Source organism: Ammospiza caudacuta, chromosome 30 (genome assembly GCF_027887145.1).
Source record: "Ammospiza caudacuta isolate bAmmCau1 chromosome 30, bAmmCau1.pri, whole genome shotgun sequence".
NCBI lineage: Eukaryota > Metazoa > Chordata > Aves > Passeriformes > Passerellidae > Ammospiza > Ammospiza caudacuta.
In genome coordinates, this window is record NC_080622.1 from 2,184,009 (window position 1) to 2,243,482 (window position 59,474).

General features: G+C 59.7%; 8 protein-coding genes across 15 annotated transcripts; 5 read left to right on the plus strand and 3 right to left on the minus strand.

The window, feature by feature from the left end:
* Window positions 1-398: 398 nt before the first annotated feature.
* LOC131569583 (mothers against decapentaplegic homolog 6-like) lies at window positions 399-2,934 on the minus strand. Its single transcript, XM_058821814.1, has 4 exons — window positions 2,880-2,934; window positions 2,151-2,564; window positions 1,909-2,007; window positions 399-1,311 (listed from the first exon to the last, which is right to left on the minus strand). The coding sequence occupies exons 2-4, from the start codon at window positions 2,542-2,544 to the stop codon at window positions 785-787; spliced, it is 1,020 nt and encodes a 339-aa protein (XP_058677797.1). The 5' UTR covers window positions 2,545-2,564; window positions 2,880-2,934; the 3' UTR covers window positions 399-784.
* Window positions 2,935-4,831: 1,897 nt separating this feature from the next.
* FLAD1 (flavin adenine dinucleotide synthetase 1) lies at window positions 4,832-7,689 on the minus strand. Its single transcript, XM_058821850.1, has 7 exons — window positions 7,533-7,689; window positions 6,678-7,437; window positions 6,142-6,289; window positions 5,851-5,949; window positions 5,580-5,769; window positions 5,112-5,185; window positions 4,832-5,030 (listed from the first exon to the last, which is right to left on the minus strand). The coding sequence occupies exons 1-7, from the start codon at window positions 7,683-7,685 to the stop codon at window positions 4,895-4,897; spliced, it is 1,560 nt and encodes a 519-aa protein (XP_058677833.1). The 5' UTR covers window positions 7,686-7,689; the 3' UTR covers window positions 4,832-4,894.
* A 302-nt stretch (window positions 7,690-7,991) lies between these two features.
* Window positions 7,992-8,834, minus strand: CKS1B (CDC28 protein kinase regulatory subunit 1B). Its single transcript, XM_058821855.1, has 3 exons — window positions 8,730-8,834; window positions 8,300-8,427; window positions 7,992-8,233 (listed from the first exon to the last, which is right to left on the minus strand). Exons 1-3 carry the CDS (start codon window positions 8,786-8,788, stop codon window positions 8,181-8,183), a joined length of 240 nt encoding a protein of 79 aa, XP_058677838.1. The 5' UTR covers window positions 8,789-8,834; the 3' UTR covers window positions 7,992-8,180.
* Window positions 8,835-9,036: 202 nt separating this feature from the next.
* SHC1 (SHC adaptor protein 1) lies at window positions 9,037-20,226 on the plus strand. Of its 7 annotated transcripts, none has more exons than XM_058821566.1 (14): window positions 9,095-9,134; window positions 10,857-10,938; window positions 15,129-15,290; window positions 15,481-15,551; window positions 15,840-15,903; window positions 16,207-16,326; window positions 16,736-16,789; window positions 16,875-16,926; window positions 17,107-17,233; window positions 17,715-17,883; window positions 18,068-18,125; window positions 18,232-18,399; window positions 18,925-19,187; window positions 19,418-20,226. In XM_058821566.1, exons 2-14 carry the CDS (start codon window positions 10,927-10,929, stop codon window positions 19,544-19,546), a joined length of 1,449 nt encoding a protein of 482 aa, XP_058677549.1. In that variant the 5' UTR covers window positions 9,095-9,134; window positions 10,857-10,926; the 3' UTR covers window positions 19,547-20,226. The 7 variants fall into 7 exon arrangements, with proteins under 7 accessions (XP_058677552.1, XP_058677551.1, XP_058677549.1 ...); XM_058821567.1 differs by having other exon boundaries at window positions 18,235-18,399; XM_058821569.1 differs by lacking the exons at window positions 9,095-9,134; window positions 10,857-10,938 and adding an exon at window positions 9,037-9,057.
* Window positions 20,227-20,512: 286 nt separating this feature from the next.
* PYGO2 (pygopus family PHD finger 2) lies at window positions 20,513-22,343 on the plus strand. The gene is made up of 3 exons (XM_058821849.1): window positions 20,513-20,668; window positions 20,748-20,797; window positions 20,873-22,343. Exons 1-3 carry the CDS (start codon window positions 20,545-20,547, stop codon window positions 21,944-21,946), a joined length of 1,248 nt encoding a protein of 415 aa, XP_058677832.1. The 5' UTR covers window positions 20,513-20,544; the 3' UTR covers window positions 21,947-22,343.
* A 212-nt stretch (window positions 22,344-22,555) lies between these two features.
* PBXIP1 (PBX homeobox interacting protein 1) lies at window positions 22,556-25,976 on the plus strand. Of its 2 annotated transcripts, none has more exons than XM_058821810.1 (11): window positions 22,556-22,593; window positions 23,082-23,160; window positions 23,359-23,470; window positions 23,550-23,617; window positions 23,687-23,846; window positions 23,938-24,150; window positions 24,232-24,255; window positions 24,337-24,410; window positions 24,495-24,623; window positions 24,707-25,671; window positions 25,752-25,976. In XM_058821810.1, exons 2-11 carry the CDS (start codon window positions 23,101-23,103, stop codon window positions 25,807-25,809), a joined length of 1,863 nt encoding a protein of 620 aa, XP_058677793.1. In that variant the 5' UTR covers window positions 22,556-22,593; window positions 23,082-23,100; the 3' UTR covers window positions 25,810-25,976. The 2 variants fall into 2 exon arrangements, with proteins under 2 accessions (XP_058677793.1, XP_058677794.1); XM_058821811.1 differs by having other exon boundaries at window positions 23,702-23,846.
* A 503-nt stretch (window positions 25,977-26,479) lies between these two features.
* PMVK (phosphomevalonate kinase) lies at window positions 26,480-29,050 on the plus strand. Its single transcript, XM_058821534.1, has 6 exons — window positions 26,480-26,585; window positions 26,894-27,050; window positions 27,193-27,256; window positions 27,792-27,944; window positions 28,510-28,639; window positions 28,814-29,050. Exons 1-6 carry the CDS (start codon window positions 26,480-26,482, stop codon window positions 28,948-28,950), a joined length of 747 nt encoding a protein of 248 aa, XP_058677517.1. The 3' UTR covers window positions 28,951-29,050.
* Window positions 29,051-29,903: 853 nt separating this feature from the next.
* Window positions 29,904-46,765, plus strand: KCNN3 (potassium calcium-activated channel subfamily N member 3). The gene is made up of 8 exons (XM_058821738.1): window positions 29,904-30,620; window positions 33,616-33,711; window positions 36,591-37,009; window positions 42,479-42,620; window positions 44,118-44,228; window positions 45,562-45,689; window positions 45,861-45,930; window positions 46,469-46,765. Exons 1-8 carry the CDS (start codon window positions 29,904-29,906, stop codon window positions 46,763-46,765), a joined length of 1,980 nt encoding a protein of 659 aa, XP_058677721.1.
* Window positions 46,766-59,474: the final 12,709 nt, after the last annotated feature.

Below are 59,474 nucleotides of genomic sequence, written 5' to 3' on the forward strand. Positions count from 1 at the left end.
TGTTCCAACCTTACCCCACACCTATCCGGATGTTCTAACCTATGCAATACCTATCCAGATGTTCCAACCTGCCCCGTACCTATCCAGATGTTCTAACCTGCCCCACACATATCCAGATGTTCCAACCTGCCCCGTACCTATCCAGATGTTTTAATCTGCCCCACACTTATCCAGATGTTCTAACCTACCCTGCACCTATCCAGATGTTCTGACCTGCCCTGCACCTATCCAGATGTTCTAACCCGTCCCTCACTCCAGCTGTGCTCACCTGCCCCACCTCCCCCCCCCCCAGCTGTACCAGTTCACTCCCATTCCCCTTGTCTGCAGTTACACCTAGACCCACAGCTTCCCCTTCCTCCCCATTCCCTCTCACCTCCTTTCTCTCCTGCTCCCCCTGTCCCCACCAGCCCTAGCTGCCACCCCCCAGGCCTGGCCCTGACAATGGGGACTCCTGCCTCATGCTCTGCTTTTTTTACAAAAATAGATAAATTAATATAAATTTAAACATTAAAATAATAATAATAATAATAAAAAGATATTAAATAGTGTCCTGTGTCACTGAGAGCCCCATGGCTGGGGGAAGCAGGTGCTGGCGAGGTGGTGAACCCTGCAAGAGGGGCACTGCATCCAGTCAGCACTGAGGCACAGAGTCCCCAGAGCCAGGACAATCCTGCTGCAACACAGCCCTGGAAGACACAGGCTGAGGAACAGTAGAAGGGCCCCCAGCTTGTCAACCTGCTTTGGGAGACCTCCCTGGCACCCCCCCCCCCCACCAGCTCCACTCTCAGTGTGGCTGGTTCAGCAGGACCTCAAGCCAGCACGGGCAGGAGGTGATGAACTGCCGGGAGTAGCAGGGTCCCCAACCCTTGGCAAAGCTGATGCGGATACTGTGGGGGTCACAGGGCCCCTCCCCAGGCAGCTGCCAGCCCCCTGTGCCCCCTGCCCGCTCATAATCGAACACCTTTGCCGAGTAGCCGGGCAGCACCTTGAGGACAGGCAGCCCGGGGGGGCTCAGGGTGGGCGAGCTGACGAAGATGGGGTGCTCGCTGCGGTTGTAGGCCCACACTCCCCCCGGCTCCTGGCTCAGCCGCAGCCCCCGGCCGATCTTGCCCCGTGCCCGGCTCACGGCGCAGCTGCGGTAGGCGGCGGGCAGCTGTGCCAGGCAGAAGCCGCTGCCCCAGGGCAGGTCGCAGAAAACGTTCACCGACGCCTCGTGCACGGCGTACAGGCGGCCCACGCGCGTCCGGTACTCCCAGTAAGCCAGTTTGCACCAACAGCCGTCCGTGATGGTGCTCCATGAGAGACTGGTGTCTGGCAAGGGGAGAGCAGAGCTGTCACCAGCAGGATGTGACTGAGGCAGGCAGCTGGAAGGGCCAAGGGGAGTGGGCACAGAGGGCGTGCGAGGACAGATAGATGGACGTGGCGCACCAGGGATGCCTCAGCGCACAGTCCTGCGCTGGGTGTGAGCCTCTGGAGCTGTTCCCAGTCCCCCAGTGCCGTGGTCAAGGGGGGTTGGTCCCTGAGTGCAGGGGAAGGTGGGGCAGTGGCAGCTGGTGGCCTTGGTGGCCAGCAGCCAGGCGGGAGCTGGGGCTGTGTGCGTCAAGAAACATTGTGTGTGTCCCCATAGGCAGCGCTTCCTCCAGCAGGGAGCCTGGCGCTGCCAAAAATAACAGCAGCTTCAGTGGCGGGGGGGCGTCTGGGCCAGAGCAGGAACCCCTCATCCCCTGTCGGAGTCTTTTCCTCCTGCTGGGAGTGACTGCTGGCTCCATTCCCTGATTTTCATGTTCTGTCCCCTCCAATCTCTGCTCCTGACTCAGGGGTTCAGCCCTGCCCAGTGCCCTCCTGCCTGCTGGGTGTGGCAGAGGGCTGTGCCCTGTGCGTCTCCCCAGTGTGCCGGGCCCAGCTTACCGCACCAGTCCCCACCGTCGTAGCTGAACTCCATGAGCTGGGGTTCCTCTGGCCAGGAGGGACCACAGGATGCCTTCAAGTACGGGGGTGGCGGGGTTTCTGCAGAGGAGAGAGAAGGAAATAGGAGGCTGGGAGTGCATCCTGCCCCCCTGGAGCCCACTGGAGCCCTGAGGCAGCCCCAGAGAGCAGGGGTCAGAGCCAAGCTGGGCGAGGCAGCCTCCAGCGTTGCCGCCAGCACTCACCAGGTACAGCCAGGCGGCTGAAGTGATGGGGGTTGCAGCACAGCCCAGCCAAGTCCCCGCAGGCTCCCTGGCCCCCAGCACAGTAGCAGAGGTGCTTGAGCTCATGGGACTGGTGGAGGTCAGGCCAGCGGAACAGGCGACAGAGCAGGACTTGAGGGGGGAGCCCCTGCTTGACCCCTCGTGGGTCCCCCCGTGGTGCCAGAACGCAGCCGGACTCCCAGGCGCCCCGGCTCTCCACCACCTGCACCAGCAGCTCCAGCTCCTCATCCTTCAGCTTCTTGAAGAGAGCATGCACCGCTGGCTTGAGGGCAGCGGGGCCGTCCTCGGGGCTGGCTGCTGCACAGCGCTGCCGCCACAGCCTCCGCACCAGCCCGGCTCGGCGCGAACGGAACATGCCGTGGTCGTGGGGACCACCTGCAGGATGGAGACAGGCATCACCCCCCGTGCCCTCAGAGAGCTGTGGCTCCAATGGGGTCCCAGTGCATCTTTCTGTGTCCACCCAGATCCCTGGCAAGGCTGTTCTGCCTGGATTTGCTGCTGGCATCCCCACCACGAGGGCACGGTGCTGGCATCCCCAAGGTCACATCAGACACGAGCCCAAAACCAACCCTCACTGCTGGGGAACCTGCCTGTGCTCCTGCCCACAGCACCCACCCGCTCCCCTCTCACCCCCTGTCTGTCTGTATTGGGGCTGGGGAAGGGGTCTCTGCAGAAGAGGGGCTCACTCACGGTGGGCGGTGGAGGTGGGTGAGAGGCTCCAGGGCACTGCATGGGGCTGCGCTCTCGGGGCGGCCGGCACTGCTCTGCCCGTCACGCGTCACTGCCTGCACTTTTTCCTGTGCTCTCCCCTCCCCCGGACCTTCCCGTTTGGGGAATTCATTGATTTCCCTCATCCCAGCCAGCCCTGGGGCTGAGCCACCGCCAGGGCCAGCACATCAGGGCTACCACACCAGGACGTGGCACAAGATGCACGGGCTGCAGTGGTCAGGGATGCCCAGCACGGTGCTACCAAGGCAGCCAGGAGCCCAAAAAGCACCACAGACACCAGTGCACAACCACAGGGCAGGGTCCAGCTGAGAGCTGATCTGGGCAGGGGGACACCACAAGGCAGAGTCTTTGCAGACCCCATCCCTCCTCATGTCCTCACAGGGATCATTGCAAGGACCACCTAAGCCCCTCGTGGCATTTTGGACAAGGGTTTCTGTTGCCCCTCAGATCCTGACCTGGCCGGGGGCCCCCCCGCGGGCAGTGGGTGAGGGTGGGAGCCTGCTCCACAACAAAGGAGCTAATGTAAACGGGACCCTTATCCCGCGCCGGGCCAGGCTTCCTGCTCCTGACTTCCCGCCGAGATAAGGGAGGCCACGCTGGCGCCAGCGCTGCTGCCGAGGACGGGGCATGCAGAGCTTCCCCTGTGCTGGGGCCAGGCAGCAGCACAGGCAGCAGTGGGGCAGGGTGGGCTCACAGACCCACAGCCATGACCTTTGCTGCAGCTCACAGCCAGGCTGGGCTCATTGGAGATATTGTGCTCTAGGTGCTTCCCACAGAGTGAAACAGGAAACAGGCAGGAGTGGGGGAGCAGGCAGGAGATGCAGGCAGCCCCCCACTCTTGCCCCTTGGCCCCAAGGGATGTGGGGACACTCAGTCCTGGACAGGGGCAAGGGGTGTGCTGGAGTGCCTGAGTGCTACCCGGGGCTGGGATCAGGAGGTTTGGGGACACACACAGAGTCACACAGACATTGCCAGAGCTCTGCCCAAACAGATGCAGCCAGTCAGGCACTGCTCAGGTTTATTGGGGTCTCTGATCAGGGGGAGCACAGGCTGGAGCAGAGTCTCAGCGCCAGAAGTCCATCAGCTCCATCAGCACAGGGCAACAGGACAGTCCTGGGGAGGGGAGAGAGGCACAGGGGGTAACAATGCACTGACCAGTACCAAGGCCACACCCTCTCAACGCCCAGAACTGCCACAGCCAGGCTGCCTCCCCTCAGACACCACAGCCAGGCCCTTCTCACTCCAGGAGCACCATGGCTGGTTTCTGTCACCCCCAAACACCACAGCCAGGCCCCTGTCACCTTCCAAGCACCACGGCTGGTTTCTGTCACCCCCAAACACCACAGCCAGGCCCCTATGACATTCCAAGCACCATGCCAAGTCAAGCTGCAGGCAGGTCACTCACCCACAGCACCAGGGCAGGCAGGGGCTGACGGGGTCCTGGGACACTGGGAGGCTCCTTCCCTAGTCCAGCAGCTCACGGATGCACCAGCTGCAGAGAAGGAAGTAGAAGCATTTCCACAGAAGCCGCAGCAACCAGGAGCCCAGGCGCAGCCCCAGGGAGGTGGCAGTGGGCGCTGGCAGTGCCAGGACCTGTACCCGTGCCACCTGCTGGGGGGCACCCTGCAGACAGGCTGCCATGCTCCAGAGGAGGCGCATGGCCCATGAGGAACCAGCAGGATCTGACACAGTGGGAGAGGCAGCAGTGCTGATGTGTGGGGCCCTGGCAAGCACTGGAACCTGCTACATTCTCTGCATTTCCAAAACTCCCACAATAGTGGGTGCAGGGACAGGGCACAACCTGGGGACCCTTTTGTTCCTCCCACTCCTGCCCCATGGAGCCCTCAGGGCTCAACAAGACCACGTGCCAGCGCAGTGCAGACTGCAGCAGGTTTATTTAGTGCTGACAGGCAGCAGCTTTATTCAGTGTCACTCTCAGCAGCATTCCAGGGGAGGAGGCTCCCAGAACGTGGCCTTCACTGGCGGGAGGTGCGCTCCTCTTCCTCGTTTTCCAGCTCATAGGCAGGCCTGTAGCTCTCCCGGCCCTGAGCATCGGTGCAGCGTAGGGCTGGGTTCTTCTTTGTGTTGGTCATGCTCCCCAGGGATGTGTAGCTGTGGAGGGAAGAAGCAGCTGCAGGACTGCAGCCAGGGCCACTGGCTGTGCATGTGAGAAGGGCAGCACCAGGCACTCACCCCCTGTCATAGAGGATACAGTAAGGGACAAAGAGCTTGCGCAGGAACTCCCAGATGTCCCGGTAGGTCCAGTCCTGCAGGCAGAATTGGGCAGGGATTGAGGCAGAGGCAAAATGCTGCTCTCTTGAATCCCAGGGTAGCAAACCAGACCTTCCTAGAGAGCACCTGGGAGAGCCAGGTGGTCATGGGAGCACCACCAGCCCTCCCAGCACCTCCCCAAACACAGGGCAACCCCCCCAGCAGGCAAGAACGAGCCCTGCCCAACAGCACCCAGCAGCATCACTGCAGCAAGGGGCACCCACAGCTGGACAGAGGGGCAGCAAATACTCTGGGGGAGTGAGAATTGTGAGAGAAGCTGTCCAGGATGGGGGTGGATCACTGCTGGTTCCCAGCCCCATCAGATCCCCCTGCCAGGCCCTGTGGCGACAGCTCCAGCCCCACAGCAGGGTGGGCTCACAGACCACGTACCAGCAAGGGGTTCACCCGCATGTAAGGGGGCCAGTCGGGGTCTGTGGCACACATGGGGGTCAGGGTGCGTGAGTAGGGGTCCGTGCGCCGCGTTCCCATCAGGACAGCCTCCAGCTGGGGCTGCTGCTCCTTCAGCTGGACCAGGGCCTCCCGGATGGAGCCCTCCACAGTGCAGAGCTGCACCCCGTACCTGCACAGGCAGGGTGGGCAGCTGGCTGCAGGCTGCACTGCACAGCCCCTGGGCAGCTGCCCACCCCGCTGCGCCTCCTACCTCTGCACTGTTGCCTGAATGAACTGCTCCATTTCAGGGAATGGGGACACAATGCGGATGTAGAGCACCTGCAGCTTCTCCTTCCTTGCTGGGAACCGCCTGCAGAGAGACCCAGTGCAGCTGGACTCTGACCCATGGCAACTGGAAGCAAGGCAGCGTCCAGATCCGACCAGCTAGAGCCCAGGAATCTGCTCATCCCCCAGGGTGGAGCAAGCAAGAGCCCCAGAGCCCTGGCCAGGGTCTGCAGGACCCCTGGGCCTTGCCCCAGCCTGGAGCCCCATGCGTGGGTACCTCTGCACTGCAGCATGGACGAGGTGCAGCAGGGCTGTGCAGTCCTTGCCCCCGTTGAAGCCCACGCAGAGCTGGACCAGGCTGTACTGGTCCAAAGCCTCCTCGATGGTTCTCAGGGCTGCTGCCACCTTCTGCCCCAGGGCCGAGCCTGCCAGGACAGGACAGTTGGTGCCTGCCCAGCTCATGTTCCCTTAGCACGGCCCCAGGGCACTTCACCCTCTGGTACCACAGCCAAGAGCTTGTTCAGCCCAGGGACCTGGGCCACAATATGACAGGGATCATGAGGGCACTGAGGAACTGTGGCACTGCAGCTACTGCTGCACACTGTGCTCTCAGAGCCTGCCACCACCAGCTCTGAGGTTACAGGTCCCATTCCCACCTGTATGGGATGAAGCCCACTGCAGCTGCAGCATGCCTCAAGTGTCCCAGCACACAACAGGCAAGCTTTGCTGCCAGGCCGGTGTTCCCACTGCCCCGGCCCTGCTAGGCTGCACAGGAGAAGCACAGAGCTGTGCTGCAGCACCTCTTCCCAGTACCTGACTCAGCCAGGCCATAAACCTCCGCAGCTGCTGGAGAGACACAGTCTGTCACCAACGGCACAGCAACACCCGCTGGCAGCTCCCTCATCAAGAAGCCATACGCTTCCTCCAGGTCCTGCTCTGACTCTGAGTCCAGGGTCAGCTTCACACGGTAGTAATTGCTGGTCCAGTCTGGGTACGAGCCCAAGCTGACACGGCCCCGGAAGGCGGCATCAGCCCTATCCAGCACCGGCGTGATGAGCATCTCATCAGACGCCACATAGACGGTGCGGGAGTGGAAATGGGTCTGCTTGCTGCGGAAAAGGTGAGCGAGGCCATCCAGGGCCCGCTCCATCAGCGCCGGGATGCCGGGGAAGATGTACACATTGCGCACACTGACCAGCGGGTACTTGAAGGCGCTGCCCGTGTGCCCGTCCGTGCCGTAGTTGAGGCGGGAGGACTCGGGGATGCGAGCCAGCTTCATCTCAGGGCACTGCTCCTCCGTCTTGCCGAAGAACTTGTGCACCAGCGCCACCAGCTCGGGATGGAGGACGACCCTCTCCCCAAAGGCTTTAGCCACGGCCTCGAAGGTCACATCGTCGTGCGTGGGGCCGATGCCGCCCGAGGTCAGCACGTAGGTGAAGCGAGCAGCAAAGGCGGCCACCTCGCTGGCGATGGCCTCCACATCATCGGGCACCACGGAGATGCGGGCGACGCTCACGCCAAGAGCCCGCAGCCGCCGGCACATGAAGGAGGAGTTCGTGTCCTGCGTGTAGCCCTGAGGGGACCGCAGACGCCCATGACAGCGGAGCGCCGCAACCCCACACCCCAGCCCGCCCCATACCCGCAGCCCAGGCCCGTCCCCGGCCGCACCTTGAGAATCTCATCGCCGATGATGATGATGCCGGCGGTGCTGGCGGATCCCTGGGTCACCGCTGCTGCCGGGCTCGAAGCGGCCATGAGGCGGCAGGCGGCAGCGTGCAAAGGCCCGCGCACCCTCCCCGCAGCGCGCAGCACCCCCCACATGGAGCCGCCCAGGCACCTTCGCACACCGCGACACCGCCCCGCGCGCTCATAGGCCGGCCCGCACGTCAGTCACACGGCCCCGCCAGATCCCATTGGCAGAGAGGCGGGACCTGCGGGGACGGAACCATCGCAGGGGCCGGGAGAGGGGGGTATCGGTGTAGCTCCATCCACGGCCGTGCCCTCTCCCGTGAGCCCGGGAGGCTCCCCCAGACCCCGGGCAGCCTCCTCGGGAACCCCCGCGGGACCGGACCCCTTCGCCCTCCAGCCCAGCTGCCCCCAGTACTGCAGACAGACAGCTCCCAAACATCACTTTATTGAAGCTTTGGAGGCATCGCAACGGGAAGGGCCCTCGGAACCGGTACCGAGCCGACAAAAAGACGCTCAGGCAGCGTCGAGGATCAGGGGGTGAAGCCCCCGAGAAATGCCGAGAAGAAGGAGGAGAAAGGTGTTTTCTCAGAGTGGAAGGACTGAGAGCTTCGGCAGACCAGGGGCCACTCACTTTTCTGGCTTCTTGGGCAATGGCCGTCGGAAGAGCAGGATGTGGGGCTCTGCGGGGCAAAAGAGGGGGTCAGGCCGGGCCGCCTGGGCGCCACCCGCTCCCCCGCGGGGCTCACCTGGCTCGTGGATCATGTAGTGCACCCAGCCCTGGCTCTGCTGCACGCCCAGGTTCCGCCACTCCGACTCCGACAGCAGGTGGGTCTTGGGCACCAGCTTGGCGATGTCCTTGGGCAGCATCACGTGCCTGCAGCCCCGCACCTCTCAGTCAACACCGGGGCACCCCGAACACCCCCTCATTCTCTACCGGAGAGCTGTTACCGGCACCAGCGCCGCGACCCCATACAGAACCCTCACGGGGACCCCCTGGGTTACCAGGATAATTCCCCTCTTGCCTCACCAGCGACTCACCCCCCGCTCCCCTCCCACTCGCGAGCCGTTAATCCTACACTACCGAAGCATTTCCCTCCCTCACCGCAGCAAACCGTAACCGAGACCCCCGCATCCTTATCAAGCGGGTGTTACCGGCACCCCTTCCCCGCTCCTTACCGGTACTCAAACTCCTCATCGTCGTACTTGTCCGAGTAGTAGATCTGTTTGTGCGCCATGACGGGACAGGCCCGCCGTGCCCTCCCTCGGCGGCCGTTGGCGCCCCCCGCCCCCCCGCGGCGCTTTCAAACACCGCCGCCTCGCGCTCCCATTGGCCAGCGCCGCGCCGGGGGCGGGGCGGAACGGCTGCCCATTGGCCAGCACGCGCGCGAGGCGGCGGGGCCGCCGCGCCGCTTCCCGCGGGCCGGGTGCGGCCGGTGATTGGCTGTCGTGGGGGTCACGTGGCGCGGGCGCGGCGGGGCCCACGCCGGAGGGGCGCGGGCCGGAAGTGAGTGGCGGTGAGGGCGGCGGGAGGGGGGGGGGGAGCGGCGGAGAGCGAGGCCCGCGCGTGACCGATGGTGCCCGGTGAGCGCGCGCCGGCCGGGGCGGTGAGGGAGCGCGGACGGAGGAAGGGGTGGGGGGGACCCGCGTTAAAGGCCCGGGACTCCGGGCCAGGCCCCGCCGTGCCCCTCCCCGCGGTCGCTGTGTCGCCGGACTGAGGCCGCACCGCTCGCCGCCGCTTCGCCGCCGCCGCTTTCCGCGGAACGAGTTCTGCGGGGTTCTACCGCCGCCGCCGCTGCCCGTGCTGTGAGGGCCGAGCCGCCCTTCGCAGCTGCCTCGTTCGCCCGGTGTGGGGCAGGCCCGGACCAGGGGGCGGAGGAGCCGGTGCCGCGCCGTGCTGAGACCGGGGGTGACCCACCCGGTGTGGCGGCTGCTGCCTGTGCCTCGGTGCGGGAAGGACACCGGCTGTGGAGGCGCTGCACGGTCTGGGGACAACCCCGAGCCTGGCACGACCTCCGGCTGGGGTTGGAGGGTTCCTCGTTCTTGCGGTGCTGGGTGCTGCCCTCCCGCCCTCTGTGCCTCAGAGTAAGGCAGCAGCGAGCACCTGGAGCGTACCCAGCTGCTGTGTAGCTGCTCCCCCTTGGAGATGTGTGTGTCTGCTCTCCAGCAGCGTGTTGTGCCCGTCTGTTCTTGCTTCTCCCCTTGAATCTCTTAGATGGGGTCACCCACACAGAGTGTAGACCTCGGACACGGCTTCCAAGGAGAGCTTGACCTGGGCCCTGCTTGCCACGTTGGCGCTGCAGAAGTCTGTGAGCAAAGGGCATTTCTTTTCCATGCTTGCCAGCCTGTGCCAGAGGGGCTGAAGATGCCATCTCCTCTCAGCCAAGCAGAGCTTGAGGATCCACCCACTGTCCTTTGGTGGGGGAATCCCCTATGGAGCTGTGCAAAGCAGTGTTCCATCCTCGGGAGGGACACAGATGGCCTTTGGTAAGGCTGAGCCCCCTGGCTCTGGGTCCAGGTGCTCCTTCCCTGCCACCAGCCTCGGTGTCCTGGTCACCACCTCTGCTTGGCAATGGTGTGGTGCTGCACGGGTCAATCTGCACAGCCATGGCCAAGCACAGCCCTTCTTATCTCACTGCTTTCCGAGCTGCTGGTGACAGCTGGCACAGACAGATAAAGGTACAAGTGCTGCCAGGCAGTAAATCATGGCTGCTGCCCTGCCCTGCTCCACCAGGCTCGGCTGGGCAGTGGCAGTGAGAGGAGTGGGAAAAGAGCTTTCCTTGCCTTGTCTTCCCCTCACAGAGCTTCCTGCCTCTGCCAGCTCACCCCTTGTAGAATCTTTCCATGACTTTTGTCTTCACTGGTCCCCTGGGAGGAAGGGACACAGCCCTGGGGGCTCTATGTATAGTTTTGCATCAGGGTGGCAGCTGAAGGGGTGCAGGAGGGGGCAGCTCTGCCCCCCTGGTTGCCTTTGCTCTTCCTCCTTGTGTGTGGCTTTCCTGTACTGGTTTTTGGGCTAGACAGGGTCACAGAGTGACTCTAGGCCCCCCATACCATCGGAACCAAGCAGTGCCAGGCTCAGCCTGGTGCTCCTGTCCCAGCACATCCCATCTCCATCTTCTTTCCAATGGCAAGAAGGCAACTTCCAGGTTTCTCCTACTCTTTGTGCCAGCAGCGTGGCATGGCAACCGCAACCCCAACCACCTGTGGACAGCATGGAGGAGCAGGGTCTGCCTCTTGGCACCATGGCCACCTCAGCAGGCTGGGACAGGGCTGCCTAACTCCCTGTTTGTCCCTGAACCACAGGTTGGAGTGCCAGACGAGAGGGGCTCTGTGTCTGCTCCCCGCCCGGGGCCTGCCCTGCCCTCCGCCGCCGATGGAGTATGTGGTAAGGACCTCGGTGGAGGGCTCAGTGGCTTCGGTGGTGGATCCTGCCTGCCTCCTCTGCCTTCTGGGAGGTCTCCAGCCTCTTCTCCACATCTGCACTGGGATCTCCTAACCCCCTCTTCAGAGTGAAGGAGAGTAAATGTTGTTCGATGCTGCTGTGATGAGTGGGGGAAAAATCAGCTGTTGGCTGGATTTGAGTGTTTTCCTTTGCTTCTCCCCTGCCTCAGAGGTTCAGCATTGGACAGAGGGGGTCTCCTGCCCAGTGTGAGGTTTGTATGTGTGGCCGCCTGCACCTTGCTGTGATTTCTTGCCAAACCACTGCTGTGTTCCAGGCCTCTGACTTGGCTCCCAGTTTTTTCCCAGGGAGGATGTTGGTAGCAGAGCCCTGAGCATCCCCACTCTGCTTCTCTTCCTTGCCCCGCTGCTGTGTGAATTCCCAGTCTCAGGTGCCTGAAAGTGGTCCACATCCCTCTGTTCCTCATGATCCAGATCTTTTTGTGGTGGCAGGGCACATGGAGCAGGACATGTCCCCAGAGCTCCTTGGGGGCAGTTGTTCCAGCTGCTCTGCTGCAGGGGCAGGAGCTCCTGGCATCTGCCTGGCAAGGGGCAGGGCTGCAGCATGGGGATGGGGTTTGGGACTGCCTGTTGAGGCAGGGCTGGTGTTCTGTGCCTTTGCACATCTCCAGGTTTGCCTTGTGCACTCAGAGCCCGCTGAGGGGCAGCTCTGATGTAATATAGCTCTGATGGGGCTGGGGGGCTGTGATGGCAGCACCTCTGGTGTCCAAGAGCTGCCATGCATCTTGTAATAGGCTGTTACAGACTGGCTTTGAAGGTTCTGACAAAATCAGGAATTACTCTAGCTAATAAAAGCAGAGATGTGTCTGTGACGGTGTTCACAGGGGTTTTTGGATTGGGGAAGAGACAAGCATCTGACTCCATGTTTCAGAAGGCTTGATTTGTTATTTTATTATATATATTACATTAAAACTATACTAAAAGAATAGAAGAAAAGGTTTCATCAGAAGGCTGGCTAAGAATAGAATAGGAAAGAAAATGATAACAAAGGTTTGTGGCTCAGCTCTGTCCAAACCAGCTGGGCTGTGAATGGCCATTAATTACAATCTAAGATGGGCTAATCAAAGATCTACCTGTTGCATTCCACAGCAGCAGATAATCATTGTTTACATTTTGTTCCTGAGGCCTCTCAGCTTCTCAGGAGGAAAAATCCTAAGGATTTTTCATAAAAGATGGCTGCAACAATGTGTCTGAGCAGGAGCTTCAGCTGGGAGGCTCATGAGCCCTTTGCTGCCTGGAGGTGATGGCAAAGGGGCCAAGGAGACCCTCCTGCCCCCTTGCAATTCCCTCCTGCTCTCATCCTGGGGAAGCATCAGGGCTCACAGAGCTGCCGTGCCAGGCAAGCCTAGGCCCACATCAACCATTCTGTCCATCATGGGCAAACCCCAGTGCTCTGCGGCCGCTTGGTGCTGCCCAGGCAGGCTCCCCTGGCGGCAGGGCTGCACTGGCCCCTCACCGGGCCAGCAGCTTCCTGCCTCCGGGCTTCCTGCTTTTCTTCAGAGAAGTGCTGCTGTGGCCACAGGAAGGTCACAGCTCTGACTGAGCAGCCAGGGGCCCCTGGAGGGGACAGGCAGTGAGGAACAGCCAGCACGGGCTCCCTGTGCCTGTGGCACCAGGTGGCTGAGCTGGGGGGGCTTGGCCAAGGAGCTGCTTCAGTGACGGCCCCACTCGTGTGTGCCACAGCCTCTCACATCACAGAAGTGGCAATTTCCAGCCCTGTGGTGGCTTTCCCTGTCCCCATGGCAGTGTGTCAGGCTTTCTGTGCCTGTGGGACCGCCGTGGCTGAGCTGGGGGGGGGCTTGACCAAGGAGCTGCTTCAGTGACGGCCCCACTCATGTGTGCTACAGGCCCTCACATCATAGAGGTGGCAATTTCCAGCCCTCTTGTGGCTTTCCCTGTCCCCATGGCAGTGTGTCAGGCTTTCTGTGCCTGTAGGACCAGGTGGCTGAGCTGAGGGGGCTTGACCAAGGAGCTGCTTCAGTGATGGCCCCACTCGTGTGTGCCACAGCCCCTCAGGTCAAGGAGGTGGCAATTTCCAGCCCTGTGGTGGCTGTCCCTGTCCCCATGGCAGTGTGCCAGGCTCTCTGTGCCTGTAGGACCACCGTGGCTGAGCTGGGGGGCATGGCCAAGGAGATGCTTCAATTACAGGCTCACATGGTGCCACAGCCCCTCGAATCACATGGGGCAATTTCCAGCCCTGTGGTGGCTGTCCCTGTCCCCATGGCAGTGGGGCAGGCAGCTGCCGGTGCCAAGCAGTGCTGGGGAAAGGCTCCAAGCAGGGAGAGCCTTTTCCTTGGCCTGGGTTTACCCAGTTTTGGTTTGTGGACAGAGCACCTGGTGGTTCGTAAGGATCTGGCTTGTGATCCTGGGTTCTGTCTGAACTCCTTGCCCCATCCTAGAGGGGATGGGGGGAACTCTCATCCCTCAGTGGGGCCGGGGCTGTGGAGGGCAGCACAGTCGGGCTGGCCCAAGTTCCTGCTGCATGCAAGTGCGCCGAGGGTATGACAACAGGGGAGAGCTGCCCCTGAGCCCCCTGATCCACAGGTGGGAGTTTCACCCAGCTCCCCGACGCTGAAGGGGCCAACTTTTCCTCCCCCCCGGCACGTTCCTGCCGCCCTCTCCCGCTAGCTCCGCCTGTGACCTTGATTTTTCTGCTCCAGATAAGCGCGGCGTCCCCACCCCTCGCCGGGAGCCCCTCCTGCGCTGCCGCCCCAGCCCCAGCGCAGCCGGGCAGAGCCTGCCCCGCCGCCTGTGAGTCAGCACAGCTCTTCCGATCAGCCGCAGCCCCTCCGTCTCTGCTCCCGGCAGGAGCAGCCGGCATGCGGGAAGCAGCAGCGATTCGCTGCAGCCTCTCCCACGGGCTCCCCGCCGCGGCTGGGGCTTTGTGCTGAGCCCTGCCTTACCTGTGTCCTGCTCCTGGCCGTCCTCTGTTCTCCCAGCAGCCCTCCAGGCAAGATCTGTGCTGTCAAAGGACTGCATGTCCCCGTATTGCAGGAAGCTGCGAGCGCCGCTGTCATCTCAGCATCGCTGCTGCTCCCCCCGGCAGAGCCCGGCAAGCCAACAGCAGCTGCTCGCCGCCGGCACGTGGGTTGGGTGGCGCTGGCTGCCACACAAGGACCTCGTTCCCTCCTGGACAGTGCTCGGAGCAGGGCTGGGATGGGCTTGGATGCTCTCTGTGTCTGCCTCCTCTCCGGGCTTTAAATATTCATGCTTTTGATTTCCTCTTAGCGGGCAGCGGCGCAGGGGCTGGAGCGAGCTGTGGGGAGGAGGAGGGTGGCCGTGCCGAGCCCAGCAGCAGGGCAGAGGGAGCTGGAGCTGGATGAAGACAATGGGTTTTGTTGCTTGAGGACCTCCAGGCTGAGCCCAGAGCGTTCTGAGCTCCCCTCCCTGTGCCAGCAGCTCCGCGGCCCCGTTTCCTCCTGGCTGTGGCGCGTTGCTCTCAGTCTGAACGGATCTGCACATCCTTCTGCTGCTGATCACGACTGATCAGCTGTGCCAGGCAGCCCCTGGACCCGCTGCCCGGCGTGCCAGGCCCAGCTCTCCCTGCCAGCCATGTGGGGCTGGCGTGGATCTGGCACAGAGTTCAGCCAAGGCTTCTGCTTGGGGGCAGCTTCCCGGTGGCTGCAGGCACTTGGACTCTCTGTGGGGCCCCTGTGAGGCCCAGCTGGCTGCATCCACCCTACTGCCACAGGGACAGGGCGCCTGTGGCCCTTCTCACCTGCCTCCAGCATGGATCTCCTGCAAAAGAGCAAATACAGCCACCTGAGGAACGAGTCTGTCTCCTCTCCGGAGGAGGCCGTGCCAGGCCTGCTGCCCTCCCCAGTGGAGTCCCTTGCAAGCATGCAGTCTCTGCCTGATTCCCTGTCCTCCTCCCTCAGCCACGCTGCACCTCTCGTGGAGCTCTCACCTGACTTGGAGGAGAGCCCTACCACCCTCTGCTCCTTCTTCCCCAAAATGGCCAACCTGAAGCTCTCCAATCCCGCCAACTTGCTCAGCTTGCGGGGCTCTGCAGCCAGCAGCAGCCCAGGGGAGCCTGGTGCCCCTGGGATGGCAGCACTAGTGCCAGGGGGTGGTGCCAGCTCCGGCTCAGGGAGACCTGTCACTGTCTGTTCCCAGGATATGAACAAGCTGAGCTGTGGGAAGAAGACGCGGGTGGAAGGCGGCCAGCTGGGGGGTGATGAGTGGACCCGCCACGGCAGCTTTGTCAACAAACCCACCCGTGGCTGGCTGCACCCAGATGACAAAGTCATGGGCTCTGGGGTCTCCTACCATGTGCGGGTGAGTGCTGGGGACACTGGGAAGGGGCACTGTGGGGATTTGGGGACCTCCTGGTGGGAGGATGCACCAAGATCTTTGGGAAGGGTGGGGGACAGGGCAGTGGGATTCCTGGGGAAGTTACTGCTGTGAGCTGGGGTGCTCGGGGGACAAACTCCATGGCTGGCCAAGCTCACCTCGCTCTCTTGCACAGTACATGGGCTGTGTGGAAGTGCTCCAGTCCATGAGGGCTCTGGATTTCAACACCAGGACACAGGTGACCAGGTGAGCTCTGCCTCTCCCCCAGGGGCTGCTCATTTTGGGGAGGGGTGAGGAAGTTGTCTGGGCCTTTCAGTGGGGGCCAGGGGCTGCTGCAGCCCATCAAACACTAATTCCAGTGCACTTTGCCCACCCAAAGAAACTCTCACTTCGCCTGAGAGTTTCCACTTTGTCACCCTGTCTCTCCTGTGCTGATCCCTGTGTCCCCATTGTCCCGAGTGCTGTGTTTGTTTGGGGGGCTCTTGGGGCAAGGCAGGCACTGTGGGGGCTGACATTTCACTGCATTCCCTGCAGGGAGGCCATTGGGCTGGTATGTGAAGCTGTGCCTGGTGCCAAGGGAGCCGTGAGGAGGAGGAAGGTGAGGCCTGGCTGGGAAGCTGCTGGGGGAGTGTTTGTGGCTGGTTTGGGCACAGAGCCAAGGACCAGATCCCAGCCCAGCTGGCAGTGCTGTGCTGTGCTGTGCTGTGCTGTGCTGTGCTGTGCTGTGCTGTGCTGTGCTGCTCAGCCCAGGGCTCTGATCTCCCAGCTGAGGCTTGGGGCAGAGCCACTGGTGAGGACAAGGTGCCCGTCTCTGCTGGCAGCAGTGGGATGTGCCCTGTCCTCCTGCTGCTGGGCTCTCTGGTCTGGGGAGCCCTTTCTCTATGCCACCATTTGCCCCTAGCCCTGCAGCCGCTCCCTGAACTCCATCCTGGGCAAGAGCAACCTGAAGTTTGCAGGCATGCCCATCACCCTGACCATCTCCACCAGCAGCCTCAACCTCATGGCCTCAGACTGCAAGCAGGTGAGAATGGGGAGGGGTTGATTTGGTTTGGACAAGCAAGAATCCTCATGTAGCTCAGATCTTGCTGGGGCAGGGGGTGCCCCCAGCCTCCCCAGGGAATGTCTGCATGGGCTGTGAGATGACTGCTCACCTCCCCACAGTCCCTGGGGCTGAAGAGGTGGAATATCCCATGTGCTTTGTGGGATCTCTCCTGGAGACCGTGAGACCCAAATCCCCTTGATCTCCTGGTTTTGACCCCAGTCCTTGTGATGTCCCAGTCCTTTTCCTGGTGGTGTGTGGCTCATAACCAGGGCTCTGGAGGATTTTGAGCCCCCATAGCAGGTCAGCCCTGGGAAGGAGCAGGATGTGCCATCCCTGGGTAGGTGACAAGGCATTCCTGGCTGTGTCCAACAAGCTCTCCACCTTGCAGATCATCGCCAACCACCACATGCAGTCGATTTCCTTCGCATCAGGGGGAGACCCGGTGAGTACCTGCAGGATCCCCATCCGTGCCCTCTGCCCAGTGCTCCCCAGCTGCCCCAGCCTCACTGCTGCTGTCTCACCCACAGGACACAGCTGAATACGTTGCCTACGTTGCCAAAGACCCCGTCAATCAGAGAGGTGAGGGTGCTGCGGGGATCCTCGATGCCAGAGCCCCACTTTGGAGGTGTTCAGGATCAGCTCAACATAGGGGGGAGCTGGGTGACCCCTAAAAAAGCTCTGGGGTGTATAGGGCAGGCTCAGGGGTGGAGAACCTTGGTGCTGGAGTTGCACAATCCCAGCCCTGTGTTTCCTACCCAGCCTGCCATATCCTGGAGTGTCCTGAGGGCTTGGCCCAGGATGTGATCAGCACCATCGGGCAGGCCTTCGAGCTGCGCTTCAAGCAGTACCTGAAGAACCCTCCAAAGCTGGTGACCCCCCATGACAGGTCAGTGTGACAGTGTTCTCAGGGGCTCTTGGAACAGGGAAGAGACAAGGATCTGACTCCATGTTTCAGAAGGCTTGATTTATTATTTTATTATATATATTATATTATATTAAAACAATACTAAAAGAATAGAAGAAAAGGTTTCATCAGAAGGCTGGCTAAGAATAGAATAGCAAAAAATGATAACAAAGGTTTGTGGTTCAGGCTCTCTGTCCGAGCCAGCTGGGCTGTGATTTGCCATTAATTACAAACATCCAAGATGGGCCAGTCACAGATCCACCTGTTGCATTCCACAGCAGCAGATAATCATTGTTTACATTTTGTTCCTGAGGCCTCTCAGCTTCTCAGGAGGAAAAATCCTAAGGAAAGAATTTTTCATAAAAGATGTCTGCGACAGGTCAGAGCAGGGTGGTGTGACTAGGAGGAAGGTGGTTCTGGAGAGGGGATGCAGCCCTGGCTTATCTGTGCTGTGCTCCCCCAGGATGGCAGGGTTTGATGGCTCTGCCTGGGATGAAGAAGAGGAGGAACCAGCCCCAGATCACCAGTACTACAACGACTTCCCTGGCAAGGAGCCTCCCATTGGGGGGGTCGTGGACATGCGGCTGCAGGATGGGGCAGCTCAGACCCCAAATCACTTGGGTGCCACACTGGTGAGGCTCTGGGCACGTCCTCTTGGGGAGGCACCATCTGATAAGGGAGGTGTAGGGACGCTGAGTGGGCCATGGGCTCTGCTGAAGGTTGTTTGTGTCTCCCTGGTGTCTCTGGGGTGTGGGGAGCAGGAAGGGGGGTGAGCGGGAAAAGGGGATGGGGGCTCATCTCTGCCTCTCCCTGCAGCCTGTTGGCCAATCCGGTGGGGAGTTTGACCCGCAGAAGCAGCACACTCCTGCCCAAGGTAATGTGATGGGTGTCTCCATCCTCTCCCATGGACCCCCAGTGCTCTGATGGGGGGGGCCAAGGTGGGCTGAAGCCCACCCTGCTGACCACAGTGCTCCTGCTAGCAGGGAGAGAGAAGTACCCAGTTCCAGCAGGCACAGCTGGGCGCCCAGACCTCTTTGATGACCCGTCCTACGTCAACGTGCAGAACATAGACAAGACAAGACAAGCTCCAGCTGCCAGCACCCCTGCCACAGCCAACGGCAGCACTCAGAGGGACCTCTTTGACATGAGTGAGTGAACAGCCAGGGCTGTGTAGTGGTGGCTCTGGGATTGGTCATGGTCCCCCTGCTCTGAATTAGGAATCTCCTTGAGCTAGGTCTCATAAGCTCTTGGAGATTTATATCACACCCAAGATAGCTCAGCTACCTTAGAAGGCATAAAAACAGAAGGATGGCTTCTGTGGTAGTGCTGGAAACAAAATGTTTCAATAAAAGGCAAAATAACAAACTCTTTACAGAGAAAAACCAATCCAAGTACAAGAAGTCCTCCTGCCCCTAGTAAAACAAAAGCCCCTCACAAAAGCAATTAATTTCTTTATTCTCTTCTTTTTCTAGTAAATTGCCCAAGCAAGACTTTTTAGCTCGTGTCCAGTTAGCTATCCTTAAGTTTGAAGTGAAGTTCTCCAAGTCCTATGAGATGCCTTTTAATCAAAAAGAGAAACTTCTGGGCTTATTTTCTTTTTAAAGGGACAAAGGATAATTTTGTCACTCCCTCAACAAGAGGCACATTCCTACAAAGCTCCTCTGTCGTTGCAGAGCCCTTTGAAGATGCCCTGCGTGTGCCCCCCTCTGTGCCTGTGGGGCTGCCCCCTGCCCAGGTTGTGGCCTCCATGGAGGAGCAGCTGAGGAGGGAGCCCTGGTACCACGGCAAAATGAGCCGCAAGGAGGCCGAGAAGCTGCTCAAGGTCAACGGGGACTTCCTGGTGAGGGAGAGCACCACCACCCCGGGCCAGTATGTGCTGACTGGCCTGCAGGGTGGGCAGCCCAAGCATCTGCTGCTCGTGGATCCCGAGGGAGTGGTGAGTCCATGTAGGGGATGGAGATTGGGGCAGCACGGGGTGTCCTTGGGGTTACAAGAGCCACCAGAGCATTGGGGTTCTGCACTGCTGGACTGGCTTTGGGGATGGGCAGAGCATGGGTTGGAGCCTGCAGTGCCAGCTCTGTGCCCAGCCCGTGCCATGCAGGGTGATAGCTGTGGCCTCACGTGGGCACTGACAGCAGCCTGAGCACCCATTTTCTGTCCCCTCAGGTGAGGACAAAAGATCATCGCTTTGAGAGCGTCAGCCACCTCATCAGCTACCACATGGACAATCACCTGCCCATCATCTCAGCCGGCAGTGAGATGTGCCTGCAGCAGCCCGTGGAGAGGAGACTGTGAGCGCCCAGGGCACCCCAACGCACAGCCTGCGCCCTGTTCCGTGCCCCAGAGAGCCCTCAGACTCTCCAGGTGCTCCACCAGGACTGAGCATGGACTTGCCTGAGGACAGGGCCTCTCTCCTTTCATCACGTGGAGCTGGTGGCCATGGGGGGCTCAGGCTGTGAGTGCTTGCAGGGTAGGGAATTGTTCCAGCCTTTGCAGAGCAGCTCAGCTCCTACCAAAACCCAGCCCGTTCTTGTGCTCACCAGCACGGGCTCAGGACTGGCAGGGCTGAGCCCCCCTGAGCCAGAGGCAGCCTGTCCTTATCTCTGGCCCCTGGGCCAAGGAGGGGGCCCGTGGGGGGCTCTGCTCCCCCAAGCACGAGGCCCTCGACTGTACCGGATCACTTTACGTGTTAACTCTGTGCCTTGACCCCGCAGGTCCCACACTCTTATGCAAGGGCAGGGGCTGGTTACAGAGCCTCCCCCGTGCTCCCAGCACCCTGTACCCCCTCCGTGACATGCTTGTGCTCCAGGACACGTTGCCACCATGTCCCCTTCCCTCCCTGCCCATGCCGGCTGGGCAAGGGCAGCTCCGGGCAGCCCCGGGGGGTTGGCGGGAGGACCCCCCTGCATGCACAGTGTAACTCCCCCAAGCCAAAGCGCAGCCTCGCAGCCCCTGCCCCGCTATACCAAAGGAACTGGCGGTTGTATTAAAGTTGGTATTTCTCTAGGTCCTGCCTGGTGTGAGCTGGGAGGGGTCGCGGTGTGAGCTGGGCGGGTGGTTCTCCCCCCCCCGAGACCTCGTTCGTGGTTTGTCCCGTCTGGTCATTTCCCCCCCCCCCCCAGCCCCCCCATCGCGCTACATTTGGTTTGGTCCGACTGGCGGGTGGGGCGGGAGCCTACGGTGATTGACACGTCTCGCGCACGTCGCTCCGCCCCTCGCGCGCTGTGTGATTGGCCCCGCGCGGGTTCCGGTTCCGCTCGGGCCATGGCGGCGACGCGCGCGCTGTGAGGGCTATGGCGGCCCCTCACGCAGAGAAGCTGGAGGGAGCGGTCCCGGCCCCGCCGGCCCCGCCGGGGCCCCCGCACCCCGCGGGCAGCGCTGCCGCCGGCGGGCCCGGCCGGAAGCAGGGCAAGGCAGGTGAGCGCAGGGGGGACCGGGAGCGGGGTGGGTGAGGGTCTCCCCGGCTCCGCTGACGCGGCCTCGCTTGTCCCCGCAGGGCTGCAGATGAAGAGCCCCGAGAAGAAGCGGCGCAAATCCAACACGCAGGTAGGGCCGGGCTCGGGGCGGCGCGGGGGCCGGGGACGAGCCGCAGCAACCCTGACCGCCACCTTCTCCCCGCAGGGCCCTGCCTACTCGCACCTCTCGGAGTTCGCCCCGCCGCCCACCCCCATGGTGGATCACCTGGTGGCTTCCAACCCCTTCGAGGATGATTTCGGGGCCCCCAAGGTTGGGGCGGCGCCCGCCCCGTTCCTGGGCAGCCCGGTCCCGTTCGGCGGTTTCCGCATGCAGGGGGGGATGTCGCCGCAGGTGCCCCCCGGTTACGGCGGGGGTCCCCAGCCCCTGCGGAGGCAGCCGCCGCCGTTCGCCCCCGGGCAGATGGGCCCGGCCTTTAGCATGCCCCCCCAGAATCCAAACTACGTGCAGCCGGGGGGCTTGAGCTTCGGCGGGCAGCCCTTCAGCCAGCCCCTCGGACAGAACTTCAGCCCCCCTATGGGGCAGCTCATGCAGGGGCCCGTCGGGGGCTTCGGGCCCATGATGTCCCCCACTATGGGGCAGCCCCCGCGGGGGGAAATGGGACCGGGGCCAGCCCTCAACCCCCCCGGGGGACCAGCGGTGCCTCAGCGCTTCAGCCAGCCCAGCAACCTCTTTGGACAGTCGCCCATGCAGCGCCCCGGGCAGAACATGCCCCCGCTGCCTCCCACGGCCAGTCCCTTCCCGGGGGCGGATCCCGGCTTCCCCGCCAGCAGCGAGGAGGGCGGCAAGAACCCTCCCCCCAGCACCTTCACCCCGGAGCAGCACTCGGGCTCGCCCGCCACCGTTAACGGGGCACAGCCCGGCTTCGCCCCCAACAGCGGCGGCCGCGGCGCCGGCACCCCCGAGAGCAACAGCCTCCCCCTGCCGGCCCCCGGCAAGGCCGGCAGCGCCTCGGGCCACCAGCCGCCCCCGGGGCTCGTCTACCCCTGCGGGGCCTGCCGCAACGAGGTGAACGACGACCAGGACGCCATCCTGTGCGAGGCCTCCTGCCAGAAGTGGTTCCACCGGGAGTGCACGGGCATGACCGAGAACGCCTACGGGCTGCTCACCACCGAGGCCTCCGCCGTCTGGGCCTGCGATTTCTGCCTCAAGACGAAGGAGATCCAGTCGGTCTACATCCGGGAGGGCATGGGACAGCTGGTGACCGCCAACGACGGCTGAGCCGCCCTTCAGCCGCCATGTACAGCTTTCCCCACACTGATTTAGGACCAAACACCCGTTTTTTGTAGCTGTCGCCCCTCCCTGCCAGCCAGAGAGCCGCTGCTATGCGCTGGCTGTGGCTGCTCACCGGGCACTGCCTGGCACCGGGACATTCCAGGGGACCGGGGACGGTGCTGGCCGTGCCGGTGTCAGCCCTCTGCTGTGGCCCCGGTGTACCGGCTCATTGAGGGCTGGGGCTTCCTGGTGCTCCACAGTGCTGCCCCCATTTGGGTCTTTACCCTTGCGGGGGGCATCTCCCGGGATGTGCAGCGCTCCTGGTGCCCCCTTCCACATTCACGGGACAGTCCCGGTGTCCCCTGCTCCGGTGCTCGGGATGCTCCCGGTACCCGCTCCCCAACCCCAGCTCCGTCCGTTTTAGCCAACCGTTAATGGAAATTTTTGTACCGTCGTTATAAAACTCTGAAACGCGCGTGTCGGTGTCTGTCCGGTACCGGGTTTGGGGGGGGGCGGTGTTCAGTGGCGGCCGCTGGCCCCGCCCCCGCCTCGCGACGCTGCGCCGCGGGCTGTGATTGGCTGCCGCTGTCACGTGCGCGGGGGCGGTGGCGGCGGCCCCGGGGAAAGTTCCCGGCAGGACGCGGCGGGCGCAGGTACCGGGAGCGGCGGGAGCGCTGCCCCTGCCGGGCCCAACCGGGGCCGAAACGGGGCTGAGGGCGCGGGCACAGCTCGGAGAGGCCGTGGGGAGCGGAGAGGAGGGGGTTGTCAGCTACCGGGCCGGTTCTGAGTCCCGGACGGGGAACCGGGAGGGGAAGAGAGGGGCGGCAGCTGCTCGAGACCCCCGTCCGGTGCTGCCGGTTTGCTGTGGGGCGGTGGGATCCCGACCGGGGCCCCTGGTTCCCCCACTCCGGGCCCTGAGGCTCCCGTCCACCTGCTGGGTCGCATCACCGGCTAAAAATACCCCGCGGCGGCAGCTGGTGGCGGGGGGGGAGCAGCCCAGAGCCGGTGCACCGGGACGGCTCCCAGAAAGCCTCCTAGCTACAGGCCGGAGGGACGGGCTGGCACCGGCACCGTGGCTCTCCTGGTCACATCCAACCCGTCCTGGGAGCCGAGTTGTGTCCGCCCGTCTGTCCCCTTGCAGGTAGCGCTGCACTGTCCCTATGGCGGAGAAATTGGATTCCCGAGATTCAGAGAGCAGCTGGGTGCTGGCAGGCAGTGAGGTGAGGGCTTGTAACCCCCAGAGCAGACCCCCACTGCTTGAGATCTCCAGGGCTACATCCTGACCCAGTGCCTTGGGGGCAGCCCCCCAGAGCTGGAGACCCCCGGGCACACCCCACTGTGCCCACCTGGGGCTGCAGGCAGAGTGGGCACATGGAGGTCAGGGCTAAAGGTGTCTCCCTATGTACCCCCTCCCCCAGGGTCTGCCCATTGACACGGTGGGTCCAGAGCAGGACTCAGCCTCCCACGGGTCTGATGATGAGGAACCGGAGGAGGAGGAGGAGGATGAAGGCACCCAGGACACAGTCACAGGCAGGCAGCCACCAGGGGTATGGGGCAAGCCTGGTGTCATCTTCCTGGTGTCTCATGACCTTGCTCTGCCTCTCCCCAGCTGTGACTGCCAATGGTGCCACCACCGTCCCCAGCCAGAGCTTGTGCCATGAGGGCAGCGAGCAGGGGGTGAGTCAGACCGGAGGGCTGGGGGTGAGCTGGAGCTGCTGGGCTGCTCCCCACACAGGGATACCCCAGTGCCTGTGTCTGCAGGAGCCAGAGCAATGTGAGGACTCCAAGGCACGGGCAGAGCCTGCCCTGGATGGCTCTGCAGAGCCCAGCGTGTTGGAGGACGATGAGCAGGAGGAGCTGAAGGCTGAGGCTGAGCCACAAGCCCGCCCTGACACCCCCCCAGCAGGTCAGGCCTCGCAGGGGGCTGGCCTGGGGGAATCTCTGCTGGCAGTATTTAGGTGTAGACCCTCCCTGGAGATTCCCCCATCTCCCTCTAGGGCCAACAACAGAGGACATGTCCTGCACCAGCAGTGACGACAACACGGAGGGGCTGCGGTGGCGGCCGGGCCACAAGCCCCGTCCTGAGCCCGCCACTGTCACACCTGCCCCACAACGGGGGACACCACACACTGGTGATGATGGGCTCAGTATGAGCGCGTACCTGCTGGGGGCCTTGGCCGTGGTTGTTGTGGGGCTGCTGATCATCACTGGTAAGTGGGGTCCCAGTGGCCAAGGCCCCAAGGGACAGGACGGGGTCCAGATGTCCCCTCATTGTCCCCTCCTCTCCCCAGGTGGTATCTACGACGTGGCTGACGGTGAGTAGAGGTGACAGCCCACCTGGGCAGGGGGACATCACACAGCAGCCTGGACATTCAGACCCGTGTCCTTCTCTGCAGGCCCTGTGGAGAGTATGGGGAGCTGGGACGTGGCTGCTGGGGAGCAGGAGTCACTGCTGTCCATAGACAGCAATGTAAGGAGGGGTCTTGAGCAGGGCTGAGTGTGGGCAGAGGGTGTCCCCAACGCCCCCAGGGCTCCCAACCTTCCTGTCCTCCAGGACTCCCAGCAGCAGCAGCCCCCTGTGCCCGATGATGGGGGCACGCAGAGCATGCAGTCCATGAGCCAGCTCCTGGACAGGCTGGCCAAAGAGAACCAGGAGATCCGGCTCATGCAGACAGAGCTACAGGTTGGTGCCCAGCACATCTCTGTGCTGCATCCCAGTGCTGCTCTCCTGCTGCCACCTCTCACAGCCTCCCACCCCTGCCCCAGGCCCACAAGGAGGATCTGCAGGCGCTGCTGCACAAGAGCGAGGGCGAGGCGGCGGCGGCCGGGGCGCAGCAGCAGAGCCTGGCCACGGAGAACGCGCGGCTGCGCGCGGCGCTGGAGCGGGAGGTGACGGCGCTGCGCCAGGCCCAGGCTGAGCTGCGGCGCCTGCAGGCCACGGGGAGCCCTGGCAGCCCCAGGGAGCCACGGGCAGAGCAGCGAAGTGCCACGGGTGTGCCAGGGCACGGCAAAGCCGCGGCACGGCGGCACAGCAGCCTGGACTCGCTGCGGCAGGAGCTGGCGGACACCCTGGACCGTGTGCGGGGCTCTGGGGATCTCAAGGGGCTCGTGGAGGAGCTGAGCGCCCTGGAGCAGCACCTGGCCCAGGTGCTGGAGGCAGACAGGTCCTTCTCCACACCCTGGAAGAAGCCATCCAAGGTGGAGAAGGAGAGCAAGTGGCACAAGCAGCATGGTGCCAGGGGATCTCCTCACGAGCAGGAGAGGAGAGAGCAGGGCAAGCCCCACAAGAAGGAGCCCCCAGCCCCCCGTGAGCACAAGCCAGGCAAAGCCTGGGGGAAGCCATCTCACAGCCACCCCCGGCACGATTCCCATGAGCTGCCCTGGCTCAAGCGGTACCGGGCACCCCAGGGCTGCTCTGGGGTGACTGACTGTGCCCACAAGGAGGGCCGGGAAGTGCTGGGGGTTGCCCTGGAGCCAGTGCAGAAGGTGCAGTTCCTGCAACTGCTGGAGAGCTTCATGGGGCAGCTGGGCTTGGGGAGACAATTTGGGAGGCTGGCACCGCAGCTCGATGGCGCCTTCAGGGCTGACGGTGTCTTTGCCCACGACCGCCTGCGGTTCGTGGATTTTGTGGATGATGTGGAGGATCTGCTGGAGGATGTGGCGTGGCAGGAGCAGGGTGACAAGAAGGCAGCTGACGGCTTTGAGGAGTTCATGCTGCAGCACTACAGGGGGTGAGCTGGGGTGGGCAGTGCCAGGGGTCCCCAGGGATTCCCTCCCACTGCTGCCCATCACATTTTCCCTTCTCTTGCAGCACCTCCGGGAACGTGTGGAGCCAGAGAGCCCCAAGGCAGCATGGCACGCGTGGGTAGAGCCAGGGGGGCATTTGTGTGCCAGCCCCCCCACACAAGGGCTCCCCACATGCTGTTTATGGGGTCTAGGGGTGCCCCACACCCTGTAGGGCCAAGTAGGGCCACATCCCTAACCAAATGCACTGTGTGACGCTGCACTGCCACCTTGAATAAAGTCACTGCTGGGCAGAGCTGTGTAGATGTGGGGAAAATGGGGCTGGGGGAAAGGGAGGTGCTGAGAGAAGAGAGCTGGAGAAATGGGGGTTCAGAGGTGGAATAGGGCGTGTAAGGGGAGAGCAGAGGGGACTCAAGTGCTGTGAGCAAGGAAGGTGCTGTGGGAGGGGAGGAAGGAGTGCAGGGAGGAGGAAGGGCTGCTGTGGGAGAGGGGGTGCTGATGAAAAGGCAAGGCAGAGAGGAATGTGGTGTGTTGGAGGGGAAGGGGGTTCCTGGGGGAGAAGAATGGGTATTGGGGGCACTGGGGGAAATTTATTTAGAGAAGGAACAGTGAAGAGGAGAGGGGAGTGCTGGAGTAAGTGAGGAACAGTTGAAAAAGTGGGGTGCAGAGGGGACATAAGGATGTTGAGGAGGAAGGGTGCTCGGAGGGAAAAGAGGCTGCTGGGGGAAATAGATTCTGGCAGAAAGCGGGGTGCAGAAGAGCAGTAGGGATTGTGGGGGGAAGAGTGCTGGGGAAATGCAGATGCTGGGAGGAGCAGGAGGAAAGGGAGCATCAGAGGAGAATGAAGGGTGTGAGGAGGAAGTGAGGGCGCTGCGGGCAGAGGGGCAGAGAAGTGCCCGGGGTGCGGGATACCGCAGGCAGGGGAGGGCAGGGGGCAGAGGGGTGCGGGATGCAGGGGGCAGAGGGATGAGGGGTGCCAGGGTGCGGGATCCCGGGGACAGAGGGGCAGAGGGGTGCGGGATCCCGGGGACAGAGGGAGAGAGGTGCCGGGGTGCGGGATACGGAGGGCAGAGGGGTGCCGGGGTGCGGGATACCGGGGGCAGGGAGGGCAGAGAAGTGCCGGGTGCGCAGTACCGGGGGCAGGACCCGCCGTGTCCCCGGGGCAGCCTCGCTGCGGTGCGGGCTCTGCCCGGCAGGGGGCGCCATGAGACGGGCGGGATGCCGGGGGCGGGGCCAGCAGGGGCGTGGCCGGGGGTGTGGTCGGGGGCGGGGCGGAGGCGCCGATGGCGGCGCCGCGCTCGGTGCTGCTGCTGAGCGGGAAGAGGAAATCGGGGAAGGATTTCGTGGCCGAGGAGCTGCGGAACCGGTACCGGGCCGGGCGGGACTGGGGCCGGGCGTGTGGGCGGGGAAGGCGCGGCGGGCGGGGATGGTACCGGAGCACGGGGAGGCCGGGACTTGGCCGAGTGGAGCCGGTGCCAGTGCCCGTCCCGCTCACTCCTCTCCCGCAGGCTGGGCCCTGATGTCTGCACCATTCTGCGCCTCTCCGGGCCCCTCAAGGAGCAGTACGCCAAGGTACCGAGCCGTGTCACACCCGCCGAGCTGTGCCGGGACATTGCCGTGCTGTGCCATCCCACGCTCGTACTGTGACACACAGTGCCACACCATGCCCGAGCTATGCCAGGACACTGCCGTGCTGTGCTGTGCTGTGCCATGCTCACACCGTGCCACACAGTGCCACACCGTCCCGAGCTGTGCCGGACACTGCCGTGTTCTACCACGTGCTGTGCCGTCCCACGCTCACACCGTAGCACACCGAGCCGTGCCGTGCCACACTGAGTTGTGCCAGGGCATGTGCTTGGCTGTTCTCTGCCTTCCCTGCTGCTCCGTGCTGTGCCATCTGATGCTGTGCCATGCTATGCCATGCTGCACCACACCACGCCATGTCAGGACATGTTGTGCCATCCCACGGTCACGCTGTACCACGCCGTGCCAAGCTGTGCTGTGTTGTGCCATCCCATCCCTGTGCTGTGGCGTGTCACGGCAGCCGTGCCATGCCATGCCATGCTGTTTGCCCAGGCCGTGCCCACTGATCCCTCCTTCCCCGCAGGAGCACGGGCTGGACTTTGAGCGCCTCCTGGATGCCAGCGCCTACAAGGAGAAGTTCCGCCAGGACATGATCCGCTGGGGCGAGGAGAAGCGGCGCGCCGACCCCGGCTTCTTCTGCCGGGCCGCGGTGCAGGGGGCGCTGCAGCCGGTGTGGGTGAGCACCGGGAGGGCACGGGGGCCCGTGCTGGTGTGGGTGAGCACCGGGAGGGCACCGGAGGCTCTGTGCCGGTGTGGGTGAGCACCGGGAGGGCACCGGGGGCTCTGTGCCGGTGTGGGTGAGCACCGGGAGGGCACCGGGGGCTCTGTGCCGGTGTGGGTGAGCACCGGGAGGGCACGGGGGCCCGTGCTGGTGTGGGTGAGCACCGGGAGGGCACCGGGGGCTCTGTGCCGGTGTGGGTGAGCACCGGGAGGGCACAGGGGCCCGTGCTGGTGTGGGTGAGCACCGGGAGGGCACCGGGGGCTCTGTGCCGGTGTGGGTGAGCTCTGCAGCCGGTGTGGGTGAGCACCGGGAGGGCACCGGGGGCTCTGTGCCATTGTGGGTGAGCTCCAGGAGGGCACGGGGACCCTGCAGCCGGTGTGGGCGAGCTCTGGGGGTGCTGCAGCCGTTGTGGGTGAGCTCTGGGGGTTCCCTGATGCCCTGTGCCGCTGTGGGTGAGCTCTGGGGGTGCAGGGGCTCCCCAGGGGCACAGGCCAGGTGCTGATGATGGAGCCCTGTGCAGGTGGTGAGCGACACACGGCGCCTCTCAGACGTGGAGTGGTTCCGGGCCACCTACGGGGATGTGGTGCAGACCGTGAGGGTGGTGGCTACTGAGGAGACAAGGAAGAGGAGGAACTGGGTGTTTGTCACTGGTGAGCGAGTGCCTGGTGTGACACCGAACCTGGGGCTGCTGCCTCCACTGCCCTTCCTTGGGAGCAGGAGGCTGGGGATCAAGGCTCCCACCTCTGGGGTGTGAGGCTGTGGTGGGGGTGCAGACAGACACATCCTGACCATCCCTGGGGCCTCCCTGGGCTCTGTGCTACCAGGGGTGGACGACGCCGAATCTGAGTGCGGCCTGGACCAGGGAGTGGCCTTTGACTGGGTGATCACCAATGACGGGGATGAGGTGGCCCTGGGCGAGCAGCTGGAGGAGCTGGTGCAGTCTGTCCACAGGAGCCTATAGCTCCATGTCTCTCCACTGGGGCTTGGGGGCTGCATCAGCCCCCCAGCCCCTCATCTCCACCTCCTGCTGATGTTTCCTGTTCTGGAATAAAGCTCTGACACTGAGAACCACTGCCACGCTGGGCCTGTGTCTCATTTCTGGGGAAGGGACACACAGGTGATCCTGCCCCACGGTCACCATGGGTTTCCCAGCTTTCAGGGGTCAGAACTTCTGTCCTGCAGTTCTGTCCAAGCTGGGGTCACCAGCTGGATGTTCCGTGGTGTCTTTTAATAAGGTTTCTAGCAGCCAATTCCCTACAGATTATCTGCTTCCCAAACTCCTACACTCACATCTGCTCCTCTCCTGCAACAGCTGGGCACGGCAGGGGCTGGGGGTATCTGGGTGGGCTGGGGGTTTTGAGGGGGGATTGGGGCCCTATATAGATCTGTGTGTATATATCCCATACTCTGGCTCTACCCCGACCTTGGGGACACCGTGGGACACACACACCGTGCCCCCCCGTCCATGGGGTGACCCACCCCGGGATGGGAACACCTGCTCCGGCTGCTGCTGGTAATCCCCGGCCTCTAAACGGATTAAAGGGATCATATCAGAGGAGGGGGGATGCCCGTGGGGGAACCCAATGGGTTAAACAGATTTGGGGTCGTTCGGGACTCGCCCATCGGTGCAGCCCGGTGCACTACAAGTCCCGAACGACCCCGCAGAGATGCAGGAGCCGGGGGTGTGATCTGGGGGGGGAGATCCAAAGCGGGGAGCGGGCGGGGATGATGTCAGCCTGCGGGGAGCCCCGGCGTGGCCAATGGCGCTGCGGGGCCGGGCCAGCGGCAGCGGCGGGGGCGGTGGCGGCGGCGATAGCGGCGAGAGCAACGGAGCCCATTCATGATCCAGCGAACGGCGCCGGTGGCGAGTAAAGCGGAACCGGTGCCCCGCAAAGCGGCGCCGGTCCCGCCGTCATGGAGACATCGGGGCATCTCCACGATTCGGGCGTGGGGGACTTGGAGGAGGACGGTCGGTGTCCCTGCCCGTTACCGGGGGATGAACGGTCACCGCCGCCGCCCTCCGCGCTGCCGCCGCTCCAGCACAGCCTGTTGCACTCCTCGCCCGGGTCGCTACGGGCCCCTCCTCCTCCTCCCGCCGCCCCCGCCGCCCTCCACCCTTCCTCCCGCCACGGCAGCCAGCTCAACCTCGGCGACCACCCCGCGGGCTCCGGGGTGCCGAGCGGCAAGCACCGGCAGCCCAGCCCTCTGGTTCACCGGCGGGACAGCAACCCCTTCACCGAGATCGCCATGAGCTCCTGCAAGTACAGCGGCGGCGTGATGAAGCCCCTCAGCCGGCTCAGCGCATCCCGACGGAACCTCATCGAGGCCGAGCCGGAGGCGCAGCCCCTGCAGCTCTTCGGTGCCGGTGAACCCCCCGAAATTGTCGTCTCACGAGAGGACAACCATGCGCCCACCGCCCACCGTCCCAGCCGCCCGCCCGCCCGGCCGGCCCCCAGCACCTTTGCCAAGGGGCCCAAGCGCAAGGCACAGAACATTGGGTACCGCCTTGGGCACCGCCGGGCACTGTTCGAGAAGAGGAAGCGCCTCAGTGACTACGCGCTCATCTTCGGCATGTTTGGCATTGTCGTCATGGTCATTGAGACCGAGCTCTCCTGGGGGCTCTACTCCAAGGTACCGGCGGGGCCGGGGGTGTGCGCGGGGCTGGCGGGGTGAACGTGGAGCCATTTGCCCCATCTGTGCCCCGGGGTAAATATGGAGCTCCTCTGGAGCGGAGCGGGGGCTGCCTGGGGACTGGAGGGATGTTCCCAGAGCTTTCTGTAGTGGATGCCGCAGCCACAGGTGTTGGGCAGGGTGAGCACCCGGCTGGACGTGCAGGAGCTCTGTGTTGGTGGCTCCAGCAGCAGCAGGCACGGACCCACTGAGGTTTGTGTGCCTGTTGCTGGCATGGCACTGCACTCCTCACAAGCACTGTGCCCCCGGCCGTGCAGCGAAGCACCCCCTCCCTCCTCCTCCTCCTCCTCCTCCACACCCCTTCCTGCCTTTTTAAATTTTTTTTCGCCTTTTTTTTTTTTTTTTTTTTTTTTTTTTTGCAGGACAGTGTCTTTTATTTATAATTCTCCCCCCCGTCCCCCCCCACGTCCCTTCCAGCAGCTCCTGCTCCCAGGGCTGCGCTGGTTGGCAGCGATATGAATAACTCTTTGTATAGACATCTGTCATGTTATTTATACTTATCCAGAGAAGGGGGGAAGGCATCGGCACCCCCACCAGCACCCATGGGCGTCAGCGGGGCCGGCGCTGCTGCCGAGGGGGCTGGGGGGCAGCCAGGGGGGTCCCGGTGCTGCCCGGGGAGGGGAAGGAGCGGTGGGAAGGGGAAGGAGCGGTGGGAAGGGGCTGCTCCCCCTTCCTGCCATGATCCATGGGCACTGTCAGCACGGCAGGTGGAGGAGGGAATGCATGCAATCGGGGGTCCCTGTGGTTTTGGGGACCCCGCTGCCTCCCCAGTCTGGTTTGGGGGGGTCCCGAGCCCCATCTTTGCACGGGTCAGTGGGCATAGGCGGGTGCAGGCAGCAGGTCCGCTGCTCTGTCTGAGGCAGGGGCATGCCAAGCTGGCATCCTCGCCGAGAAAGAAAGATGCTCCAAAGCCAGAGCCTTTTCCTGGTGGTTCCCGCTCCCCCTTTGGCAGGAGCAAAGCCAAACCACCGTCCCCCAGCTGCATCTGGTACCTGTTGAGCCGCAGCCGCCCCGGCAGGCTCCGTGTGGCGCCAGGGGGATTGTCCAGGCTCACCAGCAGAGCGCTGCCATGCTCAATGGCCCCAGCACGCCGAGCTGCTGTGTCAGCTGGGGAAGACCCCGTGAGTCAGCGCTGCTGCCATGCAGCAGCTGTGACACGCTGCTGCCCCTCTGTCACACCAACAATCGCGCTGACAGCCACGGGCAGGCTGCAGGGGAGTCCCTGGCTCTGGCCTCCGCAGGCCCCTGGGCCGGGTTTGCAGCAGCTGTGTGAAAATCCCCCGGTGGGAAAGCAGAACTCGGTGGCAGGGCCGTGATCGCGGGTGTGGGAGTGCCTGTGGTGCAGATGGGGTGCAGGGGTGCAGCTCCGGCCCTGCCCCATGGCCCCAGCCGTGCCACCACGTGCTGCCAGGCACGGGGTGCCGGGGCTGGGCTGGGCAGCAAGGGCACAGTGATCAGGGTGTGCCCGTCAGTTGGCTGTGGGCAGCACGGGGCCTCTCAATTCTGCTGCTCCCACCACCCGTGTGCAGCATCCTGCCATCACCTGGTGCAGCAGGACGTGTGCCAGGGGTGCCAAGGTCCTTCCCCACTTCAGCCCAGACCCCACGGTGTGTGCTGTGAGCATGGGATCCAGGAATGGCCTTTCCTGACAGCTCTCCTCATGCAGGAGGCATTGGTGCACAATTGTGACACTTACCAGGTGCCCCACGCAGGGTTTGTGCCCCTGAGGAGGGTCTGGCCAGAGCCACCTTGGCACAAGGCTGCCCTTGGAGCTTGCCTGTTAATAGTAGTGTTTAGTCACAGCACTTTTCTTAGCACCAGCCATTATATCCACACAATTGCACAGCCAGAGCCAAGTCGTTAACAATGCGGTGCCGCCTCCACAGCAAATAGTCCCTTCTCTGCGTGCAAACAGCCTGTGGGGATGAGGAGCAGGGGGAACGGGGAGCCAAGGCAGGCCAGAAACAGCCCAGAGCCAGGCCAGAGCCAGCCCAGCACGCTGGGGTGCCAAGGGTTGGGTGCCATGGGCCAGCTGGGCCTTGGCAGGCCGGCTGTGCCAGGCCTCAGCACGCTGGGGGTGGCACTGGGGTGTGGCACGGGGGCTGAGGGGGGCTTGGTTTGGGGGTATCATCCCGGTGAGGGGCTGCCAATGCTCCCCATCAGTGGGGCTGGCACACTCATGGGTTAACCAGCATCCAAAGGGAACACTGAATCCTGATTTTCACAGCCAGTTCAGCCATCAGGGAATCAGGGGCTGGGTTAATTTACATAAGATTAATTAGCTTCAGGGTCTGGTTGGATTTTCTGTGTAGATACCACAACACTGGGCTCGGGCTGGATGGGGCTGGGGCACTGGAATCTCAGAGGGGAGGTTGGGAACTGCACTCAGCAGAGCAGAAAACAGAATTAAAAAAGAGTTTTTGTTTATTTTTGCTGGTGGTACCAGTGGTGGCAGTGATGCTGATGCTCTGGTGGTGCCCTTACTACTGTGCCAGGCTGCTCAGGGGGAAGCTGAAGCAGCACAAGAGCTGTTGAGGATGGAATAACGGGGAATCGGGGGCTGGGTTAATTTACATATAATTAGCTGGAGGGTCTGGTTGGATTTTCTGTGTGGATGCCACAACACTGGGCTCAGGCCGGATGGGGCTGGGGCACTGGTGTTGCACATCTCAGAGCGGAGGCTGGGAACTGCGGAACAGAATTAAAAAAGAGGTTTTGTTTATTTTTGCTCGTGGTACCAGTGGTGCTGATGGCTCTGATGGTGCCCTTGCTACTGTGGCAGGCTGCTCAGGGGGAAGCTGAAGCAGCACAAGTGCTGTTGAGGATGGGATAGCAGGTTTTGGGGGTCAGTGTTTCCTTTGGGGTGTGGAGCCCAGTGCCAGCAGACTCCCACAGCTGTGTGCCCCTTAATGCCCTCCCTGCTTTCCCCCTGCAGGACTCCATGTTCTCCCTGGCCCTGAAATGCCTTATAAGCCTCTCCACCGTCATCCTGCTGGGCCTCATCATCGCCTACCACACCCGGGAGGTGCAGGTAGGTGCTGGCATCACCACTGAGGGGCTGTGGGGTTTGCCAACCGCCTGTGAGTGGGGCACAGCACCTGAGCTCACATCCTGGAGCATCCTTCCTCTTTGTCAGGGTCCTGGGGGGCAGTTCTTGGTCTGTCTGGGCCACAGGTGCTGGGCAGATATGCTGGAGGAGACCACAGCCAGGAAGGGCTCAAGGCAGTCAAAGTGCCAAGGAAAGCCGAGAAATCCTTTCCTAATCAGGGCTGCACACTCTCTTCCTCCCTGGGAAGTTGAAGGGCTCCCAGTTTGTTCCAGGAAGGCTCTGCTTCCCTGTGCCTCGGCACAGTGCCAGCCCGTCAGGGCCTGGGAGGAATGAATCACCAGGCAGGAGAAGGAGCATCCTGGGCAGGGATGTCAAACCCCCAGCCCTGAGAGCACCAAAACCCCACCTTGTCCCTCCTGGGGCTGGGGGGCTTTGCCATGGAGGGGTTGGCAGCAGCATCCCACTCCCTGTCTGCCCCCGTGGGGACCAAGCCTGGGGGGTTGAGTTGCTCAATGCAAATATTTGAGAGCTCTGCTTGTTGCTGCAATAATATTTACCCCAGGATGACGGTGGCTGGGGTCAACAGGGCGAGCTGTGCCCTCCCTGCTCGCTGTTTCCTCTCTGCTTGTTGTTGCTGGCAGAGATTTGGGCAAACACAGCATCCACCCAGGCAGCACACAGGTCATCCCACATCTCCTGCCCTGACCAAAGTGCCACTGCTGTCCCCCTGCACCTCACCACGATCCCAGTGCTCTGCCAGGCCACTCACACTGGGAGACAGGGAATGAGATAAGTGTGACTTGATCTGCTCCAAACAAAGTGGTGCTGGCTGCTCATTGCCCTGAGTGTTATAAAGTGTTATAAAGAAATTGCTGATAACCCAACAGAAATCGAATGGGGCTGCCAGAGCTGTAAACCCTCAACTTCTTGTACCTCTTGTACCTAGCCATGGCACTTGTCAGTGATTTTCCTCTGGGAAACAATCAGCCTCTTCCCTCAGGATTCCCTCTTCCTCTCTTGCCCAGAGGAGCTGCCTCATCACTGGAGGTGTTCAAGGCCAGGCTGAAAGGAGTTTGGAGCAGCCTGGGGTAGTGGAAGGTGTCCCTGCCCATGAAAATGGGTGGAATGAGATGAGCTTTAAGGTCCTGTTCGACCCAAACCAGCCTGTGATTCTATCATCCTACTAATTGTGTTAATTAGTCCTTTGAAGGCCTTCCTGTGCCTCAGTTTCTCTGGGGCTGAGGCATCACTCAACCCCACGTTATATCACAGCAGGTGAAGGAGAGCAGTGCTGGCAATGCTGCCAGCTCCTGCCAGGGTGTTCTGGAGGGGCAGAGACTCCTCATCCCTGTGCTTTGAGTGCCTGGAGCTGCTCAGGCTCTTGGTGAAACTTTAATCCTCATGAGGTGTCCTGGTAGCTTTTCTTGGCCTTTGTTTTCCTGGAGATGTGGTGGCTCTTGCTCCCTCCCCTGCTGGAGCCAGGGATGCTGCATGTGTTGGGAAATGCCCCCCTGGGTACCACTGAACCACTCTAGGTTTCCATGGAAACCCACTTTGATGCTTTACAGGTACAGAACAGAGAGGGGCTGGCTCAGGCTCGGGGGAATCCTGCCCAGACCTTGTTCCTTCCCCTCCCTGGCCTGTGGCAGTTCCCCATCACACAGGCAAAAGGCTCCTGCCTTTTCCGCTTGCTAATTTGTTTATTTTAACACCCTTTTCCAGGAAGGAATAGGCTGTCAGCTTGCTAAATGCCTGAGGATCTCCCTTGACAGCTTGGAGCATTTTTGTAAACAATTTCTCAAACAAAGCAGCTAAAAGGAGCAGAGTTTTCCCTACAGAAAGGGAGGTGGCTGGGACAGCCACACCGTGAGTCAGCCCCGGTGGCTCCTGCCATCCCCAGGGACAGCCCCAGATGCCAGGCTGGGCTGGCACAGGTGCACTGGGGCCTCTGGAGGGTCGTTCCTGGGCTCACGGCCAGCTGGGGTTGAGCTCCCCACTCACCCCTCACCCTCTGCCCAGCCCTGGCTCTGTGAGCGAGCCAGCATCGCTCTGTGAGTGAAGGATTGAGGACACGGACAATGGCACCGCTGCCACATCCCCCCCTTGGATCCCTTCCTGGTGGTTCCTTTGGCAAGTGCTGCTGGCAGAGAGGCCCCGAGCAGGTCCCTCCTGCTGGGTGTCCCTGTCACACCAGGGAGGAGCCAATGGCAGCCTCAGCACTGCCCCTGCCCAGTCACCTGCCTGGGTGACTCCCAGGGCTCTGGTGGCATCCCAGAGAGACCAGCTGAGCTGTCACCTCCCCAGCTCCTGCAGAGACCCCAACTCCATCCCTGAGGATGGGAGAGGAGCTGCTGTACCCAGGATGAACCGTCAGTTGCCATGACAACTGGATCCCATCTCCGCCAGCAGCTGGATGCTCCGACTGTGCTGTTCACTGCCCAGATACTGCCCTGGCACTCAGGGTGTGCCCACTGTCAGCAAAATCAGTGCAACCCCAGGAGCAGAGGGACTGGGGTGACTCATGCTGGTGCTCTGTGGCACCATGGCTTGCCCATTTCTGTGGCCTGGATGAGGGGGACGTTTTGGGAGGTGGGCTCCTGCCAGCCAGATTTTGAGCCTGGGTGCTCAAGGCCGGGCACCTTAAAGTTTTGGTGGCCATCCCTGGCACACACCAGCAGGGCGGCACAGAGCTTGGTGGTGATTCATTCCCATGTTTTTCCTCCCCATCCATCCCCAACACTTCTGGCTGAGCCACACGCAGCTCCCCTGAGCTCTGACCCCCAGATCCTGTGGAGGGAGGGTCAGGGATGGCAGTGGGCAGGCTGTGGGGCCTGTGTGGTGACTGTTTTACATCCTGGCAGCTCTTTGTGATCGACAACGGAGCTGACGACTGGCGGATAGCGATGACGTACGAGCGCATCCTCTACATCAGCCTGGAGATGCTGGTCTGTGCCATCCACCCCATCCCCGGGGAGTACAAATTTTTCTGGACAGCTCGCCTGGCCTTCTCCTACACCCCATCCCGGGCAGAGGCCGATGTGGACATCATCCTGTCCATCCCCATGTTCCTGCGCCTCTACCTGATCGCCCGGGTGATGCTGCTGCACAGCAAGCTCTTCACCGACGCCTCCTCGCGCAGCATCGGGGCGCTCAACAAGATCAACTTCAACACCCGCTTTGTCATGAAGACTCTCATGACCATCTGCCCTGGGACAGTGCTGCTGGTCTTCAGCATTTCCCTCTGGATCATCGCTGCGTGGACAGTCCGTGTGTGTGAGAGGTGAGGGGCTTTGGGGTGCTCTGGGGTTCGGGGTGTTTGCAATGAGCTGGGGTTGGGGGTTTGTGGCAGCTCAGGTGCTCAGGGCTTGGGAATGCCTGGTGGTTTGGGGTGCTCAGCTGTTAAGGATGCACAGAGGTTTGGGATGCAGGGAGGTTCAGGATGCAGGGAGGTTTGGGATTCAGGAAAGTTTGGGATGCTCAGTAGTTCAGGACACGAGCATGACAAACAGCAGTGTAGAGGTTTGGAAAGCTCCACGGTTCAGGATGTGCAGCAGTTCAGAAATGCACAGAGGTTTGGGATGCAGGGAGGTTTGGGATGCTCAGTAGTTCAGGACACGAGCATGACAAACAGTTTGGGATGTGTGGAGGTTTGGAAAGCTCCACAGTTCAGGATGTGTTGCAGTTCAGGATGTGCAGCAGTTCAGGAATGCACAGAGGTTCAGGATGCAGGGAGGTTTGGGATGCAGGGAGGTTTGGGATGCTCAGGACAGGAGCGTGACAAACAGCAGTGTGGAGGTTTGGAATGCTCCACAGTTCAGGATGTGCAGCAGTTCAAGATGCAGGGAGGTTCAGGATGCAGGGAGGTTTGGGATGCAGGGTGATTTGGGATGCTCAGTAGTTCAGGACACGAGCATGACAAACAGTTTGGGATGTGTGGAGGTTTGGAAATCCCCGTGGTTCAGGATGTGCAGCAGTTCAGGAATGCACAGAGGTTCAGGATGCATGGAGGTTCAGGATGCAGGGAGGTTTGGGATGCTCATCTGTTAAGGATGCAGGGAGGTTTGGGGTGCATGGAGGTTTGGGATGCTCAGTAGCTCAGGACACGAGTAGTTCAGGACAAACAGCAGTTTGGGATGTGTGAAGGTTTGGAAAGCTCCACAGTTCAGGGTGTGCAGCAGTTCAGGAATGCACAGACGTTGAGGATGAATGGAGGTTTGGGATGCAGGGTGATTTGGGATGCTCAGTAGCTCAGGACACGAGCATGACAAACAGTTTGGGATGTGTGGAGGTTTGGAAAGCTCCACGGTTCAGGATGTGCAGCAGCTCAGGATGTGCAGCAGCTCAGGAATGCATGATGATGTGCAGTGGCTCTGGAAGCTCAGCACTTTGTGGTTTGGGATTCACGGCAGTTTGGAATTCTCAATGGAGATGTGATGTCCCAACAGCCTGGAGGAGGGGGGTGTTGGGGCCTCAGTGGCTCCCTGCACTGAGCCCTGCTGTTACAGATGATAAATGGCACAGGCAGGAAGCAGAGCAGGCTCAGCCCTGTCCTCACAGGTCCTTGTGCAAGAGAACATCTGTGAGAAGCCCCAGGAGCACGAGAGGGGGACAAGGTGGGGGCTGCGTATGGGGAGGGCCCAGAGGTGCTGATGGGGAGTGACAGGGCCTGGCTCAGGCTCCAGCATCGCTGCAAGTGACTGCCATGACAACACTGTGGTGACATACCCACAGCTCGATGGCATCGCGCCAGCACCAGCGTGCTCAGCACCGGGGTTGCTGTGGCGACCAGCCTGGTGGGTATCACTGCACCTCCATCTCCCAGGGACCTGCCACCACTCTTTGTCTGCTGAGGGAGCCAGGGGGCTGTGCTGGTGGCAGCCCAGGGCTGGGCCAGGAGGTTTTCTCCACAGGCTGCCAGCAGCACCTGGGAAGGGAGGGCAGGTCCTTCACGAGCTGCCCTGCTGTGGCAGCTTTGTGTCATCCTTGGAGCTGAGGTGTGAGGGATCACAGCAACTGGCACCCCAGGGTTACCTGGGACACCCAGGTTGCTTTCAAAGTGAGAGGAAGGCCACCTCCCTCCTCCTCAGGGTGGGACCCGTTGCTGTGGTCACGCTGCAAAGGGGCATTAGGGCAGCTGGAAATGCTGTGGCAGTGGCGTGGGACGGCACGCTGAGATTTTATGAGCTTTTACTGCCTGCATTTGCCTTCCTGCCTCCCTTAATGATGCTCTCCTTATGAGCTGGAAGCTCAGGCACTGCCTAATTGTGTTTGAGAAATTGTGGTTTGTGCCTCCTCAGCAGGGAGCAGGAGGACAGGCACCCAGGACACACACAGGAGGGTAACCCAACCCCTGCCAAGGCTCAGGCTGCAAGATGCAATGAAGAACTCTCAGGAACAAAAACTCCCCAGAAATTATGCAGACGAGGCACTGCAGATCATTGGCAGTTGCCATCACCTCCCTCAATGTACAGAGAGAGGCAGAAGAGAACCCAGGTGGGCTGGAGATGCGTCAGTCCTGGGGGATGCAGGACTGGGGGAACGCAGAACCCCTGGGACACGCTGTGTGTGTGAGGGATGCCACATCCCTGGGAGATGCACCAGCCCTGGGGGCATCACACAGCTCCCACAGGGGCTACCCAGGACGTGTCCCCCTGCCCACACTGCCCACTGGCACTGGAAAACAGTTTGCTGTGGTTTGCAGCACCATTCCCTGGGCAGTTTAGAGGTGGTGGTGCCTCTCCAAGACGTGGTCCTGGGGCTGGGCTGCCACATTTTATTGGAATATTTACCAATCTAGCCAGACAGGACATGCCTGAGCTTGTCTGGCCCTTGGTGCTGAACCAAAAAGCAGCAACTGTGGTGTTTGACCCCACAGACACTTTTGGCCGGCTGGGTGTGTGGTGTTTCACCCCACAGACACTTTTGGCTGGCTAGATGTTGCAGTTGGGTGCATGGAACCAAGTCCAGGCCTGCAGAAGCTCTGGTGGTGCTGGGATGGAGCTTCCCCCCATAACAGGGGCTGCTCCTCAGGTTTCCCTCTGTGGAGAAGCTTTAAGGTGATGGTGAAGGAAAGGAGTCGGTTCTGATGGAGGGTTTGGATCCAGAGCTTTATTCTCTGAATGCAGCACCAGCTCCAACAGAACTCCCTGAGCCCGTGGTTGCTGCTCCTTTGAACCCCAGGGAAGCCACCAAGCAGGGACAAAGGGACAAAGGACACCTGGATGGCCCAGTGCCCCCCCAGGGGTTTGAATGTGCCAATCCTTCGGGAATTCCAGGACTGACAGACAGTGCTGGGAGGGGAAAGCAGAGGTGACTGACACACCTGGGAGGGAATTATCAGTGAGGAACCCGAGGTTCTGAGCTAAACCCTACAATCACAACGCAACAACGGCACCGAGCCGTGCTCTCCGTGGCTGTGGGGGCAGCAGCAGCATCCTCAGCATCCTCAGCATCCCCAGCATCCCCAGCATCCCCAGCATCCTCAGCATCCTCAGCATCCCCAGCATCCCCAGCATCCTCAGCATCCTCAGCATCCTCAGCATCCTCCCGTGCGCCGCGGGGCCGCTCCTCTCGCTGCTAGGCAACCTCGCCCGCTGCTCCGGTGTGCCCGCCCGGCCCCACGGAGCGCACGTGTGCCCCAGCGTGTGCCTGGAGCTGCCCGGAGCCCCGATGTGTGCCCGGAGCTGCCCGGAGCCCCAGTGTGTGCCCGGAGCCCCGATGTGTGCCCGGAGCTGCCTGGAGCCCCAATGTGTGCCCAGAGCCCCAGCGTGTGCCCGGAGCAGTGCCCAGAGCTGCCCGGAGCCCCAGTGTGTGCCCGCAGCTGCCCGGAGCCCCAGCGTGTGCCCAGAGCAGTGCCCGGAGCTGCCCGGAGCCCCGATGTGTGCCCGGAGCTCCAGCGTGTGCCCGGAGCTGCCCGGAGCCCCAGCGTGTGCCCGGAGCTGCCCGGAGCTGCCCGGAGCTGCCCGGAGCCCCAGCGTGTGCCCGGAGCCCCGATGTGTGCCTGGAGCTGCCCGGAGCCCCGATGTGTGCCCAGAGCCCCAGCGTGTGCCCGGAGCAGTGCCCGGAGCTGCCCGGAGCTGTCACACACAAGGCAGGTGCTGTGGGTGATGCTCAGGGCTCCAGAGAGGTGAGGGTGGCTGTGTGCAGGTCAGGGGATGACACAAAGTGCCTCAGACCCTCTGTTCTGCAGCCCAGAAAGTGGTGCTGGTGTCTGAGCAGGTGGCCCCTCTTTCTGCCCAAGAATTGATAGACCAGAGCCAAACTCTCTGGTTTATCAATCTTGCTCAAAGTGCTGCTCAGTGGAGAAAATGTCCCTCTGTCCAGCAGGCCTGGAACCCCCCTGTCCAGCATGATGCTCTTGGGGTTGTTCCCTCAGGACATTCCAGCCTGTGGGATGAGGTGGGCTCAGCTCTCCTCAGGACACTGGATGGGAGGATTGTGTGTGCCCCACTGCTGGCACTGGAATTTTGGGGAGTTTATGGGCCCTAACTCCCATAGAGCCCATAACCTATCTAACTCTGGAGTAATTGTGTGATAATTCCACTGCTGGCGCTGGAATTTTGGGGATTGCCACTGAGGTTATGGGTGCTAACTCCCATAGAGCCCATAACCTATTTAATTCTGGGATAATTGTGTGTGCCCCACTGCTGGCACTGGAATTTTGGGGATTGCCACTGTGCTTATGGGTGCTAACTCCCATAGAGCCCATAGCCTATCTAACTCTGGAGTAATTGTGTGATAATTCCACTGCTGGCACTGGAATTTTGGGGAGGTTATGGGCTCTAGCTCCCCTGGCCAACCCACCCTCACCATGGCTGAAGGTGCTTTCTCCTGCACCAGGACCTCATTTGAGTCTCCAGCTGAGGGAAAAACATTTCAGAAGAGGAGAAAACCCAACTGCTCTGCGAGCAACGCTCTTGGAGCTGGGATTGCCAAAAGCTCCATCTGTTTTCCCTCTCCAGATCCTGTGAAGAGGCTGGGAGAAGCCTGCCAGGGAGAGGCAGGAGAACAACCATCCTGTTCATGGTGGGGTGAAGGCACTGCCTGGCCCTGCCAGCTCAGGGCTGAGTTTGGCTGCCAGGGCTCAGCACCACATCCCTGGGAGCTGTACCTGCCTGGCTTGGCTGTGCCTGCCCAGCCCTGGGAGCTGGAGGCAGCTGGGGCTCCTCTTTGTGATTTCTGGAAGAGCCACAGCCAGTCTGGGACAGCCAGAGTGGTCATCACTGACCTCACATCCCCAGCAGCAGGGACCTGGAAAATCTGCAGCATTCCCAAAGCTGCAGCCACTCCACATGTGCTGTGTCTGGAGTGTGTGGGAGCTGTTCCTGTGTTCCTGGAAGCCAAGGCTGTGCCAGAGGCTCCACAGGACCCATCCCCAGCAGTTCTGCTGGCAGCTCTGCCCTCTGGAGTGCCACAGCACCACAGGGATGCAGGGGGGATGCCAAGGGTGAGCTGCTGTGGTCAGGGCCTTTGCAGAGCCACAGCTCTTTGTCCCATCAGCACCACATGGCACAGGGGACACACAACAGCACTGGGGTGTGGTGACAGCTCTGACTGAAAGCAGAAGCCCTTTCCACCGAGTTTGTGCTCTCATTTTGTCCACGTGGGTTTTCCAGTGCCAGAAATTGTGCAACCACTGCAACTGTGGCACATCCCACTGTGCTGTTAATCCTGTGCCCAGGTGCCCCCATTCCTGCCCCATCCACCCCTGTCCCCTGCTGTGACACTCATGTCCCCATCTCCCTGGCAGGTACCACGACCAGCAGGATGTAACCAGCAACTTCCTGGGTGCTATGTGGCTCATCTCCATCACCTTCCTCTCCATCGGCTACGGGGACATGGTCCCACACACCTACTGTGGCAAGGGAGTCTGCCTGCTCACTGGCATCATGGTAAGGGTCATGCTGAGCTGGTTTCCCTCCTGTGGGCTCTGTCTGTCTCCATTTCAGGAGGAGAGGCCACTGGAATTTACCAGGGGCTGTTTCTCAGCTGTTTTGTCAATGTGCAAGGCCCAATGACTTCAGCTCTGAGGTCTCACAGCCTGGGAGGTGATGGAGCTGTCTCAGCTGATGGATTTGGGCCCACACTCAGTAAGGGTGGAGTCAGGGAGCAGAAGGGCACCTGGGCATCCCTTGGCCATCCTGGTCCACACCATCTGGTTTCCACTGCTCATCTGCCAGGGGTTCCTTTCCTTCTTAGCCAAAAGGCCACCATTCTCCAGTGCCCCCAGAGTACCTGCCCCCATGAGCCCACCACGAGATCTCCTGGCTTGTGGGGCTTTCCTTTCCAGCCAGGGCTGCTGAAGGAGCAGCTGGGGGCTCCTCACAGATGTTCCCCAGCCATCAGCTCTGCCCACCTCAGCTCCAGGCCCTGGGGATGGAGCCATCCCTCCTCCCAGCTAGGGCAGACCCCATGCCATCAGCTGGGGGGGCTCCACCAAGAGGAATTCATCCTGTATTTTCTGCAGATCTTTGATGTGTCTTGGATGAGGCCAGATGCAGCAAGGCTGGTGTTGCTGGTGGGAGAAAATCCCTGTGGATGAGGGTGATGCAGCAATTGCCAGCAGAGGAGGAGCTGCTGGCTCAGCTGAGGGGGTTCCAGGCTCCCAAAACTCTTCCCCAGCCAGTGGTGACTTTGAAGTGAGGCCCAGTACAGCCCCCCACCCCTGGGAATGGAGACCCCCATGCCCTCTGGGGTTGGAGGCTTTGCTGGGCACTCAGCACCAGGGGTAATCACCCATCCAGGAGCAGAGAGGTGGTGGCAGCCAGAGAGTGCAACAGGACCTTTGAGGACACTGAAGGATTCAGGCCACCAGGTTAATTAATGACTCTTTGAGGACAGAGAGCTTGCCAGGCTGGCAGCACTCTGCCAGAGCTCTGGGGGCAGGCAGGGACCCAGCTGGAACGAGCAGAGCTCGGCAGGGCGGCTCTGGCAAGGACAGCTCAGCACAGATGTGCACTGGGAATGCACATCTGGCCCTGATTGCTGGCATAAGGGAGCTCCAGCTGCACCAGTTTGATTTAGGGTACTGATTTGGGGCCCTTTCTCTGCTCTCACTGGTGTTGCCTGGTGTTTCCCCACTGCTCTCCCAGCCCAGACCTCTCTTGGGAATGGAGGGCTCTCCATCCCACAGGGCTCTGGCACAGGGCAGATCTCTGGCACAGGCTCCTCACCAACCACTGCTGACCTTGCCAATAGCCCTGGCCTCTCCCATTAATTACAGAGCCCTTCACCAGCCACCCAAGGACACCCAGGCTCTGTAGGATCTTGTCAGGATAACAGGGAGGACATGTAGCTTTAGTAATCTGCAGATTTCAAGGGTGAGGGTGGGAGTGCTGGTGTTACAAACCAGAGACAAACTGTGTTCCCCAACTGATGTCCCTGCACAGGGTGCTGGATGCACAGCACTGGTGGTGGCTGTGGTGGCCAGGAAGCTGGAGCTCACCAAAGCTGAGAAGCACGTCCACAACTTCATGATGGACACACAGCTGACCAAGAGGGTAAGGTGACATGGGGGCATTGCTGTGTGCCAGGAGCTGGGGGTTTGGGCCACCATGGCAGGAGAGAGGTGTCAGCACCTCTGGATCTGTGGGAACCACAGTGGGAGAAGGTGCCAGCATCTCTGAGTGAAGCTACAACAGGAGAGGAAGGTGTTGGCACCTTTGGGGGTAAATCCTGTGGGTACCACTGCTGAGGAAGTTTTCCAGATGCTGTGGATATTGCACAGGCAGCAGTGTTACACTGAGACAAAGAACAGCAGCTGTCTTCCAGGGATTGAGGTGATTTTGGGAGCACACTCCCTCCTCTTCCAGAGCATGATCTCACTCCTCTTGCTGTCAGGAAGACAAGTGGATTTCAGTGATTCAGTGTCCACCACGGATAAGAACCATACTGTGAGGCTCCTCTGAGGAGAGCCTGCAGCAGGGTGTTCGTGGGGTCACCAGAACTGGTGTCACATCCCTGGGAGCATGGAGGAGCTGCAGGAGGTCGCTGGTGTTGGCAGCCTCACCATGGCAAAGCATCAACAAGCCAACAGTGGCCTGTCACATAATGGGCTCTGCTCTGTTTTAGAGGGGATGGTGGCAAAACAAGCATCAGTGCAGCCCTTGGAAAGGCAGCTACTGGTGGGCTGCAAGCAGGGCACGCACTTCACCCCAGAGAGCAGAGCCCCAGCCAAAGCACTGACACCCCAGGAATAGTCAGGACCTTGGTGTGACCAGGCTGGGAGAGCAAAACAGCTGCTGAGCCCCTCTGCAGTGCCATTGATAGGGATCTGCAGGCTCCAGGCCAGGCACAGAGCAGCCAATTGCTCCTGGAGGGAGCAGCTGAGCCGTGGTTCAGGCACAGAGCTGCAGAAATCACATCCCAGCACCAGCAGCACAACTGGGACCTGCTGGCCTGGGACCTGCCAGGATTCACAGATGGGTGCCCCCCTGTCCATCCTGCCCAGCAGAAGCTCCTGCTGATCTCTCTCAGGAGGTTCCCAGCAAAGCAATGGAGAATATGTTAGAAATTCTGAGAAAGAGCCTGAAATGCAGCATTTTCCCTGGCCTGCAGGCAGCTGGTGCAGAAAAAACTTCGGGTATTTTTTTCTTGAGGCTTATGGTACAACTTTGTGTGTGGGCAAAGAGCCAGGACTGGGATGTGGGTGCAGCAGGGGCCAACAGCTCTGCCCTCTCTTGCTGCTTGAAGTGCTCAGCATCCCCTGGAACAGCCCAGGAGAGTTTGTGGGTGCAGAGCCTCTCTCCAGCTGGGGCAGGGGATGTGCAGCACTGGTTCAGTGTCTCTGAGGTCCCACATGCCTGGGGACCTGCAGCCACTCTTCCTTTTCAGATCAAGAACGCTGCAGCCAACGTCCTGAGGGAAACGTGGCTGATCTACAAACACACCAAGCTGCTGAAGAAGATCGACCACGCCAAAGTCAGGAAGCACCAGAGGAAGTTCCTACAAGCCATCCACCAGTAAGAGGCTGTGCAGGGGGCTGGGGGCAGGCTGAGCTCCAGATAAAGCTGGATGCTGTCCCTGGCAGGGCTGTGGGGTCAGTTTTGCCTTGCCCCAGATGCAGGCAGGTGTCCAGATGCAGTTTGGAAGAGGGGAGGGAGTACAGCCACGTGCTCTTTCCTTCCCCCCAGGTTACGGAGCGTGAAGATGGAGCAGAGGAAGCTGAGTGACCAAGCCAACACCCTTGTCGACCTCTCAAAGGCAAGTCCCACAGGAACCCTGTGGCTTGGCCAGACTCGGTGTTTCTCTTCACTCGGAATAACTAAAGCAGACTTGGCTGACCGCAAAATGCTCCGGCTCTGTAAATGTCAGCAAGGAATAGCTGCTGTGGGATGGCTGCCCTTGCAAAGCAGGAGATACACATTCATGAGCCAGAGGTTCCCTGCAACCCTCTTTGCAAGGGGTACCACTGCTCAGCAGCACAGATTCAGCAGAGTTTCCTTGCTTTGATGGCCAGGGATGAGCCAAACTGCAGTGGCAGAACCCTTGGAGAAGCTGGGGTGGGCTGAGATGGGGAGCTGAGCCAAACTGCAGTGGCAGAAGCCTTGGAGAACATGGGTGGGAAGAGATGGGGCAGCTCTCAGGGATAAAGGGGTGAACTGAGCCAAACTGCAGTGGCAGAACCTTGGAGAAGCTGGGGCGGGCTGAGATGGGGCAGCTCTCAGGGGTAAAATGGTGAGTTCTGTGGCACTTACCCCTCCAGCCAAGGTACTAACTGTCCCCTGTGTCCCCTCCCCAGATGCAGAACGTGATGTACGACCTCATCACAGAGCTAAACGACCGCAGCGAGGACCTGGAGAAGCAGATCAGCGGCCTGGAATCCAAGCTGGAGCAGCTCAGTGCCAGCTTCAACTCCCTGCCCCTGCTGATGGCTGACATGCTGCGGCAGCAGCAGCAGCGCCTGCTCAGCGCCGTGCTGGAGGCCAGAGGGGTTGCTGTGCCCGTGGGCACCCCCCAGACACCCCTCTCTGAGAGCCCCATTGGGGTCAGCTCCACCTCCTTCCCCACCCCTTACACGAGCTCGAGCAGCTGCTAAAACACAGCCCCTGAGCCCTGCTGTGGACGGGGGAAGCGTTTCCACACGGATCTGTGAACTTTCCTCTGGCCCTTAAGCCGCTGCAGGAGCCTTCAGCTGGAGCCAGTAGTGGGACCAGCAGTGCCCGAGCGCCGCTCGGAGCTTTGCCAACGCCTTGGTTTGGGGAATTGCATCCCTCTTCAGGTGCCTCTACACGTGGTGAAGGAAGGGGACGGAAGGTGATGCCTTGGGCCAGCCTGTGCCGCGGCGTCCGGTGGCAGACGGGAAAAACCCACGCTCAATCTCAGGTCTTCACATTTGAAAACAAAACAAAACAAAACAAACAAAACAAAGCAAAACAAACAAAACACCGAGTCAGAAGCACTGAAGCAACGGAGACACCGGAGGGAGAGGTTTTTTCTCCCTGGGCCCCCTGCTCCTCTCAAGATTGCCAAACCTCGCCAGGCAGGTGCCAGCGTGGGGAGGTTGGTGATGCAGGCTCTGGCTGACGCTGCCCATGCTCCATTCCATCTCCTAGCCACAGGACAGCCCCCTCACGCTGACAGCTGGGTGACAATGTCTGACTGTGACCTTCCTGTGGAGTTCTCTGGAGCTGTGAGTGTTTTCTACCCAGAGAAGAACAATGGACACTTCTTCTTTCTGGTCCTCAGTGTCATATTCTGCCTGGAGACAATGCCAGAGCCAGGAAAGCAGTGCCTACAGCGTGCAGGGCCACACAGGGCTGTCCCCAGCCCACGTGTTGGTGGCCAGGGATGGGGCTGGCAGGCCAGCTCGGGCACTGAGGGGGTCTCCAGGTGCTCACATCACTGCCTGCTGGGAGCCTCCCAGCATTCTGCAAAGCCAGTGGGCTCTTTGCAGCAGCCTCAGAAGTGCTGGATGAACACCCCATCAGCTCCAACTGTCTCCACTCGTGCTGGGAACATCCGTGCTTGAGCCCAGCTAGCAACGTCCAATCCACCAGGATCAAGCAGGAGCTCGCTGGCAAGTGATGTGGTAGCAGGGGCAGGTGCTTCATCTGTTTAAAACAAAGCCCATGGCCTTCATGCCACTTCTGCTGGGTTTGGTGGAGGGCAGCAGCACTCTCTGGCACCGTCTGGCACAGGCACTGCTGCCCGTGCCTGTCAAAGTGCAGCACCTCAGACCCCATTTTACTTTTTTGCTGGTGTTCAGCTTCCTGAGGTACCCTTGGCATCACCTGGCTGCTTCTGGAACCAGCCACGTTCTGGTTTGCTTTCACCATTTCTCCCTTTTTCCTCCTCAGTTCTGCCCCAGTGTCACGTTCTGGCTTTCCTGGATCCTTGCATGGAGCCATGCCAGGCTCTGACTTTGGGGTTGCTGTTTGCTGCTTTCCATGAAAACTCAGCAGAGAGAATATTTCTATATTTTTTAAACAGATGAAGTAACCATGTAATGACTCTGCAATATTAATTACGCCTCACCCAGCAGTGTCAGTAATTGTAATCAGTCACTGTGTTACTCCAGGTATACTCAGCCTGTAATGCTCTCCTTTGTAACTTCTTCCCTTCCATAAATAATGCTGGATTTTGTGCACACCTAGGGTAGAGACCCACCACCCTCCTGCAGCACCACCCCTACACCCCCAATGCTGAAGCATTTCCTTGCTGCCAGTGGTGAGAGGTGGTTCCACTCCCTGTGCCCTGCAGCTGGAGTCACAGAAAATAAGCAGCAATTAGTGAGGAGTGCTGCCCCCATGCTGGCCCTAGGAGGAGGAGGAGGAGGAGGAGGAGGAGGAGGAAGGCTGCAAAATGGGATCCCTGTGCTGCAGAGATGTTGGGAGCAGGGGACAAACACACTCACCCCTGTTGCCTTCACGTGCCCATTGCTGCTGGTCCTTGGCCAGTGGGAGATCCCTGGCTTTGGGGAAGAGCTGCTCCTCCAAGCTCTTGTAATTGGTATAATTAATATCCCACGGATGGCTGGGGATTCACTGCTGCCTTGGAAGCCCCCCACGATCTGTTCTCAGCCCTGTGTGCCTGTGGGTGCCCCCCTGTCCATCTTGCCCTGCAGAAGCTCCTGATGATCTCTCTCAGGAGGTTCCCAGCATAGCAATGTCACAAATTCTGAGAAGGAGCTTGAAATGCAGCATTTTCCCTGGCCTGCAGGCAGCTGGTGGAGAAAAATGCTTTCTGGGCTTCAGGATAGGAGCAAACTGCCCCTGGGATGGTGCTGTGCATGGGATGAGGTGTGGAGATGTGTCCTGGGGCAGCAGAGAGCCAGAGGAAGTATTGATCCTTAAAGATCAATATTGCCAGCAGGAACCAGGAACCTCCCTGCCAGGCACACGATCGAGTCTGGGAAATCCAGCCCAGTGAGACAAGAGCAGGAGCTGCCAGCTGCAGGCCCCAGGGTGCTCAGGACCAGAGTGAGAGTGCTGGGATTGCAGCTGGAGCAGGAGCCCCTTGCTCTGGGGCAGAGCAGCTGCTGCTGCAGTGGGATTTCAGCAGGGCTGGGGCACTGGATCCCTGTGCACCCCACAACCTTCCCCCCCATGCCTCATCTCAGCACAACCTGCAGTGCAACCACCCCTCTGCCTGTGACCTGGGCTCTGCACTGTGTGCCCTGCACCTTACACCCTGCAAACTCCACATCCCACCCCTTCACCCCCCATTCCACACCCCTGAATGCCCAAAGCCCATATCCCACCCCTTCACCCCCCATTCCATACCCCTGAATGCCCACACACCCCTATCCCACCCCTGCATTCCCCATTCCACACCCCTGAATGCCCATCCCAATCCCCAAATCCCACATCCCACCCCTTCACCCCCCATTCCACACCCCTGAATGCCCATCCCAATCCCCAAATCCCACATCCCACCCCTTCACCCCCCATTCCACACCCCTGAATGCCCAAAGCCCATATCCCACCCCTGCATTCCCCATTCCATAGCCCTGAACGCTCATCCCAGCCCCCAAACTCCACATCCCACCCCTGCACCCCTCATTCCACACCCCTGAATGCCCAAAGCCCATATCCCACCCCTTCATCCCCCATTCCATAGCCCTGAATGCCCATCCCAACCCCCAAATCCCACATCCCACCCCTTCACCCCTCATTCCACACCCCTGAATGCCCAAAGCCCATATCCCACCCCTGCACCCCTCATTCCACACCCCTGAATGCCCATCCCGATCCCCAAATCCCACATCCCACCCCTGCACCCCATGCCAGTTTTAGCAGTAGCCCTGACCCATCGCTCCCAGCACCAGACTCCACCATGGCCAGCAGTGAGACCACCCCCCCTCCAGCCCTGCTGCCAGGAGCCCAGAGCCCACCTGAGGCCACAGGGGGGGCAGGAAGGGTGAGCAGCCCCCAGGGCAGGGCAGCCCGGCCCACCATGCCCACCCTGATGGCAGCTCCTGGTCACCAGCAGCCTTGGCTGGCACAGCCCCGGTGAAGAGCTCCAGGAAATGCTCCCCAGCCAGCCCAGCCCAGCCCACACACCTGAGATGATCATTTTGGGTGCCCTAAGGGACATCAGGACAGAGAGAAGAGATCAGCAGCGAAGGTGGAAGAACAGCACAAGAGGAAAACCGCAGAGATGCCGACCTCCTGCAAGCTGGGAATCATCTGATCCCACAGCCCAGTGGGGCCAATGCCCCTCCAGGACCCACCTGACCCAGCCAGTCCCATTTTTGGCACAGCCTTGGGGGCTTTTTTCTGCTCCACGAGTCTCCTTCCTGCTCTGCCTGCAAGGAACTATCCTAGAAATACCAGAAAAATTTCACAATCTCTCTGCAAACTCATGGATCTTTCTGTCCAGACTTAAGGAGCTTTGACCTGGGTTTGCATCTTGCCTCTGTACTGCTCGCTTCTTTTTTTAATGATAGGGGAAAGTATAATAGTTTATTTTAACTATGAAATATATTGCTATATTATGATGGTTATGGTAACTTTCAATTATGGTTTTGTACCCAACACGGTTGTTAGCAGGCAGCAACGCCAGGCTGCTGCCAAAAATGTCTGTTTCTGAGTACAGCTACTACTGCCAGTGAGGATGGGGGACAGGGAGAGGTGCAGAACCCGAGCTGTTGTCCTTTATCACCCTTGTACTCATTTCCAGTGCTTGGAAGCTGACCTCTAGCAGGTCTGGATCTGATCTGTGTGCAGCCCAATGGCACCAGAGCTTTGCTTCTCCCTACAGAAAGGTCAGGGTTTTTTCCCTTTGTTCCCAGGTTCTGGAAAGCCATTTTGCCCCAGGCTGCCTCCTCCAGCAGCAGGAGGGACTCTGCCCCCTGGGCACAAGCTCTGCAAGAGTCAAAATTCCCCTTTTCCTCCAGGCTTTGTTTCCTTTTTACTTTGTGGCTCTTGAGAAAGCAGTGCTGCAGAGCACATTTTCATAGAATTATGGAATCGTTAAGGTTGGAAAAGTCCTCTAAGAACATCAAGTCTGGCTGTTAACCCAGCACCACCACCAAGCCCACGTGCCTGAGTGCCACAAACACAAATCTTCTAAATTCCTCCAGAGATGGGGACTCCACTGCTGCCCTGGGCAGCCTGGCCACACTTACACACCAGAAATTTTCCCAATATCCGACCTAAACCTCCCCTGGCAAAACTTTCAGACATTCTCTCTTGTCCTTTCACTTGTAACTCGGGAGAAGAGACTGGGACATGTCCAGTTCACAATTCACACCCTGCCCTGGGAGCTGCAGCTTTTGTTCAGCCTCAGGATATGATGGCATAGGAGGACAAAACCCTGAGCATGAAAGAGAAGTGAGATGAGGTTGCAGGGATTGTTTTGTCTCAGCCTTCCAGCTGGGAACAGGCTGCCCAGAGTTGCGTCTGCCCCATCTCTCTGGAAGGGTTCAAGGCCAGGTTAGGTGGGGCTTAGAGCAACCTGGTCTAGTGGAAAATGTCTCAGCCCATGGCATGGGGACTGAGATGAGCTTTAAGTCCCTTCCAACCCAAACTGTTCTGTGATTCCATGATTCTGTGATTCCATGGACTCCCTGAGCCTCAGAGAGCATCACTTCCTTACCTCCTGAGCTGCTGGACCTGATCCCTGCTGGATCAAAAGTCTTAAACTGCTCTTTGACAGCCACACTTTGTCCTGGCCAGTTTTCACAGAGCATGGCGTGTCAGGGAATGAGCAGCACCTATGGAACCAATTCCTGCTGTTTTTGTCCAGAGAAAGTCCAAAAGTCCCTGCACTGCTCAGAGCTGCAGTCACTGCCATGCTGCCACTGTAGAGCTGTGCTGGCCTCACCCTTCCAGGCCAGTCCAACCCAGCAGAGCCCCAGCAGCAATGAGCTGCCATGAGGTCTGGATGCTCCTTGCTGGACCCCAGACCTGAAATCTCCCTGCAGAAACCAGCTCTGATGGAGGAAAGAGGCTGGTTCTTCCTCTGAGAGGCCAGGGCTGAGCCTCTGCTACTGCCAGGGGATTCCTGGTCCTCTCCCTTGGGCTTGTCCTGCCCAGCACCTCCCAGGCAGCCCAGAGCCCTGTGCCTTGGCCACCAGGTATGTTTGCTGGGGGGCAATGGTGGTGATTGCTCAGCAGTTTGGGAAGATTCTGCTGCCAGGCTCTGCTCTGAGCTTCTTCTCACCTAACTCCAAGCTCCCTCCTAAAAGGTATCCACAGGGTCCAAGGTTGTAGAGAGGGGATTCAGCAGGAGAGAGACAAAGCTTCCAAAGCTTCTTCTCCATGGCATTAGTTATTTCCCTATGGGATGAGCCACCTCAGAGCCCCATGAGGCACCAGGCAGGGCTCCAGAACCACCTGCCCAAGTGGGTGCTCTTGGCTGGGGGCCCTGGTGCTCTGTGCACCCAGCTCTTCTCCTTCTTCCACCCAAAGTGTTCTTCCCCCCACTGGGGTCTCAGCACTGCCCATGCACCTTCCAGTGGGAGCTGCTTGCATGTTCTCTGTGGTCAGGATCCAGTGCTGGGCTTTACCTTCCTCCCTCAGGGCCGGTCTCTCAGCTGGAGGACAGGAGTGGGGGCTGGCCCGTGTGACAACAGCCCATCCCCACAGCATTGCCATAAACCCGAGCTGTACCCAGAAACAGGCATGTTTTAAACTATGGCTTTAACCTGTTCACTGTAAAAAGTGCCTTGGACTTTAATCTGAAGAGGTCACTATCTAGAAGTATTTACCTGTGCGGGTGTGTAAGGATGCAGCTCTGTGTGCAGAGTTACACACACAAATATATGATCTATACGTACAGCCACCAGTGCCTCAGAGCCTCTGTTCTGCAAGCTGCAAAAGCTCCTTCCTTTCTGCCCCTGGAGTGATGTTGGAGGCATTCCTGACCCAGGGATCCCTTGCCAAAGTGAAACAAGGGTTGTGCTGGGTGCAGGGATTGCCCTCAGCAGTGCTGAGCTGTCCTGTTCATCCCCAGGAAGCAGCTTGGTGCTCCTCAGGGTCTGTCTGCACCGTTTGGGAATCCCCCAGGTTAGGCGATAAATCCCTGCTCCCTTGTGCACAGGGGTCACATCTCTGGACTCCCCATGCCAACCAAGAACTGCTGGGCACTTTGTAAAACCAGAGGGAGCACCCAGATGATTGTTTTATGGGAGTTATGAGGGGTTTTCCAGACTCCTGGTCCCCAAAAGGATTTTTGGTTCCCATGTTCTTGGGCTAAGGCTCAAGAAAGGAGTGAAGAAGGTTGGTGGAATGGCAGATGATTTTCCTCCTGCTCCCCATGCTCACCCAACTCTGCTCAAACATCAGAGCTGGGCTGCTCCCTCCAGGTCATCCCTCACCTCTATAAAAACAAGGATAAAAGTTGTCTGGGGTGCAAAGAGCACACAAATAACTGTCACAAAGTGAATGCATTGGTTCAGATAAGGGGAAGCTGGACCTTTTCCCAATGAGTACCACTCTGAGCCCAGCAATGGGGCAGTGCTGAGCTGTCCTGTTCATCCCCAGGAAGCAGCTTGGTGCTCCTCAGGGTCTGCACAGTTTGGGAATCCCCCAGGGAAGGGATAAATCCCTGTTCCCTTGTGCACAGGGGTCACATCTCTGGACTCCCCATGCCAGGAGCTGCTGGGCACTTTGTAACGCCAGGGGGAACCCCCAGATGCTTTGTTGTATGGCAGTGATGAGGGGTTTTCCAAAAGGATTTTTGGTTCCCCTGTTCTTGGGCTGAGGCTCAAGAAAGGAGTGGAGGAGGTTGCTGACATGGCAGATGATTTTCCTCTGGCTCTGCACTGAGACTCCCCATGCTCACCCAACTCTGCTCAAACATCAGAGCTGGGCTGCTCCCTCCAGTTCATCCCTCACCTCTAAAAAAGCAAGGATAAAAGTTGTCTGGGGTGCAAAGAGCACACAAATAACTTTCCCAAAGCGAATGCCTTGGTTGAGATAAGGGGAAGCTGAACTCTTTCCACTCTGAGCCCAGCAATGGGGCACTGCTTCAGCTCACTCTGAAGATGGCACCCCAAATTTCATCCTCATATTCATGCTGGGAGGATGGCAACAGAAACAGCTCCCCCAGCTAAACATGGTGTGGTGGAGCCAGCAGAGGAGGAGGGTGATGTGCAGCAGCTGAACTGTGATTAATCAATAAATCAGGCTTTTTTAGTTTTGAGCTAATACGTCTAAATCCTAAAAATACCTCCAGCAGCCCGGGGGGCTCTCTGATAGGTGATTAAACCCTTGGAGCTTCATTTCCAGGATTAATGGCTTAGAGCAGCAGAGCCCTGCTGTACAAAGGCAGCTCTAGTTCTGATACTGCCCATGAAGGCAAGGCAGAATATGTTAATCTTTATGTGCAGCATGAAATCTGTTTTAAATAATGGCCCAGGATTAAAGTTTCTCTGAACAGAAAGGTAATAATGGCCATAGGGTGGATCTCCACCTCCCTGTGTCTGCCCTTTGCTCTCCCAGTCCCAGGGGTGAGAGGGAGGAGGAGGAGGGTGCTGTTGGTGTGAAGGTCTGGGCATCTTTACCCAGCCCAGTGCAATGTGCCTGCATCAGTGCTGGAATGTGCAGAGACAGGAGGGGAAGTGCATTCTGAAAAAATTAGGGCAAAAAAGGAGGAAAAAAAAAATTTAAAAGCTGTTGTTTTGTTAAACAGTTCCTTACAGATAGAATTTTTAAAAACAGTGGGGAACTACTGGCCTTCCACCAGGCAGAGGAAAATCCCAGGCAAACTGGCTCCACAGGGCACAGCTTTGAATCAGCATCTGCCTGCTGGGAGTGAGCAGATGTGGGAGGCAGCTCCTGGGGGCGAGGGAGGGCCAGGCAGGGAACAGGGGCTTTGGATCAGGCTTTGCCTTTGCAGGCAGGCAAGTGTTCTGTGCTGAGCTAAGGTCTCTAAATGCTGGCATTTCCCCAGTCAGGAGCTGGGAGTCACTCCCTGCAGAGAGGCTTTTGCTTCCCAGGGGATGGGGTGGGTGGGGAGTGAGCAGGAGAGGTGGATTCCAGCTGGGCAATGCAGGTCTGGTGCCCAGCTCCTCAAGGCAGGAAGAAAATAATTCAGGAAAGCCTCTTCTGCACTTGCTGCAGAGATAAAATGAGGTGGGGACCTGTCCTGGAGCTATTTCCATCTTGGCTGTGCTGCTCCTGCTCTAAGGTAAAATTGAGGCTGCTGTGCTGCTAATTCACCTCCCCAGCCTTGGTGCTCCTGGCACAGAGGAGTTCATTGATTATTGTCCTTTACCAGCAGCGGTGTGAGGTCTGCAGCCAGATCAGAGTGGGTAACATCAGCCAAACAGCTTGGCACCACAAAATCTGCTCCTGAGCCCTCATAAACCCACACAGGGCTGCTCCAGCTCTTGCTACAGACCATTCCAACGGGATCAGTTCACTGCTGGAGCCTGTGGCTGTGCCAGCTCCCCTGCCCAGCGGGGAGAGCACGGCTGGGATTCCATGCAGGGGCTGGGAGGATGCTTTTTCCCTTCTCAGCTTCCTGCTCAGCCACAGCATTTGCATTTCAGCTTCCTCTTCTCTGCCTGCAATTCCTGAGAGCACCTGCAAAGGATGGAGCTGCCTGATGAGAGACCAGGCTAGACTTAACAGCATCTGTGCCCCTTTACATGTTAAACAGATGGAAGAAGCCATCTCAGTTCCCCAGAGGCTGCTGGCCTGGTGCTCCCACCATGAGAAAGGTTTTTCAGCAGGGATGGGCTAGAAAATGACACTTTGCTACTCAAATTATTATTTTGGGGTTTTCTGCTGGGGAGCAGTCACTGTGCTGGAACAACAGCAGCCATCCCAAGGCAGTTGGTGCTGGGGGCTTTGCTACAAAACCCACAGACAGGTGAAGCTGTCACTTTATCCTCTATGACATTTCAATAGAACTAGCTACCCAGGAGAAGAATCCAACTCCTGGAGAAGCTGTGAGGGGACAGGAGAGCCCCCACAGCCACCCTGCACCAGGGGAAGCCCTTGCACATGTCACAAGGACCAAAGAATTAAAACCATAAGGTGGCATTGCCAAAAGCATTTGAGGAGCAGGGGACAAGGTTTGACATTGCCAGCTAACCTGTACCAGGCAGTGCAGAGCCTGTTTTCATGGAATCACAGACTGGTTTGAGCTGGGAGAGACCTGAAAACTCATCTTGCTCCACCTCCTGCCACGGGCAGGGCACCTTCCACTAGTCCAAGTCGAACTGGCCTTGGACACTGCCAGGGATGGGGCAGCCACAGCTGTTCTGGGCAGCCTCTGCCAGGCCCTCACCACCCTCACAGCCAAGAATTCCTTCCCAATATCCCATCTAACCCTGCCCTCTGGCAGTGGGAAGCCACTCCCCTTGTCCTGTACCTCCAGACCTGTGACCAAAGTCCCTTTCCAGCTCTCCTGGAGTTCATTTAGGCACTGGAGAGGGCTCTAAGGTCTCTTTGGAAGCTTCAATTCTCCAGGCTCTCCCAGCCCAACTCCACTGCAGAGGTGCTACAGCCATGGAAGCATCTTCATGGCTTCCTCTGGAACCTCTCCAGCAGCTCCATGTCCTCATGTTGGGGCCCCAGAGCTGGACACAGCCCTGCAGGTCCCCAACACAGGCAAGGTTTTGAACATCCATCCAAAACTGAAGAGGCAAAAAGCAGAGAAATCATTTCACTGCAAACGAAGCCGAGCTCTTTCCCATTTTAAAAATAACTGGATTTGTGGGAGAAGCGGTGAGCAGTTCCCAAGTGAGGTCAGGCACAGGCACAGAAATCCCTGTGAAGTCTCAGTTCATCCCAGCCAAGTCCCTTGCTGCAGCTCAGCGTGCAGCAGACACTGACATGCTTGGCTCTCCTTCATCCTGCTCTTGCTGCCTCGAAGAAAGTTGTAGGAGCTGGAGTTTGCCTGAATTCCCAGGTGTGGAAGAGGCACTGTCAGCTCCACATGGCTCCCTGAGGTTCCTCTCCTCCCTCCATGCCAAGCTGTGCTGGTACAGGGCCAGGGAAGATGCTGCTTTCTCCAAAACTGGCACTGAATACTGCTTGAGTGCAACAGGTTTTGTTCTAATTAAAGAGGAATCAATTAGGCTGCAAGATATTCAGCCACCTGGTGCTTCTGACTATTTTTTCCTCCTCCTTCTCTTTTTTCCTTAACATGCTGCTGCTGCCTCCAGGGAAGCCATGAATGAAGCAAGACATGTTCCAGTTTCTTGCATTCTTTTAGATTAAAAAATGCTGTTTGGGAGGAAATCTGTGCAAGCCAGCCAATGACAGTGCTGTGCATGTCCCTGTGATCTGCAGCTGGCATCTCCTCTGCCATCCATTACTCCCTCCACTCAAGCCTCCTGTGTCTCCAGCAGCACATGGCACTGACTCCATCAGCAGTCAGTTTGTGCTGCATGAAAAAAAAAAAAATCATCTGCAGCAATTAAAGAAAAAGCAGTGGAAGAGGTGTAATGGGATCTCATGGGAGGCACAAAGGAGTCCTACATGCAAGGAAGTCCTTTGGAGATCCAGCTGTGCCAGGCTTTTCCCTGGGAGCTGGTCCTTTAGAATCTCTCTGTGCTCAACAGCACATAAATCATGAGGAGAGGAGAGAGGAGAGAGGAGAGAGGAGAGAGGAGAGAGGAGAGAGGAGAGGAGAGGAGAGAGGAGAGAGGAGAGGAGAGAGGAGAGGAGAGGAGAGGAGAGGAGAGGAGAGGAGAGGAGAGGAGAGGAGAGGAGAGGAGAGGAGAGGAGAGGAGAGGAGAGGAGAGGAGAGGAGAGGAGAGGAGAGGAGAGGAGAGGAGAGGAGAGGAGAGGAGAGGAGAGGAGAGGAGAGGAGAGGAGAGGAGAGGAGAGGAGAGGAGAGGAGAGGAGAGGAGAGGAGAGGAGAGGAGAGGAGAGGAGAGGAGAGGAGAGGAGAGGAGAGGAGAGGAGAGGAGAGGAGAGGAGAGGAGAGGAGAGGAGAGGAGAGGAGAGGAGAGGAGAGGAGAGGAGAGGAGAGGAGAGGAGAGGAGAGGAGGAGCAGCTGCTGCCTTAGGCAGCTTTGGAGTTTGCTGAGCACTGAGCTCCAAGAAAAAGGGGAGATCAGCAAGTACCTCAAGCAACACAGGTAAAAATCAGGCACAGGAGGGGTGCTAAGTGCCAAGGGAGTAGTGGTGGAGAGCTCTGTCCTCAGTGCATGTGATGCTTTTACCCTCAGGTCAGTGCTTTTCTCCTCAGGGCAATGCTTTTCCCACCCATGGCTCTGCCTCAGGGATGGACTGTGAAATCCCTTTGACTTGTCTGAGCACATGACAAAGCCCCCTTGCAGCTAAATCAGATTTAATATTAAATATGAAAGGGCAAAAAGGGGAGCCTGGGCTTGGATGGTGATGTAAAGGTCACAGAAGGGAGTATTAATGCCATGTCAGCTGACGTGTACTAGGAGGATCTTTGAATTCTGGCTTTAGGAATGATTCATTAATTCAGCTGATTGACTCTCTGGAAACCTCTGCATCAGATGTGCCCAGAGCAGTGAAAGGAACTCCCTTCTCCTCACTAATCCCCCTCCAAGAACAAGCTGGGAGCTTCATGATGGGTCTAGGATCCCACCTGACCTCTGCAGCAATGCTTTGGCCATCACCTCAGCCAACACCTCTGGAAGGGACAGGCTGACCATGGAGCCATGCCAAAGAGACACTGACATTTGGGCAGCCAGTCCTCCACAGATCCTTCCCAAGCTGAAGGAGCCCCTGGCCATCACAGCACTGGGAAGGAGGCCATTCCAGGGGAGATTTGGCCACATGTGCTGTGATGGCTCTAAAACCACACAAAAAGAGTCCCTGAGCATGAAAAATGCCAATCACCTGTTTTTAAAATTTTAAAACAGTAAATAAAATAGTAATAAAATAAAGTAGTAAATAAAATAGTAATTAAATGGTTATAAAAACAGTAATATAATTAGAGTAATAATAATTTGGACAATTTGAATTAGGACAATATGAGACAATAAATACAAAGAGTTATGGATGACCAGGTACCCCTTTCTGGGCAGCAGGAGACTAAAAAAGGACCCATGTTAACAAAGGATTAACCCTTAAAATGAACAGCCTGTTGCATATTCATACACCTCATACATGATGCATAAATTCCATTCAAACACAGGATTCTGTCTGGTCATCATCAACTTCTTCCTCTGAATCCTAACAGCACCTTTGAGGTGGGAAGAAGTTTGTTTCTCCTGATAAGAAAGCAATAAATTCATTTTCTCTGAAAGATTCAGGTGTCCTGTGGCTGCTATCTCACTGCAAGTCCTTTCTTTAAAGAAACTATCCTACATAGCACAGTTTCTATTTTAACATTTTTTTATAACCTAAAACTCTATTTAACACT

Bases quoted from the DNA above. Each gene is read 5' to 3' on its own strand.
- LOC131569583 (XM_058821814.1), bottom strand. From the start codon at position 2,544: ATGTTCCGTTCGCGCCGAGCCGGGCTGGTGCGGAGGCTGTGGCGGCAG. The intron at 2,008-2,150 runs GTGAGTGCTGGC...TCTCCTCTGCAG, and splicing joins CAGCCGCCTGGCTGTACCTG to AAACCCCGCCACCCCCGTAC. The intron at 1,312-1,908 runs GTAAGCTGGGCC...TCCCCTTGCCAG, and splicing joins CGACGGTGGGGACTGGTGCG to ACACCAGTCTCTCATGGAGC.
- FLAD1 (XM_058821850.1), bottom strand. From the start codon at position 7,685: ATGTGGGGGGTGCTGCGCGCTGCGGGGAGGGTGCGCGGGCCTTTGCAC. The intron at 7,438-7,532 runs GTGCGGCCGGGG...CGGTCCCCTCAG, and splicing joins TCGGCGATGAGATTCTCAAG to GGCTACACGCAGGACACGAA. The intron at 5,950-6,141 runs GTACCCACGCAT...GTCTCTCTGCAG, and splicing joins GTCCATGCTGCAGTGCAGAG to GCGGTTCCCAGCAAGGAAGG.
- CKS1B (XM_058821855.1), bottom strand. From the start codon at position 8,788: ATGGCGCACAAACAGATCTACTACTCGGACAAGTACGACGATGAGGAG. The intron at 8,428-8,729 runs GTAAGGAGCGGG...GCGGGGCTGCAG, and splicing joins GATGAGGAGTTTGAGTACCG to GCACGTGATGCTGCCCAAGG. The intron at 8,234-8,299 runs GTGAGCCCCGCG...TTTGCCCCGCAG, and splicing joins CTACATGATCCACGAGCCAG to AGCCCCACATCCTGCTCTTC.
- SHC1 (XM_058821564.1), top strand. From the start codon at position 14,742: ATGGATCTCCTGCAAAAGAGCAAATACAGCCACCTGAGGAACGAGTCT. The intron at 15,552-15,839 runs GTGAGCTCTGCC...CATTCCCTGCAG, and splicing joins ACCAGGACACAGGTGACCAG to GGAGGCCATTGGGCTGGTAT. The intron at 16,327-16,735 runs GTGAGAATGGGG...TCCACCTTGCAG, and splicing joins TGGCCTCAGACTGCAAGCAG to ATCATCGCCAACCACCACAT.
- PYGO2 (XM_058821849.1), top strand. From the start codon at position 20,545: ATGGCGGCCCCTCACGCAGAGAAGCTGGAGGGAGCGGTCCCGGCCCCG. The intron at 20,669-20,747 runs GTGAGCGCAGGG...TTGTCCCCGCAG, and splicing joins CCGGAAGCAGGGCAAGGCAG to GGCTGCAGATGAAGAGCCCC. The intron at 20,798-20,872 runs GTAGGGCCGGGC...TTCTCCCCGCAG, and splicing joins GGCGCAAATCCAACACGCAG to GGCCCTGCCTACTCGCACCT.
- PBXIP1 (XM_058821810.1), top strand. From the start codon at position 23,101: ATGGCGGAGAAATTGGATTCCCGAGATTCAGAGAGCAGCTGGGTGCTG. The intron at 24,624-24,706 runs GTTGGTGCCCAG...CCCCTGCCCCAG, and splicing joins TCATGCAGACAGAGCTACAG to GCCCACAAGGAGGATCTGCA. The intron at 25,672-25,751 runs GTGAGCTGGGGT...CTTCTCTTGCAG, and splicing joins ATGCTGCAGCACTACAGGGG to CACCTCCGGGAACGTGTGGA.
- PMVK (XM_058821534.1), top strand. From the start codon at position 26,480: ATGCAGATGCTGGGAGGAGCAGGAGGAAAGGGAGCATCAGAGGAGAAT. The intron at 27,051-27,192 runs GTACCGGGCCGG...CCTCTCCCGCAG, and splicing joins GCCGAGGAGCTGCGGAACCG to GCTGGGCCCTGATGTCTGCA. The intron at 27,945-28,509 runs GTGAGCACCGGG...AGCCCTGTGCAG, and splicing joins GGGCGCTGCAGCCGGTGTGG to GTGGTGAGCGACACACGGCG.
- KCNN3 (XM_058821738.1), top strand. From the start codon at position 29,904: ATGGAGACATCGGGGCATCTCCACGATTCGGGCGTGGGGGACTTGGAG. The intron at 37,010-42,478 runs GTGAGGGGCTTT...TCTCCCTGGCAG, and splicing joins ACAGTCCGTGTGTGTGAGAG to GTACCACGACCAGCAGGATG. The intron at 45,690-45,860 runs GTAAGAGGCTGT...CCTTCCCCCCAG, and splicing joins TTCCTACAAGCCATCCACCA to GTTACGGAGCGTGAAGATGG.